The sequence below is a fragment of the Salvelinus alpinus genome, chromosome 7, assembly GCF_045679555.1.
Source record: "Salvelinus alpinus chromosome 7, SLU_Salpinus.1, whole genome shotgun sequence".
Lineage (NCBI taxonomy): Eukaryota > Metazoa > Chordata > Actinopteri > Salmoniformes > Salmonidae > Salvelinus > Salvelinus alpinus.
Window position 1 is genome coordinate 1,292,133 of NC_092092.1, and position 72,089 is coordinate 1,364,221.

Below are 72,089 nucleotides of genomic sequence, written 5' to 3' on the forward strand. Positions count from 1 at the left end.
AATGGGGTCAAAGAGGACCAGCTGTCAACTCAATGGGGTCAAAGAGGACCAGCTGTCAACTCAATGGGGTCAAAGAGGACCAGCTGTCAACTCAATGGGGTCAAAGAGGACCAGCTGTCAACTCAATGGGGTCAAAGAGGACCAGCTGTCAACTCAACGGGGTCAAAGAGGACCAGCTGTCAACTCAACGGGGTCAACGAGGACCAGCTGTCAACTCAACGGGTTCAAAGAGGACCAGCTGTCAACCTAATGGGGTCAAAGAGGACCAGCTGTCAACCTAATGGGGTCAAAGAGGACCAGCTGTCAACTCAACGGGGTCAAAGAGGACCATCTGTCAACTCAATGGGGTCAAAGAAGACCAGCTGTCAACTCAATGGGGTCAAAATAACTAATAGAACAGGACGAGGGCACACGCGCCACAGACACACCCTCACACACGGGCACACACACACACACACACACACACACACACACACACACACACACACACACACACACACACACACACACACACACACACACACACACACACACACACACACACACACACACACACACACACACACACACAGAAAGAGATGAGAAATAGCGCATCAATTAATATCTGGTATTTAAATTAGATTAAATTGTAAATACATATATAATGGATTCAAAAACCAATAGAAAATATGGAAAAGAGGCTTTAAACAGAGACGTTGACGTGGCCTGTGTCCTAAATGGCAGCTGAGTCCCATTATGTGCATTGGAAATATTTGGCACAGTTGGTCAACACATATACGGTAGTCCTATTTATAACTCGGTAGTCCTATTTATAACTCAGTAGTCCTGTTTATAACTCGGTAGTCCTATTTATAACTCAGTAGTTCTATTTGTAACTCAGTAGTCCTGTTTATAACTCAGTAGTTCTATTTATAACTCAGTAGTTCTATTTATAACTCAGTAGTCCTATTTATAACTCAGTAGTCCTATTTATAACTCAGTAGTCCTGTTTATAACTCAGTAGTCCTATTTATAACTCAGTAGTCCTATTTATAACTCAGTAGTCCTATTTATAACTCAGTAGTCCTATTTATAACTCAGTAGTCCTATTTATAACTCGGTAGTCCTATTTATAACTCAGTAGTCCTATTTATAACTCAGTAGTCCTGTTTATAACTCAGTAGTCCTATTTATAACTCAGTAGTCCTATTTATAACTCAGTAGTCCTATTTATAACTCAGTAGTCCTATTTATAACTCAGTAGTCCTATTTATAACTCAGTAGTCCTGTTTATAACTCAGTAGTCCTGTTTATAACTCAGTAGTCCTATTTATAACTCAGTAGTCCTATTTATAACTCAGTAGTCCTATTTATAACTCGGTAGTCCTATTTATAACTCGGTAGTCCTATTTATAACTCAGTAGTCCTGTTTATAACTCGGTAGTCCTATTTATAACTCAGTAGTCCTATTTAGAACTCAGTAGTCCTATTTATAACTCAGTAGTCCTATTTATAACTCAGTAGTCCTATTTATAACTCAGTAGTCCTGTTTATAACTCAGTAGTCCTATTTATAACTCAGTAGTCCTATTTATAACTCGGTAGTCCTATTTATAACTCAGTAGTCCTATTTATAACTCGGTAGTCCTATTTATAACTCAGTAGACCTGTTTATAACTCAGTAGTCCTGTTTATAACTCAGTAGTCCTATTTATAACTCGGTAGTCCTATTTATAACTCGGTAGTCCTATTTATAACTCGGTAGTCCTATTTATAACTCAGTAGTTCTATTTGTAACTCAGTAGTCCTATTTATAACTCGGTAGTCCTATTTATAACTCAGTAGTCCTATTTATAACTCGGTAGTCCTATTTATAACTCAGTAGTCCTATTTATAACTCAGTAGTCCTATGTTTCTCTAGGATGTGTTTAGGATGTGTCTCTAGGATGTGTCTCTAGGATGTGGCTAGGATGTGTTTAGGATGTGTCTCTAGGATGTGTTTAGGATGTGTCTCTAGGATGTGTTTAGGATGTGTCTAGGATGTGTCTCTAGGATGTGTCTCTAGGATGTGTCTCTAGGATGTGTCTAGGATGTGTCTCTAGGATGTGTCTAGGATGTGTCTAGGATGTGTCTCTAGGATGTGTCTCTAGGATGTGTCTCTAGGATGTGTCTCCAGGATGTGTCTCTAGAATGTGTCTAGGATGTGTCTCTAGGATGTGTCTCTAGGATGTGTCTAGGATGTGTCTCTAGGATGTGTCTCTAGGATGTGTCTCTAGGATGTGTCTCTAGGATGTGTTTAGGATGTCTCTAGGATGTTTGTCTAGGATGTGTCTCTAGGATGTTTGTCTAGGATGTGTCTCTAGGATGTTTGTCTAGGATGTGTCTCTAGGATGTTTGTCTAGGATGTGTCTCTAGGATGTGTCTCTAGGATGTGTCTAGGATGTGTCTCTAGGATGTGTCTCTAGGATGTGTTTAGGATGTCTCTAGGATGTTTGTCTAGGATGTGTCTCTAGGATGTTTGTCTAGGATGTGTCTCTAGGATGTTTGTCTAGGATGTGTCTCTAGGATGTTTGTCTAGGATGTGTCTCTAGGATGTGTCTAGGATGTGTCTCTAGGATGTCTATAGGATGTGTCTCTAGGATGTGCCTCTAGGATGTGTTTAGGATGTCTCTAGGATGTTTGTGTCACGAATCCCGTTTCCTGAGTCGGTTTTTTGCCTGTGTTCTGTCCTGGAGTGTTTTTTCCGGCGTCCTGGAACGCACCCTGTCTGGTTGCCGGGCAATGTAGCCAGTTGGGAGTTCTGATTACCCGCACCTGTATCCCATCAGCTATCTGCACACCTGGTCCTGATCATCATCGCTCCTCTTCATAAGCCCGGACCTGACATCCATTCCCTGCCGGATCGTTAGCCATGAACAGTATGTTGTGCCATAGTATCAGCCTCAAGTTGGATAGAATTTGTTTTGTTGTTTTTTACGTATTGCTTGCCTTAAACTTACCTCCGTTTGTTTTGTCTTTAGTTACTCACCCGGATCATTTACCCCATTCCCGCCTGGTCGTCGGAGGATTCCGCTACCCCATTGGATTCACCTATTTACTCCCATCAACTCACCACCGCTGCCCGCTACGCCACCTGGATATATCTACCCATTCACATTCACTTGTAAATAAATACTCACCTTCTTCCTACGCTCCTTGTCCTGGTCTGCTTCTGGGTTCGATTTTGAAAGAACGTGACAGTTTGTCTAGGATGTGTCTCTAGGATGTGTCTCTAGGATGTTTGTCTAGGATGTGTCTCTAGGATGTTTGTCTAGGATGTCTCTCTAGGATATGTGTCTCCCGCAGGACCAACGATGCTGCTTATCATCCGAGGACAAAGATCAACCTTAATCCACCTTTAAACATCCCGGTGCTCAGTTTCAACTGTTTTCACAGTAACAGGAGACGGATTGCTGAAAGACATCCAGTACAGTAGTGTTGTAGTAGGGCTCTGTCCCAAATGGCACCCTAGTGCACTAACTAGTGAATGGTGAGTCAGGAATAGGCCTACAGGAGATGTACCATTTTAATTACGGCCTGATCCACACAGAGAGAACGGCCGTGTCCCGTACTGATGTTCTGAATAGTAAGCATTTTTGGATATGCGAAATAATAAAGCTTTATAGTATGTGAGATTTTGAATGTTTAGTATTCTTTAAAATGCTAGGTAGTCATACACATTTTTGGCTTTAAATCTAGTAGTATTCTCTGCACACTATTGAGAAAGACAATTATATTTGGAGATTCACGTGTATCTGAAAACAGCTGATTTTAATGGTTTGATTGAAGTCCAACCCTGTGGTAGGCTACACTGCATTAACAGAGTATTGTGCATCAGTTTATAATATAACTAACTTTAAACCTCTTAGGGCTAGGGGGCAGTGTTCGGAAGTTCGGATAAATGACGTGCACAAAGTAAACTGCCTGCTACTCAGGCCCAGATGCTAAGATATGCATATACTTGATAGCATTGGATAGAAAACACTCTGAAGTTTCTAAAACTGTTAAAATATTGTCTGTGAGTATAACAGAACTGATATTGCAGGCAAAAAACAGTATTGTACATGAGTTTATATTATAACTAACTTTAACATGGAATCATACAGCAGAATATAAACAAACAAAACCTTTGTTAAAGAAGCAACGACTACTCAATACCTATTTAAGAAATCCATTTGTTTTGCAGATTAAGGATGGAATATAATCTGGATTAGGTCATATTTGCGTCACTAGGATTTTAGAGAGTCTCCTGCTCTAATTCATTAAACCACTCTCTCTCTCTCTCTCTCTCTCTCACTCACACACACACACACACACACACACACACACACACACACACACACACACACACACACACACACACACACACACATAATTCTTTCACTCCCTCTTTTCTTTTCTTCAGATAGAGAGAGAGAAGATGACGGTGGGGTCAAGTACACAAAGATGTTGCGTCAAAGGACAATAGGCCGGATTCCAACCTATGCCAACACAGTCTGCATGTGTGCCAAAGGCTGTGGCATTGCTACGGGGCGGTAGGTAGCCTAGCGGTTAGAGAGAAGAGCCACCAACCTGAATCTGACGGGAGAAATCTGGCAGGAAGTGAGCTGGTAACTGTAGAGTTGCTGGTATCAAATCGTAGATGTCATTGCCTGCCGTTGTTCCCTTGAGCAAGGCACTTAACCCCCCACAACAACTCACCCAGTGTGGCAGTCCCCTCCTCCAACCTCTCCAGCTTTTCCCCCCTCAGGAGACTGAAAAGATTTGGCATGGGTCCCCAGATCCTCAAAAAGTTCTACAGCTGCACCATTGAGAGCATCCTGACCGGTTGCATCACCACCTGGTATGGCAACTGCTCGGCATCTGACCGTAAGGCGCTACAGAGGGTAGTGCGTACAGCCCAGTACATCACTGGGGCCGAGTTTCCTGCCATCCAGGACCTCTATACCAGGCGGTGTCAGAGGAAGGCCCAAAAAATTATCAAAGACTCCAGTCACCCAAGTCATAGACTGTTCTCTCTGCACGGCAAGCGGTACCAGAGCGCCAAGTCTAGGTCCAAAAGGCTAATTAACAGCTTCTACCCCCAAGCCATAAGACTGCTGAACAATTAATCAAATGGCCACCTGGACTATTTGCAATGACACCGCCCCTCTCCTCGCCTTTGTTTTTACACTGCTGCTACTCGCTGTTTATGATCTATGCATAAGGCATAGTCACTTTACCCCTACCTACATGTACAAATGACCTCGACTAACCTGTACCCCCGCACATTGTCTCGGTACCCCCTGTATATAGCCCCGTTGTTGTAATTTTATAAATATTTTATTGTATTTTTTGTTTTATTTTATTTTGTAAATAACTCTATTTTCTTAAAAATGCATTGTTGGTTAAGGGCTTGTAAGTAAGCATTTCACGGTAAATTCTACACCTGTTGTATTCAGCATTTTCCGGTAAGTTCTACACCTGTTGTATTCAGCATTTTCCGGTAAATTCTACACCTGTTGTATTCAGCATTTTCCAGTAAATTCTACACCTGTTGTATTCAGCATTTTCCGGTAAGTTCTACACCTGTTGTATTCAGCATTTCCCGGTAAGTTCTACACCTGTTGTATTCAGCATTTCCCGGTAAGTTCTACACCTGTTGTATTCAGCATTTCCCGGTAAGTTCTACACCTGTTGTATTCAGCATTTCCCGGTAAGTTCTACACCTGTTGTATTCGGCGCATTGTGTGATATGTATGTGTGTCGTTCAGAGGGATTGGGATGAAGCAGAAGTCAAAGTTTAGTGATCCTCATCTTAATCCTACACCAGCCAGGCCACTGTCACTCAGTCACCACATCTCAGCCTTGAGAACACATGTAACACTGGGGATTACCCTGACTGACTCAGTGTGTTCTCACTGGGGATTACCCTGACTGACTCAGTGTGTTCTCACTGTGGATTACCCTGACTGACTCAGTGTGTTCTCACTGGGGATTACCCTGACTGACTCAGTGTGTCCTGTCTAACACTGGGGATTACCCTGACTGACTCAGTGTGTTCTCACTGGGGATTACCCTGACTGACTCAGTGTGTTCTCACTGGGGATTACCCTGACTGACTCAGTGTGTTCTCACTGGGGATTACCCTGACTGACTCAGTGTGTTCTCACTGGGGATTACCCTGACTGACTCAGTGTGTTCTCACTGGGGATTACCCTGACTGACTCAGTGTGTTCTCACTGAGGATTACCCTGACTGACTCAGTGTGTTCTCACTGGGGATTACCCTGACTGACTCAGTGTGTTCTCACTGGGGATTACCCTGACTGACTCAGTGTGTTCTCACTGAGGATTACCCTGACTGACTCAGTGTGTTCTCACTGGGGATTACCCTGACTGACTCAGTGTGTTCTCACTGAGGATTACCCTGACTGACTCAGTGTGTTCTCACTGGGGATTACCCTGACTGACTCAGTGTGTTCTCACTGGGGATTACCCTGACTGACTCAGTGTGTCCTGTCTAACACTGGGGATTACCCTGACTGACTCAGTGTGTTCTCACTGGGGATTACCCTGACTGACTCAGTGTGTTCTCACTGGGGATTACCCTGACTGACTCAGTGTGTTCTCACTGGGGATTACCCTGACTGACTCAGTGTGTTCTCACTGGGGATTACCCTGACTGACTCAGTGTGTTCTCACTGGGGATTACCCTGACTGACTCAGTGTGTTCTCACTGGGGATTACCCTGACTGACTCAGTGTGTTCTCACTGGGGATTACCCTGACTGACTCAGTGTGTTCTCACTGGGGATTACCCTGACTGACTCAGTGTGTTCTCACTGGGGATTACCCTGACTGACTCAGTGTGTTCTCACTGGGGATTACCCTGACTGACTCAGTGTGTTCTCACTGGGGATTACCCTGACTGACTCAGTGTGTTCTCACTGAGGATTACCCTGACTGACTCAATGTGTTCTCACTGGGGATTACCCTGACTGACTCAGTGTGTTCTCACTGGGGATTACCCTGACTGACTCAGTGTGTTCTCACTGGGGATTACCCTGACTGACTCAGTGTGTTCTAACTGGGGATTACCCTGACTGACTCAGTGTGTTCTCACTGGGGATTACCCTGACTGACTCAGTGTGTCCTGTCTAACACTGGGGATTACCCTGACTGACTCAGTGTGTTCTCACTGGGGATTACCCTGACTGACTCAGTGTGTCCTCGTCTAACACTGGGGATTACCCTGACTGACTCAGTGTGTTCTCACTGGGGATTACCCTGACTGACTCAGTGTGTCCTCGTCTAACACTGGGGATTACCCTGACTGACTCAGTGTGTCCTCGTCTATCACCTGGGATTACCCTGACTGACTCAGTGTGTCCTCGTCTAACACTAGGGATTACCCAGACTGACTCAGTGTGTTCTCACTGAGGATTACCCTGACTGACTCAGTGTGTCCTCGTCCAACACTGGGGATTACCCTGACTGACTCAGTGTGTCCTCGTCCAACACTGGCGATTACCCTGACTGACTCAGTGTGTCCTCGTCCAACACTGGGGATTACCCTGACTGACTCAGTGTGTCCTCGTCCAACACTGGGGATTACCCTGACTGACTTAGTGTGTCCTCGTCTAACACTGGGGATTACCCTGACTGACTCAGTGTGTCCTCGTCCAACACTGGGGATTACCCTGACTGACTCAGTGTGTCCTCATGTAACACTGGGGATTACCCTGACTGACTCAGTGTGTCCTCGTCTAACACTGAGGATTACCCTGACTGACTCAGTGTGTCCTCGTGTAACACTGAGGATTACCCTGACTGACTCAGTGTGTCCTCGTGTATCACTGGGGATTACCCTGACTGACTCAGTGTGTTCTCACTGAGGATTACCCTGACTGACTCAGTGTGTTCTCACTGGGGATTACCCTGACTGACTCAGTGTGTTCTCACTGGGGATTACCCTGACTGACTCAGTGTGTTCTCACTGAGGATTACCCTGACTGACTCAGTGTGTTCTCACTGGGGATTACCCTGACTGACTCAGTGTGTTCTCACTGAGGATTACCCTGACTGACTCAGTGTGTTCTCACTGGGGATTACCCTGACTGACTCAGTGTGTTCTCACTGGGGATTACCCTGACTGACTCAGTGTGTCCTGTCTAACACTGGGGATTACCCTGACTGACTCAGTGTGTTCTCACTGGGGATTACCCTGACTGACTCAGTGTGTTCTCACTGGGGATTACCCTGACTGACTCAGTGTGTTCTCACTGGGGATTACCCTGACTGACTCAGTGTGTTCTCACTGGGGATTACCCTGACTGACTCAGTGTGTTCTCACTGGGGATTACCCTGACTGACTCAGTGTGTTCTCACTGGGGATTACCCTGACTGACTCAGTGTGTTCTCACTGGGGATTACCCTGACTGACTCAGTGTGTTCTCACTGAGGATTACCCTGACTGACTCAGTGTGTTCTCACTGGGGATTACCCTGACTGACTCAGTGTGTTCTCACTGGGGATTACCCTGACTGACTCAGTGTGTTCTCACTGGGGATTACCCTGACTGACTCAGTGTGTTCTCACTGAGGATTACCCTGACTGACTCAGTGTGTTCTCACTGGGGATTACCCTGACTGACTCAGTGTGTTCTCACTGGGGATTACCCTGACTGACTCAGTGTGTTCTCACTGGGGATTACCCTGAATGACTCAGTGTGTTCTCACTGGGGATTACCCTGACTGACTCAGTGTGTTCTAACTGGGGATTACCCTGACTGACTCAGTGTGTTCTCACTGGGGATTACCCTGACTGACTCAGTGTGTCCTGTCTAACACTGGGGATTACCCTGACTGACTCAGTGTGTTCTCACTGGGGATTACCCTGACTGACTCAGTGTGTCCTCGTCTAACACTGGGGATTACCCTGACTGACTCAGTGTGTTCTCACTGGGGATTACCCTGACTGACTCAGTATGTCCTCGTCTAACACTGGGGATTACCCTGACTGACTCAGTGTGTCCTCGTCTATCACTGGGGATTACCCTGACTGACTCAGTGTGTCCTCGTCTAACACTAGGGATTACCCTGACTGACTCAGTGTGTTCTCACTGAGGATTACCCTGACTGACTCAGTGTGTCCTCGTCCAACACTGGGGATTACCCTGACTGACTCAGTGTGTCCTCGTCCAACACTGGCGATTACCCTGACTGACTCAGTGTGTCCTCGTCCAACACTGGGGATTACCCTGACTGACTCAGTGTGTCCTCGTCCAACACTGGGGATTACCCTGACTGACTCAGTGTGTCCTCGTCTAACACTGGGGATTACCCTGACTGACTCAGTGTGTCCTCGTCCAACACTGGGGATTACCCTGACTGACTCAGTGTGTCCTCATGTAACACTGGGGATTACCCTGACTGACTCAGTGTGTCCTCGTCTAACACTGAGGATTACCCTGACTGACTCAGTGTGTCCTCGTGTATCACTGGGGATTACCCTGACTGACTCAGTGTGTCCTCGTCTAACACTGGGGATTACCCTGACTGACTCAGTGTCCTCGTGTAACACTGGGGATTACCCTGACTGACTCAGTGTGTCCTCGTCTAACACTGGGGATTACCCTGACTGACTCAGTGTGTCCTCGTCCAACACTGGGGATTACCCTGACTGACTCAGTGTGTCCTCGTCTAACACTGGGGATTACCCTGACTGACTCAGTGTGTCCTCGTCCAACACTGGGGATTACCCTGACTGACTCAGTGTGTCCTCATGTAACACTGGGGATTACCCTGACTGACTCAGTGTGTCCTCGTCTAACACTGAGGATTACCCTGACTGACTCAGTGTGTCCTCGTCTAACACTGAGGATTACCCTGACTGACTCAGTGTGTCCTCGTGTATCACTGGGGATTACCCTGACTGACTCAGTGTGTCCTCGTCTAACACTGGGGATTACCCTGACTGACTCAGTGTCCTCGTGTAACACTGGGGATTACCCTGACTGACTCAGTGTGTCCTCGTCTAACACTGGGGATTACCCTGACTGACTCAGTGTCCTCGTGTAACACTGGGGATTACCCTGACTGACTCAGTGTGTCCTCGTCTAACACTGGGGATTACCCTGACTGACTCAGTGTGTCCTCATCTAACACTGGGGATTACCCTGACTGACTCAGTGTGTCCTCGTCTAACACTGGGGATTACCCTGACTGACTCAGTGTGTCCTCGTCTAACACTGAGGATTACCCTGACTGACTCAGTGTGTCCTCGTGTAACACTGAGGATTACCCTGACTGACTCAGTGTGTCCTCGTGTATCACTGGGGATTACCCTGACTGACTCAGTGTGTCCTCGTCTAACACTGGGGATTACCCTGACTGACTCAGTGTCCTCGTGTAACACTGGGGATTACCCTGACTGACTCAGTGTGTTCTCGTCTAACACTGGGGATTACCCTGACTGACTCAGTGTGTCCTCGTCTAACACTGGGGATTACCCTGACTGACTCAGTGTGTCCTCGTCTAACACTGGGGATTACCCTGACTGACTCAGTGTGTCCTCATCTAACACTGGGGATTACCCTGACTGACTCAGTGTGTCCTCGTGTAACACTGGGGATTACCCTGACTGACTCAGTGTGTCCTCGTGTATCACTGGGGATTACCCTGACTGACTCAGTGTGTCCTCGTGTATCACTGGGGATTACCCTGACTAACTCAGTGTGTCCTCGTCTAACACTGAGGATTACCCTGACTGACTCAGTGTGTCCTCGTCTAACACTGGGGATTACCCTGACTGACTCAGTGTGTCCTCGTGTAACACTGGGGATTACCCTGACTGACTCAGTGTGTCCTCGTGTATCACTGGGGATTACCCTGACTGACTCAGTGTGTCCTCGTCTAACACTGAGGATTACCCTGACTGACTCAGTGTGTCCTCGTCTAACACTGGGGATTACCCTGACTGACTCAGTGTGTCCTCGCAGAATGCTCTCCCTCCAGGAGACGATAGTATAGCCTACAGTAGCACCCTTTTCACAAATAAGGGTATTAGTGGCACCCTAGAAAAACATAATTTTTCATTAACCGGAGTGGCTGGCTCGGGATATTAGCCGTGCACTTGCTAAATGAATAAGGAGGACAGTTTTCACATGTTCACTCTTGGCAACTTAACCCTATGGGTCTGAGTCTCAAATAGCACTCTATCCCTATGTAGTAGACTCCTTTATTCCCTACATAGTGCACTACTTTGATCAGGGTCCATAGGGGTGCCCATAGGGCTCTGGTCAAAAGTAGTGCTTTGTATAGTTGAATAGGGTGCCATTTGGGACTCAACCCTCAGAAAGGTGTGGCATGGTGTCTGTTATCCTGAGCCCTATGGGTCCTGGTCATAAGTAGTGTGCCATTTGGGACGCAGCCCAGATATTTGAGTGCAGTTAAGTTGCCAAGAGTGAACATGTGAAAACAATCCTCTTGATTAATTTAGCAAGTGCACGGCCCCTGTCCCCAAGCCAGCTACTCCCGTTGATGAAAAATTATGTTTTTTCTAGGGTGCCACTAATACCCTTATTTGTTGACAGGTAATTTAGTCACAAGGATTACGCAGAATAAATCATATCTATCTATTCAGTTTTATTTTAGATAAGCCAACTGCGTAATATTTTTTTAAAATGTTTTCTTTACAGTATGTTGGGTTGCAAAACTCTGGAACTTTCACTAAAATTCCCAGGTTTTCTAGAAGTTTTGGTTGAAAGATTCTTGGAATCAGAAGGGAAATCTAGAAACCTCTATCCAGGATTTTTGGAAAACCTGCAAATTTGACGAATTTTTGTTTTTGTTTTAATGATTCATGGCCCAAATATTTATGTTAACAACAGTGAGTGGTTTTGACTGGATTAATAATAGTCATGTTAAAACGAATATTGATAGCATGGTAATATCCTTGATTTTGCATCCTATCAATCAGGCCTGGGTACTATAACCACGTTTGTAGCGCCATCTAGTGTACATAGATGATAGGACTACGCCACATGCAAACTAGGGACAGTTGAGACTGCTTTAATATGGCTGCATGATTCCGTTGATTTTCAACAAAAAAGCATCCCAGGTTTTCCAGATATCCTGGTTGTTCGATTCCTGGAATCAGGATGGAAAAAGCATGAAAATACCGAATTCTCCATCCAGGAATATTCTGGAAAGTTTGGGAAAGTTACTGAAAAAAAGACGACTGTCAATAACAAATGCATTTATAAAGATCTCTAAATCATGTTTGATCAAAGGGGCAAACTGCCGAGCATCTAACCCGCCTGTCTGAAATATGACCGGGAGCTGTCCACTCCGTTCTGGTGCTGAAACCCGAGTCCATTTCCAATGGCTGAATAATGATGACACATCGGGTACGAGTGTCAAAGAGTGTGCTACAATCACATCAAGGCCTACATCCTGTACATTAGACATAATACAACTGCAGTCTTTTTAGTGACCACTAGATTGCACCATTGTCTTGTATATGTGTATAGTAACTAAGCACCTACTCATGAAGCCTGCTCTCTTTAGTTACTATGCAATCTCAACGCTCTATGGCAGAGAAAAATACTCGCTCGCTTTATGTGCACGAATGACGTAACACGCGGGGATTTCCTGACCTGTCGTGGGATCATAAATCGTTTAACCTGAGAATTCAAACACTTGCAGAAATGTTTGAAATAACTGTCTGTTGATGTAGGTTAAGTCATTTCATTCGGGTGCGTTTTAAATTATACTTAATATTAAATCTGTAGAGAATTTGACGCTGTGTAGAGAAATTTGCTACTGATTTGATCATTTTACAGGGCCAAATGCGTAGCCGGTGTGGCTGCTCACTGGAAGGGAGCTGTTCACTCCGCAGTGGTGCTGAAACGTTTGGGACGCCGCTCATCCGGGCGCCACAGCCACTATAATCCCAGAGCAAGCACAAGATAAGTGGCATGGAGGGTAACGATGAGACAGCGCTTCATTTTTATTAAATGACAATATACAAAGCCATTTCTCTGTAACTCAACCTGGTCTCAGAGCATTACATGTTATTATGTATGTAAATCCGTGACACTTCATTTAGTATATGTTATGTTTCTTATGGTATGTATGCGTTTGTGGATGTCCATCACCCATTTCGTATGATATGTTACGAATTACAATTTGTATTATATGTTACGAATTTGGCAAAACATACAATATGTTACGAATTTGCAAAATGTACAATGGCTAGGGGCTTGGGGTTAAGGTTAGGGTTCAATTTAGGAGTTAGGTTAAAGGGTTAAGGTTAGGGTTAGGGTTAAGGTTAGGGTTATGGGAAGGGTTAGCTAACATGCTAAGTAGTTTAGTTGCAAAGTAGCTAAAATGTAGTAAGTAGTTGAAAAGTTGCTAATTAGCTAAAGTTGTCCATGATTAGATTTGAACTCCCAACCTTCGGGTTGCTAGACATTCTTATTCTACGCCTACCCATACACCCCGAACAACCACCCTCCTTTCGTTTTTGCCTTAAGTAACCATCTTGTCTTATGTAACCATACCAAACATAATCATGTTAAATGGAGTGTCTCGGCTTTACATACAGAATAATAGGAAATGCTCTGAGACCAGGTTGTGTAACTAGTAGGCCTACATCTGCAACTACGTAACAAACATTCCAAACACAAGAAAGAACCGGTGAAGCTGTGTGATATTTTCAGTGCATTCGGAAAGTATTCAGACCCCTTTCCCTTTTCCCACATTTTGTTACATTACAGCCTTATTCTAAAAATGGATTACAAATAGATGTTTTTCCTCATCAATCTACACACAATAACCCATAATGACATCACAATAACCCATAATGACATCACAATAACCCATAATGACATCACAATAACCCATAATGACATCACAATAACCCATAATGACAAAGTGAAAACAGTTAAAAAATATATTTTTTCACATTTATAAAAATAAAAAAAACAGAAATACCTTATTTACATAAGTATTCACACTTGTATTTTGGGAGTTTCTTCCATTGTTCTGTGCAGATCATTTCAAGCTCAGGTTGGATGGGGAGCGTCGCTGCACAGCTATTTTCAAGTCCCCCCCCCCCCCCCCCCAGTATTATATTATTACATTCATGTTTAATATATGGCAATATTATATATTATTATATTATGATAATATAAGCAGACAATAGGCTATGATTCCCTGTATGGGACTGGCCGTATATACTCCGTCAGGTAGTAAATATTTTACATTAAAAAAATGTCTGCAGGTATCGATATTTAATTAGGATGTTTTAGGTTATATTGGAAAGATTGCTGAGACTGGATAAATGCGTACTTTTTCAACAAAGCCAAATCCACAAACTAAGGATAGCCTTCTCGATTTGAAAAGAACGACACACATAGACCTAATTATATATATATTATTATTTTCTAGCTACTCTATATTGTCAGTATATTAACCTATGGTGATTAAGGAATTGTAAAGAAACAGTGACACAGTCAATCGTCCATATTAGGCTTTCGATATAGGCCTATACATCTGGAATGTTACAGAATATACGTTGATGCACTTCGGGAAAGTCAAGGGTTTAAGCAGTGTGCACTGCTGGGAGGGTTTTCCTGCGCTCGTGTATGGAGGAGTCGTGATGACGCTCACTAATGCAATTTTCTGAATTAGCATAAAGGACGGCAACTGGCAAAGGATCCACTTCGGGGCAAGTTGCTGATGCGTCATAGCCCTTGGTGAAATTGAGAGAGAGAGAGGAGAGAAAAAAATAAACTAAACAAATATCGACAGACCTGCGTAAGTACCAATGGCAACGAAGCCCTTCGTGATCTCAGAACGGAACCCACACGTGCTACAGGTGATACAGTAGGAGATATGAGCATTGGAATCGGACATGTAGGGTCCCAAGTTCCATAAACAACTTCTAAAAACACGTTTCCATAGAAACTTGACATGGACTATTAGAGGTTGAAGTCTTTACACCGTGTAGAAAAGAGCAGAAATATATTTCACCACTTCACTACTCCGGACCATGAATCAGCGCCTAATGTGAGCGCGAGGGGGGTGAAACAAGACCAACCACGGATGAAGCCCGCAGCATCTCGCGCGCTGTCAGAAAAACACACGGGAGGAAAGTTCCAAGTCTGCTGCCCCTTTGTCTTTCGCACCGCGTAAGTGAACCAAGAAACAGCTACGTAAATATTCAAGGATAGTATTATCTGTGGTGCTGAGATATCTGTATAAGAGAGCAGAGACGAGAGAGGACAAGAAAACAACACTGCCGATTTGTATTGACAACAACAACAACAACAATAGCAGATCATCATGGATACAGGGGGGTCCTCCGGGCTGGCCAAATCAGCCGCTGTAAAACTGTCCGAGATGGGAGAAAAAACCAAACAGTTTGGCAACAAAATGAAAGCCCCCGACCACCAAAGACGAATTATTTTAGTCATTGTCTGCGTGGCTCTCCTTCTAGACAATATGCTCTATATGGTTATAGTCCCGATTATTCCCGATTACCTTGCTGATTTAGAACTTGAGCAAGCAGAGCACGTCCACATAGATATACATCAGAATTATTCAATCAACACCACAATGAGCTCAGCCCAAGCTAAAATCAACAGGGACAATTTAGACGTTCAAATAGGAGTACTTTTTGCATCGAAGGCTATCCTGCAGCTTTTGGTGAACCCGTTGTCGGGAACTTTCATAGATCGTGTTGGATACGACATCCCCCTCCTAATCGGACTAACCGTCATGTTCTTCTCTACGTGTATATTTGCTTTCGCTGAGAACTACGCGACGCTGTTTTTCGCCCGTAGTTTACAAGGTCTGGGCTCAGCTTTCGCCGACACCTCAGGAATTGCCATGATAGCAGATAAATACACCGAAGAATCGGAGAGAAGTAAAGCTCTCGGTATCGCCCTGGCGTTCATCTCTTTCGGGAGCCTGGTAGCGCCACCCTTTGGGGGTATCCTGTATGAGTTTGCAGGTAAAAGAGTACCGTTTATCGTTCTCGCCGTGGTTTGCCTTATAGACGGGATTCTGCTCTTGACAGTGATCAAGCCGTTCTCGAACAGGAATAGAGACAATATGCCGGTGGGCACCCCCATCTACAAACTCATGATTGACCCTTACATAGCTGTTGTGGCAGGTGCCCTGACAGTGTGTAACATCCCCCTGGCCTTTCTGGAGCCCACCATAGCCAACTGGATGGAGAGCACGATGCATTCAACTAAGTGGGAAATGGGATTATGTTGGCTCCCTGCTTTCTTCCCACATGTTCTGGGTGTCTACATGACCGTCAAACTGGCTGCTAAGTACCCCAACCTGCAGTGGTTCTATGGAGCTTTGGGCATGGTCATTATCGGGGCAAGCTCGTGCACCATTCCAGCATGCAAAACATTCGGCCAGTTAATCGCCCCGTTGTGCGGCATATGTTTCGGCATCGCTCTCGTGGACACCGCCCTGTTGCCAACTCTTGCCTTTCTGGTCGACGTGCGTCACGTGTCCGTGTACGGCAGCGTCTACGCTTTAGCTGATATCTCCTATTCTGTCGCGTATGCCATGGGTCCTATCGTGGCGGGAAATATAGTGCACAACTATGGGTTTGTCCAACTCAACCTGGGCATGGGCCTCGTCAATGTCCTGTACGCACCGGCCCTGCTGCTGCTCCGCAACGTGTGCCAAATGAAACCATCCTACTCTGAGAGAGATAACCTGTTGGTGGACGATGATGAACCCGAGGATCTGTATGATACCATGAAAATGGAGGAGCGGAGAGGCAAGAAGAAGGGCTATAGTTCAGCAGGGGACTGCTTGCCTGTGGTGGTGGATGAGAATGGAGGGTTCGACCCGTTTAGAGCACAAACACACGCCTCTGTAGATGAATTCTCTGGTCCAGAGTACAGTTAGAATATTCAGATTACATCTAGAATACTGTAGCAATACTTAGAACGTCCCCGAATCCATTACCGAGAGTTCGAGAATTTGGACACATTCCGTTCGTATTTAAGTACCTGCCAAAAGAGTGGGGTAGACAGTCACTTCACTCTGTAATGTAGGGCTACTGGTGTACAATATACACATACCAAATCACCTAATCATGATGGTGTGACCCGTTTCCAAAGGTGATTTTATTTTGACTGTAATGTCATGGTCTTTGAACACGTCTTCTATGTATGTAATATGTTTCTTCTGGCCGTCTAATTTGAGTACTATTCTGAAAGGTCTAATACAATTCACTGTGTGCGCATAACTACTGCAGAGGATTGTACAAAGGTAAATAGATAAATGTATGTAAAATGTTATATTGATATGATAAATACACGACCAACTATCAACGCATCACAAAAATAACTCGTTTTTAGTTTTGTCAACCTATGATTGCGTTTATCATTTCGTTGACATATTGACAATCATTTTAATTTACATTTTTTGTAATTGGGTTTTTTCTTTTCCATATCTAATTTCGAAACGTAATTGTGACATCTGTATTTTTCATTTAAGTTATGTTTTGTTTTCCTGAAAATGTAGTGTATTATATTGGAATGCGTTTTGTACATATGTGAATATTTACATAGTAAATTATTAAATTGTATGTGTGCCTGTGCATATTTGAGCGTATGCGTGATGTATGCGTGTATTGTCAAAGCATAAGTATCCGTAACAGCTCAATAACAACTTCCTATATCCTGAGTAGATAGACATATATTAATTTATCGACTATAGTTATAATAAATTGTATTTAAATATAACCGTGTTTTGTGTGTGTCATAATTATTTATAGTGAGATGATTAAACTATATTTTAATCAAACGTAGGCCATAATATGACCAAATAAACAAGTTGATATGAATCCTTATGTAAAACTTGTAATCCCCATGTTGAATAGAAGAAACATTACCCACTGGGTACAGACGTCAGTTCAACGTCTAGTTTTGATTTACATTTGGTTGAGTTGTCAACTAACGTGAATTCAACGTGAAATCAAAAGCAACGTTCACCGTGTCGTTGGATTGAAGGTTAAAAGTTGGGTAAAAAAAAAAGAAGACGAAATTCCTTTACATTCAAGAGCTTTTTCAAATCCAGTCAGTTTTCCAAGTTGATTCAACGTCATCACGTTGAATGTTTCTTGTTGAAATGACGTGGATACAACGTTGATTCAACCCGTTTTTGACCCATTTGGGACGTTGAAGATAATACACAATATTTTTTATCCCGACGGATCCCGAAGTAATTTAATTAACAATTTTAGTTACAGACATTAGTTAATAATCTCTGCTACAAACATTATTGGCACAATAAACTGTGAGTAATTTGGACTTTCGAGTAAACGCTTTGTAGTCAGAGATGTGTGAGAAAATTACAGTTACAAGGGTGGATTGTTATTCAACTCATACTGTAAAGATAATCAACGAATAGTTTTGAAGTACGGGTATTGAATATGATACTTCAACCAACTAATCGTTTCACTGTGGATTTTTATTGATTACATAATTTTTTTCAGTGCAATTACGCACGAGAGCCAGAGAGCGAGAGTGCGTGTGTTGTGGGTGTGTGAGTGAGAGGGGAGAAAGAGAGCGAAAGAGAGAGAGAGAGAGAAACAGAGAGAGAGAGAAAGAGCGAGAAAGAGAGAGGGGGGAAAGAGCGAGAAAGAGAGAGGGGAGAAAGAGAGAGGAGAAAGAGAGAGGGGAGAAAGAGAGAGGAGAAAGAGAGAGGGGTGAAAGAGCGAGAAAGAGAGAGGGGAGAACGAGAGAGAGAGAAAGAGAGAGGAGAGAAAGAGAGAGGGGTGAAAGAGAGAGAAAGAGAGAGGGGAGAAAGAGAGAGGGGAGAAAGAGCGAGAAAGAGAGAGGGGTGAAAGAGAGAGGGGAGACAGAGAGAGTATGCGAATCACATTCTTATTATTTAGGAATGATGTAGCTCATATATCGTAATGTAAATGTTTACTTGGTTGTGCGTAAAGACATAGCGCAACAAGCTGGCGCTCAGCACTGTCCATTGTTCTGAAAGTTGACATTGTTGCTCTGTGAAAACTCCTCGCAGCAGACGCCCACATGGAGAACGGTTCTAACAATATTGTTCACTCAACAACCAAGTATAGGTAGTCAAGTTATTCTTTGATTTTCAGCTCTCAAACTCGGAAAGCCACCTTATTTCCTAGATCCGACACACTCGATAAAGTCCTACCGGCTAACCCGGCTAGTAGCAACTACTATTTCAAGATCATTTTCCTACTTTGTCAGAGGTGGTCAGGGGGGGTGCAAGGCAAGCTGTCAAATCATATGTTCCACAAATAGATTTCGATGGGAGGAGTTTGCTGCCTGCGGGCGTAAGTACCCACTGGGCATACACTGGTTGAATAAAACGTTGTTTCCACGTCATTTCAATGAAATCACGTTGAACCAACGTGGAATAGACGTTAAATTGACGTCTGTGCCCAGTGGGTAGAGACAAACCCCACCTAGAGCATCTTTACTAAGCAAGTGCTGTCTAAAAGTCAAAGCCTTGCAATGGATCTGAAGTAGGCGTGGATATCGTGGAGACTGAGACAGAGTGGTGAACGAACATTCCTTCGCGTCAAAGGAGTTCTATAAACACGGACCCGGAACACTGTCATCTCGTTGCAAACATTTTTGACCTCTTGAGGAGAAAAGGGAAAGCATCCATTGCTCAGGTAAGCGGAAATCGTTTTCCTTCTCCTCATTATTCACACATATGGCTAGTTCAGAAAGTTAGCTGATGTATGACGTGCTTTGTTTGAATGACTTGAAAGGAGACAGCTCGTCTATTAATACTTGTGGAAAGATTGTGTTGTTGGTTATGTACCCCTGTGTTTATACAATAATGTATTATGTTTAATAACAGAGATTCATATTGGTACTAAGGGTTTTAGTTTTTTAAATCTCACTGATAATTACAACCTCACAGTTATTGTTATAAAATCCTCCTATAGCCTAATCAAGTTCAGCGTAATCCCCTTTTTTTCTTTCTGATGAATGATTTGGATGTTCTGGCTTCGTGCAAAAGGTTCAACTTCAAACAACTCTTGAGGGTTTTCAAATTACTTTCACCTGACTGATCCAGACTGGACAACAGCATGCCAATCCTGGAGAGAGAGCCGCCGAAAGGCCGCAGGGAAAGCTATGTAAGAAACGCTTTTGTTACATTCGATTTTGTTTCATACTGAGTGTAATGAAGGATTGTCCTTGGTATTTTACCATCAGTTATTTCTTAATATCCTTTATCTCTGCCGGTATATTAAAATGTAGGTATTATCTGCTTATAAGGTCAGAGAAAAATATGCTATTCAGGTAGTTGCAAAAGCAATAGCTTAATCGATATTAATTTATTGATTTAGAATCCAGCATGTAGAATCCAGCATGTAGAATCACGTTGCTTGCTTTACTTCATTATTTTCATACTGTTGCTGTTTTGTAACATTGTTGTGTGTGACTGGCAACATACCATTGCTGAAAGGCTATTTCAGGGAATTCGTTTTGTACAGTAATTGTATAGCCTACAAAAATTATGTATTTATTGTTACAAATTTGGCTTGCTCTTGTTTGTTTTTAAAATACATTTAGTGAGAAGGGATTTTCACAAGTGGATTACAGAACTACTTGTCTAACTAACTGACTTTATCATTGGAAAAAGTATGGAGCAACAACCTTGTAAACCACTGCTAGTGTAACAGATACAGGCGCTATCCGTGGTGCTGAAAAGAGCATGGTTTTGAAACGCGAATATTTCTACTGTGTCCTTGTGCTGACCGCTAGGGGCAAAAAATAGAAAATTGACAGGCTGGAAGTACTACACTTGTATTATCCCAAACGGACACTATCAAAAAAAGTGATGCAGAATAAAATTAGACTATTTCACACTACCTACCAAAAACAAAGAGTTGGAATCAGTGATAGGCCTACAATGCACTCAAATTATTTTTCAAATTCGAAACCTATTACATGTAAAGGCCAATTTATCCAGGCTATTTTGTAGGAAGATACCAACTAAATCACCAAAGAAAATGCAGTCCCCGTGCATAATTGCAGCAACAGAGATACGCATTCTGCGAATGTTGAGAAATACGGGAAGTCAAAAGGTTCTCTTTAACTTTTCCGTTTGCCCGAGCAGTTTAGTCTATGCTACCAGAAAGTACACAGCAACATTGGTTTAGGTTATGATGAATATGAACGAAGCACGTGCCCGTGGAGTGAAACTTCAGTTGCCCACTGGGGATCAATTAATAAGTAAGCCTAAAAATAAATTGAATTCAGAACGATACGATTCTAATGTATCTCCCCGAGAGTGGCCATTTTCTTGGAGCAAATTCCGAGTTATAATATTACCAACGTATGCGTTCAATCATACCTGTTTCACATGTGATGTAGGTAACCCACTCTCACAAGTTACATTGATCACAACGACAGACCGATTCCAACATATCGGACCAAACGAACAAATAATTAGTCAACACACTAATAACTCGGTAAACATTTAATTTGCATTTTATTCAATATAAAATAACCTTAGCCGTTTCGATCAAAGGCGTAATTTTCGTTTCCCACAGGACGCTGTAAAATTAATTCTCGACGTGGCTTCAAGCGGTTTGAATGAATAATTTACTCAGGTTCTAAGAATGCTAAAGATAAACTTCAGGAAGCAAATAAGAGCTGTAATGCTCAGACTGATGAATAAATGCCTACAGACAGGACAACAGCTTCCTCACACTGATGAATAAATGCCTACAGACAGGACAACAGCTTCCTCACACTGATGAATAAATGCCTACAGACAGGACAACAGCTTCCTTACACTGATGAAGACGTTGTCCTTTTCGGTGCAGCCTCAATGAGTCACTGTTTATCCCAACCATTACAATAACTGCCTACCCTTTGAAATATAGGCTTGGTTAATGTACAGTAACAACCATTTTTGACACTTACTGATGTAAAAAGGGCTTTATGAATAAATTGGATAGAATGATTAATTGCTTGACAGATGAGAGGAGAGAGAGAGAGAGAGAGAGAGAGTGTGATTGATTGATCTCCACAACACTAGGTCCTGCCCAAGGTGCCTGTCCCACCCCTGAAGCAAACTCTGGACATGTACCTGACCAGTATTAAACACCTGGTGAAGGAGGAACAGTACCGGAAGACTAAGTCCATTGTGGAGAAGTTCGGAGAACCAGGCGGCACTGGAGAGCTGCTGCAGAAGAAGCTACTAGAGAAGAGCGACAACACACACAACTGGGTAAACTCCCTCCCTCACAACACACACAACTGGGTAAACTCCCTCCCTCACAACACCCACAACTGGGTAAACTCCCTCCCTCACAACACACAACTGGGTAAACTCCCTCCCTCACAACACACAACTGGGTAAACTCCCTCCCTCACAACACACAACTGGGTAAACTCCCTCCCTCACAACACACACAACTGGGTAAACTCCCTCCCTCACAACACACAACTGGGTAAACTCCCTCCCTCACAACACACAACTGGGTAAACTCCCTCCATCACAACACACACAACTGGGTAAACTCCCTCCCTCACAACACACACAACTGGGTAAACTCCCTCCCTCACAACACACACAACTGGGTAAACCCCCTCCCTCACAACACACACAACTGGGTAAACTCCCTCCCTCACAACACACACAACTGGGTAAACTCCCTCCCTCACAACACACACAACTGGGTAAACTCCCTCCATCACAACACACACAACTGGGTAAACCCCCTCCCTCACAACACACACAACTGGGTAAACTCCCTCCCTCACAACACACACAACTGGGTAAACTCCCTCCCCCACAACACACAACTGGGTAAACTCCCTCCCTCACAACACACACAACTGGGTAAACCCCCTCCCTCACAACACACACAACTGAGTAAACTCCCTCCCTCACAACACACACAACTGGGTAAACTCCCTCCCTCCCTCAGACAATGTGCATCCCAAATGGCATCCTATTGCCTAGATAGTGCACTACATTCAACCAGAGTCCATAGGGGTCTGGTCAAAGCTAGTGTGCACTAACGGGAATAGGGTGGTGTTTGGGAGGCAGACAAAACCCTCGAGCATCTCTAAGCATTAAAATCCATGGATATTCTGTTAGCAGTATGGGAGTAATGAGCGATCTATTGTTTCTCCATGCTACGTTTGTACTGTATTGAAAATAGAAGTCAGATCTGGTGTGGAGTGGGAATAGTCAGATCTGGTGTGGGGTGGGAATAGTCAGATCTGGTGTGGGGTGGGAATAGTCAGATCTGGTGTGGGGTGGGAATAGTCAGATCTGGTGTGGGGTGGGAATAGTCAGATCTGGTGTGGAGTGGGAATAGTCAGATCTAGTGTGGGGTGGGAATAGTCAGATCTGGTGTGGGGTGGGAATAGTCAGATCTGGTGTGGAGTGGGAATAGTCAGATCTAGTGTGGGGTGGGAATAGTCAGATCTAGTGTGGGGTGGGAATAGTCAGATCTAGTGTGGGGTGGGAATAGTCAGATCTGGTGTGGGGTGGGAATAGTCAGATCTGGTGTGGAGTGGGAATAGTCAGATCTGGTGTGGAGTGGGAATAGTCAGATCTGGTGTGGGGTGGGAATAGTCAGATCTGGTGTGGAGTGGGAATAGTCAGATCTGGTGTGGGGTGGGAATAGTCAGATCTGGTGTGGGGTGGGAATAGTCAGATCTGGTGTGGAGTGGGAATAGTCAGATCTGGTGTGGGGTGGGAATAGTCAGATCTGGTGTGGAGTGGGAATAGTCAGATCTGGTGTGGAGTGGGAATAGTCAGATCTAGTGTGGGGTGGGAATAGTCAGATCTGGTGTGGGGTGGGAATAGTCAGATCTGGTGTGGAGTGGGAATAGTCAGATCTGGTGTGGAGTGGGAATAGTCAGATCTGGTGTGGGGTGGGAATAGTCAGATCTAGTGTGGGGTGGGAATAGTCAGATCTGGTGTGGAGTGGGAATAGTCAGATCTGGTGTGGGGTGGGAATAGTCAGATCTGGTGTGGAGTGGGAATAGACGGATCTGGTGTGGGGTGGGAATAGTCAGATCTGGTGTGGGGTGTGAATAGTCAGATCTGGTGTGGGGTGGGAATAGTCAGATCTGGTGTGGGGTGGGAATAGTCAGATCTGGTGTGGAGTGGGAATAGTCAGATCTGTTGTGGGGTGGGAATAGTCAGATCTGGTGTGGAGTGGGAATAGTCAGATCTGTTGTGGGGTGGGAATAGTCAGATCTGGTGTGGGGTGGGAATAGTCAGATCTGGTGTGGAGTGGGAATAGTCAGATCTGGTGTGGAGTGGGAATAGTCAGATCTGGTGTGGAGTGGGAATAGTCAGATCTGGTGTGGAGTGGGAATAGTCAGATCTGGTGTGGGGTGGGAATAGTCAGATCTGGTGTGGGGTGGGAATAGTCAGATCTGGTGTGGGGTGGGAATAGTCAGATCTGGTGTGGGTTGGGAATAGTCAGATCTGGTGCGGGGTGGGAATAGTCAGATCTGGTGTGGGGTGGGAATAGTCAGATCTGGTGTGGAGTGGGAATAGTCAGATCTGGTGTGGGGTGGGAATAGTCAGATCTGGTGTGGGGTGGGAATAGTCAGATCTGGTGTGGAGTGGGAATAGTCAGATCTAGTGTGGGGTGGGAATAGTCAGATCTGGTGTGGGGTGGGAATAGTCAGATCTGGTGTGGAGTGGGAATTGTCAGATCTAGTGTGGGGTGGGAATAGTCAGATCTAGTGTGGGGTGGGAATAGTCAGATCTGGTGTGGGGTGGGAATAGTCAGATCTGGTGTGGAGTGGGAATAGTCAGATCTAGTGTGGGGTGGGAATAGTCAGATCTGGTGTGGGGTGGGAATAGTCAGATCTGGTGTGGGGTGGGAATAGTCAGATCTGGTGTGGGGTGGGAATAGTCAGATCTGGTGTGGGGTGGGAATAGTCAGATCTGGTGTGGGGTGGGAATAGTCAGATCTGGTGTGGGGTGGGAATAGTCAGATCTGGTGGGGTGGGAATAGTCAGATCTGGTGTGGGGTGGGAATAGTCAGATCTGGTGTGGGGTGGGAATAGTCAGATCTGGTGTGGAGTGGGAATAGTCAGATCTAGTGTGGAGTGGGAATAGTCAGATCTAGTGTGGGGTGGGAATAGTCAGATCTGGTGTGGGGTGGGAATAGTCAGATCTGGTGTGGAGTGGGAATTGTCAGATCTAGTGTGGGGTGGGAATAGTCAGATCTAGTGTGGGGTGGGAATAGTCAGATCTGGTGTGGAGTGGGAATAGTCAGATCTGGGGTGGAGTGGGAATAGTCAGATCTGGTGTGGAGTGGGAATAGTCAGATCTGGTGTGGGGTGGGAATAGTCAGATCTAGTGTGGGGTGGGAATAGTCAGATCTGGTGTGGGGTGGGAATAGTCAGATCTGGTGTGGAGTGGGAATAGTCAGATCTGGTGTGGGGTGGGAATAGTCAGATCTGGTGTGAGGTGGGAATAGTCAGATCTGGTGTGGAGTGGGAATAGTCAGATCTGGTGTGGAGTGGGAATAGTCAGATCTGGTGTGGGGTGGGAATAGTCAGATCTGGTGTGGGGTGGGAATAGTCAGATCTGGTGTGGGGTGGGAATAGTCAGATCTGGTGTGGGGTGGGAATAGTCAGATCTGGTGTGGGGTGGGAATAGTCAGATCTGGTGTGGAGTGGGAATAGTCAGATCTGGTGTTGAGTAGGGATTAGTCAGATCTGGTGTGGAGTGGGAATAGTCAGATCTGGTGTGGAGTGGGAATAGTCAGATCTGGGGTGGAGTGGGAATAGTCAGATCTGGGGTGGAGTGGGAATAGTCAGATCTGGTGTGGAGTGGGAATAGTCAGATCTGGTGTGGGGTGGGAATAGTCAGATCTGGTGTGGAGTGGGAATAGTCAGATCTGGTGTGGAGTGGGATGCACTTTACCATTTTGCTCCCAGATGCGTAAAGCACGCAAAGGCAGTCTGCCATCCTTCCAGTGTACACTTCAACTGTTACGTGGAGTGGAAAAGGCATTGGAGACCTGTCCATACAGACTGTCCTTTTATAGCCCATAAGAGACCTGTCCATACAGACTGTCCTTTTATAGCCCATTGGAGACCTGTCCATACAGACTGTCCTTTTATAGCCCATTGGAGACCTGTCAATACAGACTGTCCTTTTATAGCCCATTGGAGACCTGTCCATACAGACTGTCCTTTTATAGCCCATTGGAGACCTGTCCATACAGACTGTCCTTTTATAGCCCATAAGAGGCCTGTCCATACAGACTGTCCTTTTAAAACTCATTGGAGACCTGTCAATACAGACTGTCCTTTTATAGCCCATTGGAGACCTGTCCATACAGACTGTCCTTTTATAGCCCATTGGAGACCTGTCAATATAGACTGTCCTTTTATAGCCCATTGGAGACCTGTCCAAACAGACTGTCCTTTTATAGCCCATTGGAGACCTGTCCATACAGACTGTCCTTTTATAGCCCATTGGAGACCTGTCCATACAGACTGTCCTTTTATAGCCCATTGGAGACCTGTCAATTTAGACTGTCCTTTTATAGCCCATTGGAGACCTGTCCATACATACAGACTGTCCTTTATTAGCCCATTGGAGACCTGTCCATACAGACTGTCCTTTTATAGCCCATTAGAGACCTGTCCATACAGACTGTCCTTTTAAAACCCATTGGAGACCTGTCCATACAGACTGTCCTTTTAAAATCCATTGGAGACCTGTCCATACAGACTGTCCTTTTATAGCCCATTAGAGACCTGTCCATACAGACTGTCCTTTTAAAACCCATTGGAGACCTGTCCATACAGACTGTCCTTTTAAAATCCATTGGAGACCTGTCCATACAGACTGTCCTTTAATTACCCATTGGAGACCTGTCCATACAGACTGTCCTTTTATAGCCCATTAGAGACCTGTCCATACAGACTGTCCTTTTAAAACCCATTGGAGACCTGTCCATACAGACTGTCCTTTAAAACCCATTGGAGACCTGTCAATACAGACTGTCCTTTTAAAACTCATTGGAGACCTGTCAATACAGACTGTCCTTTTAAAACTCATTGGAGACCTGTCAATACAGACTGTCCTTTTAAAACTCATTGGAGACCTGTCCATACAGACTGTCCTTTTAAAACTCATTGGAGACCCATCCATACAGACTGTCCTTTTAAAACTCATTGGAGACCTGTCAATACAGACTGTCCTTTTAAAACTCATTGGAGACCTGTCAATACAGACTGTCCTTTTAAAACTCATTGGAGACCTGCCAATACAGACTGTCCTTTTAAAACTCATTGGAGACCTGTCCATACAGACTGTCCTTTTAAAACTCATTGGAGACCTGTCCATACAGACTGTCCTTTTAAAACTCATTGGAGACCTGTCAATACAGACTGTCCTTTTAAAACTCATTGGAGACCTGTCCATACAGACTGTCCTTTTAAAACCCATTAGAGACCCATCCATACAGACTGTAGAGTCTCCACACTGTGATCAAAAACACAATCAACACCATAAATGGCCCAATAGACTTGGACCATCAATAACAGCTGGCACTGGAAGGAGGAAAGAACTGAAGCTAACAAAAAGGTGGGGAAATAACTAAAACTGTGGCCATAGATCAATCAGACATGCCACTTGGTGTCTACGAGACCCATCCATCACCAGCCACTCAGATGATCAGTCAGTCCTGAATTAAAGCAGTGAACTGATATCTATCAATCTCTCGCTCCACATTATGATAATCAGTGTGAACACCGTATACTCTCTCTCTCTCTCTCTCTCTCTCTCTCTCTCTCTCTCTCTCTCTCTCTCTCTCTCTCTCTCTCTCTCTCTCTCTCTCTCTCTCTCTCTCTCTCTCTCTACCTGTGTGTCTCTCTCTCTCTCCCTGTGTCTCTCTCTCTCTCCCTGTGTCTCTCTCTCTCTCCCTGTCTCTCTCTCTCTCTCTCTCTCTCTCTCTCTCTCTCTCTCTCTCTCTCTCTCTCTCTCTCTCTCTCTCTCTCTCTCTCTCTCTCTCTCTCTCTCTCTCTCTCCCTGTGTGTCTCACTCTCTCTCTCCCTGTCTCTCTCTCTCTCTCTCTCTCTCTCTCTCTCTCTTTCAGGTGTATGACTACTGGCTTGACGATATGTATTTGAATCAGAGATTGGCCCTACCAGTCAACTCCAATCCTGCCATGGTCTTCCCAAAACAAGACTTTAGAGATCACAAAGACTCACTCAGGTATGTACAGTACACTTGGTGTCCAAAATACACTTCATAAAATACACTTCATAAAATACATTTCATAAAATCCACAACATAAAATACATTTCATAAAATACACTTCATAAAATGTCATATACTTCAGAAAATAAATTTCACATAATACACTGAATAAAATACACTTCATAAATAAATTTCATAAAATAAATTTCATAAAATAGACTTCATAAAATAAATTTCATAAAAAACACTTCATAAAATACATTTAATAAAAAACACTTCATAAAATACATTTCATAAAATACACTTCATAAAAAACACTTCATAAAATACGTTTCATAAAAAACACTTCATAACATACGTTTCATAAAATACACTTCATAAAAAACACTTCATAAAATACGTTTCATAAAATACACTTCATAAAATACGTTTCATAATCATAACAAAGTACTTCCTGAATGTGAAATGCACAGTAATGAGGGTGCTTCCTTCAATGAGGGGGATGATGCAGTCATTTTCTCAATCAGATTAGTGCTGGTTGAATGACCACGCATTGAATTACACTTGACAAGAGGGAGTAATGTACATAGTAATCTCTGCACCCAAAAAGCAAACAGCTATTCAATGACTAGAGACTATGTACATGAACTAGGTACTCAGAGGAGAAGATGGATGATTTGAACTATGTACTCATGAGAGAAGGTGACTCTGTACCGGTACCCCCTGTATTTAGCCTCCACATTGACTCTGTACCGGTACCCCCTGTATATAGCCTCCACATTGACTCTGTACCGGTACCCCCTGTATATAGCCTCCACATTGACTCTGTACCGTAATACCCTGTATATAGCCTCCACATTGACTCTGTACCGGTACCCCCTGTATATAGCCTCCACATTGACTCTGTACCGGTACCCCCTGTATTTAGCCTCCACATTGACTCTGTACCGGTACCCCCTGTATTTAGCCTCCACATTGACTCTGTACCGGTACCCCCTGTATATAGCCTCCACATTGACTCTGTACCGGTACCCCCTGTATATAGCCTCCACATTGACTCTGTACCGTAATACCCTGTATATAGCCTCCACATTGACTCTGTACCGGTACCCCCCTGTATATAGCCTCCACATTGACTCTGTACCGGTACCCCCTGTATTTAGCCTCCACATTGACTCTGTACCGGTACCCCCTGTATATAGCCTCCACATTGACCCTGTACCGGTACCCCCCTGTATATAGCCTCCACATTGACTCTGTACCGGTACCCCCTGTATTTAGCCTCCACATTGACTCTGTACCGGTACCCCCTGTATATAGCCTCCACATTGACTCTGTACCGGTACCCCCTGTATATAGCCTCCACATTGACTCTGTACCGTAATACCCTGTATATAGCCTCCACATTGACTCTGTACCGGTACCCCCTGTATATAGCCTCCACATTGACTCTGTACCGGTACCCCCTGTATATAGCCTCCACATTGACTCTGTACCGGTACCCCCTGTATATAGCCTCCACATTGACTCTGTACCGTAATACCCTGTATATAGCCTCCACATTGACTCTGTACCGGTACCCCCTGTATATAGCCTCCACATTGACTCTGTACCGGTACCCCCTGTATTTAGCCTCCACATTGACTCTGTACCGGTACCCCCTGTATTTAGCCTCCACATTGACTCTGTACCGGTACCCCCTGTATATAGCCTCCACATTGACTCTGTACCGGTACCCCCTGTATATAGCCTCCACATTGACTCTGTACCGTAATACCCTGTATATAGCCTCCACATTGACTCTGTACCGGTACCCCCTGTATATAGCCTCCACATTGACTCTGTACCGGTACCCCCTGTATTTAGCCTCCACATTGACTCTGTACCGGTACCCCCTGTATATAGCCTCCACATTGACTCTGCACCGGTACCCCCTGTATATAGCCTCCACATTGACTCTGTACCGGTACCCCCTGTATATAGCCTCCACATTGACTCTGTACCGGTACCCCCTGTATATAGCCTCCACATTGACCCTGTACCGGTACCCCCCTGTATATAGCCTCCACATTGACTCTGTACCGGTACCCCCTGTATTTAGCCTCCACATTGACTCTGTACCGGTACCCCCTGTATATAGCCTCCACATTGACTCTGTACCGGTACCCCCTGTATATAGCCTCCACATTGACCCTGTACCGGTACCCCCCTGTATATAGCCTCCACATTGACTCTGTACCGGTACCCCCTGTATTTAGCCTCCACATTGACTCTGTACCGGTACCCCCTGTATATAGCCTCCACATTGACTCTGTACCGGTACCCCCTGTATTTAGCCTCCACATTGACTCTGTACCGGTACCCCCTGTATATAGCCTCCACATTGACTCTGCACCGGTACCCCCTGTATATAGCCTCCACATTGACTCTGTACCGGTACCCCCCTGTATATAGCCTCCACATTGACTCTGTACCGGTACCCCCTGTATATAGCCTCCACATTGACTCTGTACCGGTACCCCCTGTATATAGCCTCCACATTGACCCTGTACCGGTACCCCCCTGTATATAGCCTCCACATTGACTCTGTACCGGTACCCCCTGTATTTAGCCTCCACATTGACTCTGTACCGGTACCCCCTGTATATAGCCTCCACATTGACTCTGTACCGGTACCCCCTGTATATAGCCTCCACATTGACCCTGTACCGGTACCCCCCTGTATATAGCCTCCACATTGACTCTGTACCGGTACCCCCTGTATTTAGCCTCCACATTGACTCTGTACCGGTACCCCCTGTATATAGCCTCCACATTGACTCTGTACCGGTACCCCCTGTATTTAGCCTCCACATTGACTCTGTACCGGTACCCCCTGTATATAGCCTCCACATTGACTCTGCACCGGTACCCCCTGTATATAGCCTCCACATTGACTCTGTACCGGTACCCCCCTGTATATAGCCTCCACATTGACTCTGTACCGGTACCCCCTGTATATAGCCTCCACACTGACTCTGCACCGGTACCCCCTGTATTTAGCCTCCACATTGACTCTGTACCGGTACCCCCTGTATATAGCCTCCACACTGACTCTGCACCGGTACCCCCTGTATATAGTTAAATTATTTGTTACTTTTATTTTCTATTTTCTATTTTTTTACTTATCTATTTTTTTTTTTACTTAACACTTATTTTAATTGTTGGTTAAGGGCTTGTAAGTAAGCATTTCACTGTAAGGTCTACACTTGTTGTATTCGGCGCATGTGACACATACAATTTGATTTGATTGGATCATTAGAGAAGGTTGTAGCCACAGATCAGTCACTTACACTTATTACGTATACAACATACGGTAATACAACATTGTATTATACTGCCACGTACAATGGTTGCTGGTGCAATGCAATACATGGCTGCTATGTTTTCTACCCTGTACTGTAAAAGTCACACTTGGTGAGAGATTTACAACAGTGTTTTCAGCAGGCATAAACCAAACCAGATCTCCCTCAGATTTACAGGCTGCAGGACATGGAGGCGATAGCCATCCTGACTCATCTCTTCTCTGTATCGCTGCCTCTCTTATTAAATGAGCTGTGGTCTGCCAGACAATGCAACACAACACACACAGGCACGCACACACGCACGCATGCGCACTCACACTCACACGCACGCACGCACGCACACTCACACTCACACGCACGCACGCACGCACGCACGCACGCACACACTCACTCACACTCACACGCACGCACGCACGCACGCATGCGCGCTCACGCACGCACGCACGCACACACACACACACACACACACACACACACACACACACACACACACACACACACACACACACACACACACACACACACACACACACACACACACACACAGTCTATCCAGATCCAGACTGTAACTCACCGTCAGGTTTTGTCAGCTCATGGGTGAGGTAAGTGAATTCTTTCAGGACCTTCAGAACAGCCTCCTAATAGACTGACGGATACTCTAATTAGATTGTTAGTGTCAGATCCAAGCAGTCCGCTGAGACTGGTAGACTGCCTAGTTGGCTGCCCTCATCCTCCCCATCCTCAGCCTCCATATACAGGGGTGTGAGTCTGGTAGACTGCCTAGTTGGCTGCCCTCATCCTCCCCATCCTCAGCCTCCATACAGGGGTGTGAGTCTGGTAGACTGCCTAGTTGGCTGCCCTCATCCTCCCCATCCTCAGCCTCCATACAGGGGTGTGAGTCTGGTAGACTGCCTAGTTGGCTGCCCTCCTCCTCCCCCATCCTCAGCCTCCATACAGGGGTGTGAGTCTGGTAGACTGCCTAGTTGGCTGCCCTCCTCCTCCCCATCCTCAGCCTCCATACAGGGGTGTGAGTCTGGTAGACTGCCTAGTTGGCTGCCCTCCTCCTCCCCATCCTCAGCCTCCATACAGGGGTGTGAGTCTGGTAGACTGCCTAGTTGGCTGCCCTCCTCCTCCCCATCCTCAGCCTCCATATAGGGGTGTGAGACTGGTAGACTGTCTAGTTGGCTGCCCTCATCCTCCCCATCCTCAGCCTCCATACAGGGGTGTGAGACTGGTAGACTGCCTAGTTGGCTGCCCTCCTCCTCCTCCTCCTCCTCCTCCTCCTCCTCCTCAGCCTCCATATACAGCGGTGTGGTGGTGTACGTGTGTGTGTGTGTGTGTGTGTGTTTGGGGGGGTATTAGTGTGTGTGTGTGTGTGTGTGTGTGTTTGGGGGGGGTATTAGTGTGTGTGTGTGTGTGTGTTTGGGGTGGGTATTAGTGTGTGTGTGTGTGTGTGTTTGGGGTGGGTATTAGTGTGTGTGTGTGTGTGTGTGTGTGGGGGGGGGGGGGGGGGTATTAATGTGTGTGTGTGTTTGGGGGGGGGTATTAGTGTGTGTGTGTGGGTGGGGGGGGGGGGGGGCGGGGGGGGGGGTATTAGTGTGTGTGTGTGTGTGTGTGTGTGTGTGTGTGTGGGGGGGGGGGTATTAGTGTGTGTGTGTGTGTGTGTGTGTGTGTGTGTGTTGGGGGTGGGTATTAGTGTGTGTGTGTGTGTGTGTTGGGGTGGGTATTAGTGTGTGTGTGTGTGTGTGTGTGTGTGGGGGGGGGGGTTAATGTGTGTGTGTATTGGAGGGGGTGTTAGTGTGTGTGTGTGTTTGGGGTGGGTATTAGTGTGTGTGTGTGTGGGTGTGTGTGGGGGGGGTATTAGTGTGTGTGTGTGTGTGTGGGGGGGGTATTAATGTGTGTGTGTGTTTGGGGGGGGTATTAGTGTGTGTGTGGGGGGGGGGGTATTAGTGTGTGTGTGTGGGGGGGGGGGGGGGGTATTAGTGTGTGTGTGTGGGGGGGGGGTATTAGTGTGTGTGTGGGGGGGGGGGTATTAGTGTGTGTGTTTGGGGGGGTATTAGTGTGTGTGTGTGTGTGTGTGTGTGGGGGGGGGGTATTAGTGTGTGTGTGTGGGGGGGTATTAGTGTGTGTGTTTGGGGGGGTATTAGTGTGTGTGTGTGGGGGGGGGGGGGTATTAGTGTGTGTGTGTGGGGGGGGGGTATTAGTGTGTGTGTGTGTGGGGGGGGGGGTATTAGTGTGTGTGTGGGAAGGGGGGGGGGGGTATTAGTGTGTGTGTATGTGTGTGGGGGGGGTATTAATGTGTGTGTGTGTTTGGGGGGGGTATTAGTGTGTGTGTGTGGGGGGGGGGGGGTATTAGTGTGCGTGTGTGGGGGGGGGGGTATTAGTGTGTGTGTGTGGGGGGGGGTATTAGTGTGTGTGTTTGGGGGGGTATTAGTGTGTGTGTTTGGGGGGGTATTAGTGTGTGTGTGTGTGTGTGTGGGGGGGGGGGTATTAGTGTGTGTGTGTGGGGGGGTATTAGTGTGTGTGTTTGGGGGGGTATTAGTGTGTGTGTGTGGGGGGGGGGTATTAGTGTGTGTGTGTGGGGGGGAGGGGGTATTAGTGTGTGTGTGTGTGTGTGGGGGGGGGGGGTATTAGTGTGTGTGTGGGAAGGGGGGGGGGGGGGGGTTATTAGTGTGTGTGTATGTGTGTGTTTGTGTAGCCCACTCTGTATATTGATCGGGGGTTTGAACACAAAAACACTGAGATAGAAAACACCAGGGCTGATTTACTCCCTTCTGGACACACACACACACACACACACACACACACACACACACACACACACACACACACACACACACACACACACACACACACACACACACACACACACACACACACACACACACACACACACACACACACACACACACACACACACACACACACACACACACACACACACACACACACACACACACACACACACACACACACACACACACACAGCGCTGCTCTGTAATCTATCAGAAATGTGATTATAGCTCTCCATTCAGAGATGGGGGAGGGAGTTGTGGTGTGTTTGGTGAATCATGAGTAGATACAGATGGACCAATATACTTTTTACAGTAACAGCCTGTAACTGCCTGTAACTGCTTGTAACTGCCTGTAACAGCCTGTAACTGCCTGTAACAGCCTGTAACAGCCTGTAACTGCCTGTAACAGCCTGTAACAGCCTGTAACAGCCTGTAACTGCCTGTAACTGCCTGTAACTGCCTGTAACAGCCTGTAACTGCCTGTAGCAGCTTGTAACAGCCTATAACAGCCTGTAAATAAAATATCCATGTACAGAACAATTATATAGTTACAATTCAGTAACACACACGAGGCAAAGTGTCTGAAGAAGACTATCATTGTATAATACTCTCCGTTGAATAATGGATACCAGTAATGAAATGACTGGACTGTTGCATATACAGTGTGTCTAGGTCCCTTCTAAATGATGTTCTCTCTGTGTTGACTCAGTCTCTCTGTTCTCCATCTTCTCAGATTCGCTGCTCACCTCATCACAGGAGTTCTGGAGTATAAGGAACGTATTGACACGTGAGTTCTCTGAGTCCAGCTTATAACGCTCCTCTCCTCTCCTCTCCTCTCCTCTCCTCTCCTCTCCTCTCCTCTCCTCTCCTCTCCTCTCCTCTCTTCTCTTCTCTTCTCTTCTCTTCTCTTCTCTTCTCTTCTCTCCTCTCCTCTCCTCTCCTCTCCTCTCCTCTCCTCTCCTCTCCTCTCCTCTCTTCTCTTCTCTTCTCTTCTCTTCTCTTCTCTTCTCTTCTCTTCTCTTCTCTCCTCTCCTCTCTTCCATCAGAGTATTGTAGAAGAAAAGTATAAAGATTGTAAAATAATAAAGGGAAAATAAACAGAATATATAATATAAGACTGGATAAAGTTCCCCTGTAGAGCAGCTGAGGTTGTCCCAGGTGATCTGAGTCTGTGTCTGTGTGTCTCTGGGGCCCTGCCTCCTGACAGGAGGGCGTTGCCCGTGGACTATTCTCGGGGCCGGCTGGCTGGGACCCCTCTGTGTATGAAGCAGTACTACCGTCTCTTCAACACATACCGTCTGCCCGGCCTCAAGAGGGACACCCTCGTCATCCACGAGGCTGGGTCCACCGAGCAGGAGCACATCATCGTTGCATGCAAGAACCAGGTCAGAGAGAGACTAAGGTTCCGTATCCAGCTGCACCCTATTCCCTATGGGCCCTGGTCAAAAGTAGTGCACCCTATTCCCTATGGGCCCTGGTCAAAAGTAGTGTACCCTATTCCCTATGGGCCCTGGTCAAAAGTAGTGCACCCTATTCCCTATGGGCCCTGGTCAAAAGTAGTGCACCCTATTCCTAGCCCTATGGGCCCTGGTCAAAAGTAGTGCACCCTATTCCCTATGGGCCCTGGTCAAAAGTAGTGCACCCTATTCCCTATGGGCCCTGGTCAAAAGTAGTGCACCCTATTCCCTATGGGCCCTGGTCAAAAGTAGTGCACTATATAGGGAATAGGGTGCCATAGAGCTCTGGTCTAAAGTAGTGCACCCTATTCCCTATGGGCCCTGGTCAAAAGTAGTGCACTATATAGGGAATAGGGTGCCATTTAAAAAATAAATCACAGTAATAAATATAATACATTGTATCTCTATGGACGCAATTACACTTACAGTGATCTCAGTTATCACTACTGTACAGCTAGAAACATTGTCCACATTTACAAGGCATGTGGTCACCTCAAATATAACAGCTAACGACATTCCAAAACATTGTGTGTCCACATTGACAAGACAAGAGATATTAGTGTAGAAGTATAACTTTATTTGTTGGTTGTGTTGAGTCTCTGTTGGAGGTTTAGGATTCCCACGAGTCAGTGTTGTAAATAACCTCCACTTCCTGTCGATCCTCCCCAAGGCCGTGTCGTATACGCTAAAGTTCAAAGGTCATAGGCAGAAAACGGTCGAAAACGTCGACATAAACAACAGACAATGTAAAGGTCACAGACGGAATCGTAAACAAACAACCGGTTGGCGGTTAACACCGTGAGTTATCTTTTACAATGAATCTCACTTCCCCCCAAACAATCGCATCACCAAATATCTCACAAAGGCTAAAAGGGAGGAGGAGGAGGAGGGGAGAGTCCTTCGTACCTGGAGATGGTTCCAGGCACTATCAATCAGGTACACATATTAAGGAGCCATCCATGTGGAGAAACAGACTACTAACTAAATTACCGCTGATTGAATTTGTCTGAGAGCCTCCTTGAGTCACAAGGACAATTGATCGCGGCGTAGGGATTCATGTTTTCAACCTTGTGTGCCAAATGACATCCTATTCCCTATGTAGTGCACTACATTTGACCAGGGCTCTTGTTAAAAGTAGTGCACTACCTAGGGCATAGGGTGGCATTTTGGGACACGGAGGTTCAAGCAGGCGGTGGCGGTACGTCGTTAACCTCTGCCTCTCTTACTTTGCCTTCATTAGTCAGCAGCCTATTGGGGTCTAATGACTGATGTGTTTGCATTGGTAGGTTTTAGTTTTTTAACAGCCTATTGACCCAACGTGTCTGATTGAGTGATACATTGAAATGCTCCTTGGAGAAAAGGCTTTTATAGATTTTGTAATGCCAGTAATCTATTTTGAGGTCTTATGATAAAGCACATACACTGTATCTTATCGTCTTTTTTTTTTGTTGTTGTTGTTGCTTCCTTAGAAATACATTTTTAATCAGATGTATGTTTTAATCTGTGATATTCTACGTGGAAATACCATCACCTTTTTTCAATGTCCACGACAAAATTTCCCTCTGGGAGCAATAACCCCCCCCCCCTCCCAAAAAATCCAATCCTATTTAAAAAAAATAATAATAATAATTCTTATTTTGTCTTCTTCTCAGTTCTTTGTGTTGGACCTAGTGGTAAAGGAGAAAAAACTGAACGAAATGCACATCTTGACCCAGCTGGAGAAGATAGTAAAGATGGCAGAGAACACAGAGGAGAGACAGCCTTCGTTTGGTCTGTTGACGTCTGATGGAAGAACAGAATGGGCCCAGGCTAGAGACGTACTCATCACAGGTTTCACTTCAACCATCTTATTGTCTACATTAAATATCATAACTATAATAATAACACTAATATCAAATAACAATTTAAATCATAGTAATAATTCGAAATAAACCATGGGAAGACTATGAAAACAAATATATTTGCATAAACTGACCTCGTCTGTCTGTACGCCTGCCTGTCTGCATGCCTGTCCGCCTCCCTGCCTCCCTCCCTCCCTCCCCTAGATTCAGTTAACAGAGAGTCGTTGGCTGTGATCGAGAAGTGTCTGTGTGTGGTGTGTCTAGACGACACCAGTGGGGTGGAGGTTGGGGATACCAGCCGAGCCCTGCTGATGCTCCATGGAGGAGGCCATGAGAAGATGGGGGCAAACCGCTGGTATGACAAGCCAATGCAGGTAGGGCGATGCCAAACCTGGACCCTTATTCATAAAGTGTCTCGGTGTAGGAGCGCTGATCTAGGATCAGTTTAGCATTTTAGATAACAAAGAATAAGATGATATGGACAAAGTGTGTGTGTGTGGGGAGGGGCTGATCCTAGATCAGCACAATACAGGTCCTGAGACCATGGAATGGAATATAAATGTTTGTTTCAGTTTGTTGTAGGGGAGGACGGAGTCTGCGGAACGGTGTGCGAGCACTCACCCTTCGAGGGAATAGTTCTGGTGGCGTGTACTGAATACTTGATGAAATTCATGTAAGTGAACTAGCCAAACTAATTTACATGTATGTGTCCATATGGACAGTGTTAAATCTGATTAGGTGGAGTTCTATTATTCTAGGTCCTGGTGTCCCCCAAGGTTCTGTTCCAGGTCCTGGTGTCCCCCAAGGTTCTATTCTAGGTCCTGGTGTCCCCCAAGGTTCTGTTCCAGGTCCTGGTGTCCCCCAAGGTTCTATTCTAGGTCCTGGTGTCCCCCAAGGTTCTGTTCCAGGTCCTGGTGTCCCCCAGGGTTCTATTCTAGATCCTGGTGTCCCCCAAGGTTCTGTTCCAGGTCCTGTGCTTTTACATCTGAGAGTTCATATTTACTCACCAAACACACAAAGTATTTCATTACAATATAGTTAACGGCAAGTTTATTGCATTAAATCTTAAATCAGATATTTTACATTTTACTCATGAGACACATGAGGAGGTTAATGTTTTGCAGTGTAGTTCACATTTACAGGTAATATATTATTAGAGGTCAGTAATGAAACAGGTAATATATTATTAGAGATCAGTAATGAAACAGGTAATATATTATTAGAGGTCAGTAATGAAACAGGTAATATATTATTAGAGGTCCGTGATAAAACAGGTAATATATTATTAGAGGTCCGTGATAAAACAGGTAATATATTATTAGAGGTCCGTGATAAAACAGGTAATATATTATTAGAGGTCAGTAATGAAACAGGTAATATATTATTAGAAGTCAGTGATAAAGCAATATGATGTCAATGAATAATACATTATAATAATAGTAAAACACTAATCTAAGGAAGTCAAGTGATTGTGCTCTCTCCACCGGACAGGAAGTCCCTCCAAGATGGGGAGGCCACCAACGTGTCGGAGCTTCCTACTCCTCGCAGACTGCTCTGGAAGACCACACCCGACATCCAGGACCTCCTGAAGGCCTCTGCTGAGAGACTGCAGAGGCAAGACACACACATGTGCATGCATGATTGCACACATACAAACATGGACACACATATAAGCACTTTTTAAAAAATCGTTTTAATTAAAGACAATCACAGTAAGTTACTTAAATTGTTAACCGGAAATGATTTGACACGGATATAAAAAAACAGAGGCATTAGGAACTTTAACATATATTCATATTTCCTTCTCCTTAGGTTGGTTAGAGAACTTGACATGGATGTACACAAGTTTGAGGTCTATGGAAAAGAATTCATCAAGAAACAGAAGATGAGTCCAGATGCGTACATACAGGTGGCTCTACAACTGGCCTTTTACAGGTGTTGTACACCTTTAAGAACGTTATCTAAAACGACATGTTGTTGGTTGTTTTAGTCCTGTTTCAACACATTTTTCATTTGATTACAATCTTTACTACTTATTGACAGTCATTTTAATTTAACTAAAAACCTAAGAAAGAAACTATTTTCCTTTGTTCACACATTAAGTGAATTCAGCCTCCATTGATATACAGTAGCGATATTTATTTTGCTTTGTGATTTCTCAGATGCAATGGACGGCTGGTGTCCACTTATGAGAGTGCTTCTATCCGTCGTTTCCACGAGGGCCGGGTGGACAACATCCGCTCAGCGACCCCCGAGGCTCTGGCCTTCGTGAAGGCCATGACGGACGAGAAGACATCTCTCTCTGTGAGTCATTTTTCTTACTTAGCTCCCCATTATGGTCTTCTCCCATAATGCTGTTCATCATGTCCTCTTCTCCCATAATGCTGTTCATCGTGTCCTCTTCTCCCATAATGCTGTTCATCATGTCCTCTTCTCCCATAATGCTGTTCATCATGTCCTCTTCTCCCATAATGCTGTTCATCATGTCCTCTTCTCCCATAATGCTGTTCATCGTGTCCTCTTCTCCCATAATGCTGTTCATCGTGTCCTCTTCTCCCATAATGCTGTTCATCATGTCCTCTTCTCCCATAATGCTGTTCATCATGTCCTCTTCTCCCATAATGCTGTTCATCGTGTCCTCTTCTCCCATAATGCTGTTCATCATGTCCTCTTCTCCCATAATGCTGTTCATCGTGTCCTCTTCTCCCATAATGCTGTTCATCGTGTCCTCTTCTCCCATAATGCTGTTCATCGTGTCCTCTTCTCCCATAATGCTGTTCATCATGTCCTCTTCTCCCATAATGCTGTTCATCATGTCCTCTTCTCCCATAATGCTGTTCATCATGTCCTCTTCTCCCATAATGCTGTTCATCGTGTCCTCTTCTCCCATAATGCTGTTCATTGTGTCCTCTTCTCCCAAAATGCTGTTCATCATGTCCTCTTCTCCCATAATGCTGTTCATCATGTCCTCTTCTCCCATAATGCTGTTCATCATGTCCTCTTCTCCCATAATGTGTGTGTGTGTGTGTGATTGATTCATCGATTGATGATCACTTAACCGGTTGGTAAAACCTACAGATGTAACATGTAAAGTGGTTTGTCTACCCCAGATTTTGAGGAATAGATGAAAATGGATGTCTGTAAAGTAGAAACATACAGAGTATGATATACTCAAATGTACTACTATAATGATAACTATTTGGATTTGATTGCACATTAAACATTACAATACTGTAAAATACAATACACGATTACAATACAATACTGTAAAATACAATACACGATTACAATACTATACTGTAAAATACAATACACAATTACAATACAATACTGTAAAATACAATACACGATTACAATACAATACTGTAAAATACAATACACGATTACAATACATTACTGTAAAATACAATACACGATTCCTGACAGGTGTATAAAAATCAATCACACAGCCATGCAATCTCCATAGACAAACACTGACAGTTGAATGGTCCGAACTGAAGAGCTAAGTGACTTTCAACGCAGCACCGTCATAGGATGCCACCTTTCCAACAAGTCAGTTTATCTAGTTTCTGCCCTGTTAGAGCTGCCCCCGGTCAACTGTAAGTGCTGTTATTGTGATGTGAAAAACTTATAGGAGCAATAACGGCTTAGCCACGAAGTGGTAGGCCACACAAGCTCACCAACGCCGAGTGCTGAAGCGAACAGCGCTTAAATCACCTATCCATCGGTTGCAACACTCACTACCGAGTTCCAAACTGCGTCTGGAAGCAACGTCAGCAGAAGAACTGTTCGTCGGGAGCTTCATGAAATGGGTTTCCATGACTGTGCAGCTGCACACAAGCATAAAATCACCATCAGCAAAGCCAAGCCTCGGCTGGGATGGTGTAAAGCTCTCCGTCATTGGACTCTGGAGCAGTGGAAATGCGTTCTCTGGAGTGATGAATTACACTTTACCATCTGGCAGTCCAACTGACAAATCTGGGTTTGGCGGATGACAGGAGTATGATACCTGCCCAAATTCACTGCCAACTGTAAAGTTTGGTAGAGGAGGAATAATGGTCTGAGGCTGATTTTCATGGTCCGGGCAAGGCCCCTTAGTTCCAGTGAAGGCAAATCTTAATGCTACAGCATACAATGACATTCTAGATGATTCTGTGCTGCCAACTGTGTGGCAACAGTTTGGGGAAGGCCCTTTCCTGTTTCAACATGACAATGCCCCCTGCACAAAGCGAGGTCCATACAGAAATGGTTTGTCGAGATCAGTGTGGAAGAACTTGACTGGCCTGCACAAAGCCCCGAACTGAACCTCAACGAACACCTTTGGGATGAATTGGAACGCCGACTGCGAGCCAGGCCTAATCGCCCAAGATCAGTGCCCTGACCTCACTAATGCTCTTGTGGCTGAAAGGAAGCAAGTCCTCTCAGCAATGTTCCAACATCTAGTGGAAAGCCTTCCCAGAAGAGTGGAGGCTGTTATAGCAGCAATGTTCCAACATCTAGTGGAAAGCCTTCCCAGAAGAGTGAAGGCTGTTATAGCAGCAATGTTCCAACATCTAGTGGAAAGCCTTCCCAGAAGAGTGGAGGCTGTTATAGCAGCAATGTTCCAACATCTAGTGGAAAGCCTTCCCAGAAGAGTGGAGGCTGTTATAGCAGCAATGTTCCAACATCTAGTGGAAAGCCTTCCCAGAAGAGTGGAGGCTGTTATAGCAGCAATGTTCCAACATCTAGTGGAAAGCCTTCCCAGAAGAGTGGAGGCTGTTATAGCAGCAATGTTCCAACATCTAGTGGAAAGCCTTCCCAGAAGAGTGGAGGCTGTTTTGGCAGCAATGTTCCAACATCTAGTGGAAAGCCTTCCCAGAAGAGAGGAGGCTGTTATAGCAGCAATGTTCCAACATCTAGTGGAAAGCCTTCCCAGAAGAGAGGAGGCTGTTATAGCAGCAATGTTCCAACATCTAGTGGAAAGCCTTCCCAGAAGAGTGGAGGCTGTTATAGCAGCAATGTTCCAACATCTAGTGGAAAGCCTTCCCAGAAGAGAGGAGGCTGTTATAGCAGCAAATGGGGGACCAACTCCATGTTAATAATGTCCATGATTTTAGATTGAGATGTTTGATTTAGCAGGTGTCCACATACTTTTGGTCATGCGGTGTACTTGTGAAAACAGTACCAAAGCAATAAAATAAAAAACTGTAAGAATTGAGTATCCTTCATTCCAGCCATAAACACACACACACACACACAGTCTTGTACACACACACACACACACACACACACACACACACACACACACACACACACACACACACACACACACACACACACACACACACACACACACACACACACACACACACACACACACACACACACACACAGCACTTGCAATCTATCATATGACTCATAACAGGTAAAATATGTTACTTTGTCTCTCTTTAGACAATGTTCAATGTGGGAGTATTATATTTAGCTTTTTGAGACTAAATGCAATTATTAATTATGCTTTTGTTTTTATTCAATTTTACAGGATTCAGAAAAGATGAAACGATTGTGGGATGCGATTAATGCCCAGACAAATTCCACAATTGCAGTAAGTACGCGTGTTTGACTAAAACTATTCATTGTATTACGTTTATTTGATAAAATGTTCTATTCATGAGGAACCTCTAACTTAAGTAGATTTAATACATTAAGCTCTAAGGGTTCGTGATGGTTTATTTTGCAGGCTATTACAGGGATGGGAATAGACAATCACCTTCTAGGACTCAGAGAAATCTCCCAGGACATCCATATGGAGGTTCCAGAGATCTTCACAGATGAAACCTATGTGGCCAGTAACCAGTTCATTCTCTCCACCAGTCAGGTATACCATCTAGTCGTCTCTTTGCTACGTGTCTATTGCTATTTTTTATTTTTATATTTTTTGAATTTCACCTTTTATTTAACCAGGTAGGCTAGTTGAGAACAAGTTCTCATTTACAACTGCGACCTCTGGTCAAGATAAAGCATAGCAGTGTGAACAGACAACAACACAGAGTTACACATGGAGTAAACAATAAACAAGTCAATAACACAGTCTATTGCTATTACAGCCATGATAATAATAATAATAATAATAATAATTACAAGAACTTAATATTCTACCAATTGTGTTATAACTGTTTATTACATATATACAGTATCTATAAAGTAATCATTAACGGTTTATAAACTACGTATAAATCCCTTGTTAAAGTACACCTGTGTATATCTTAAGTAGATGTTGTATTATAACTGGTATACCTTCCTCAGGTCCCCACCACAGTGGAGATGTTCTGTTGCTATGGCCCGGTGGTTCCTAACGGTTACGGGTGCTGCTACAACCCGCAGGCAGACCACCTTCTCTTCAGCGTGACCAGCTTCAACGGCAGCACCGAGACCAGCTCGGCCGTTTTTATCGAGGCTCTGGACGAGGGCCTCGTAGAGATGAGGGATCTGTGCGAGAAGAGCAATAAGCCTCAGAGCGACACTGCTGCTGCCTCAAAGGCGGTTGAGAAAAGCCAAGGAGCTGGCAGCAAGCCTCTGAGCACACCTCAGAAAACAGGGAAATAAGTCATACTGAGGTATCATTACGGTGTCCATATTAGGACAGCCTCAGTAGTTACGCTCAACTTCCCTCAGATTACGGTGTCCATATTAGGACAGCCTCAGTAGTTACGCTCAACTTCCCTCAGATTACGGTGTCCATATTAGGACAGCCTCAGTAGTTACGCTCAACTTCCCTCAGATTACGGTGTCCATATTAGGACAGCCTCAGTAGTTACGCTCAACTTCCCTCAGATTACGGTGTCCATATTAGGACAGCCTCAGTAGTTACGCTCAACTTCTGACACGCGTCCAGGTATGTCGTGAAAGTAGTGTTAGTGCTAGTTGTCCTGTGTGTATATTTTGGTGTTTGTGCGATGAAGTTGATGTTTTTACGACTTTATCTCTCGAGTCAATTTGAATCCTTAACTATGTAACAATGTACATACAACTAATATGGAAGGAAACATATAGATGTAGAAAATACGACGTAGATGCTCTCATTCACCATTGCTACTCGGGTGGGAGTCTAGACAGAGCATAGCTCACCGGTCTGGTAATAGGGAACTAAAGCCATGCCTGCTATTTCAGCACTGTACTGACGGACAGCTCCGCTGGATCAGTACATAGCCAATGGTAGGTACAGCTCATCCCTTGACTGTAGTACTGTAGATTACTTTATCACTGACCTCAACCCAGAGTCTCTCAGAGCGTTCAGTCAGCCCACTGACACCCCAATCAGACCACAGCGAAATCACAGTCTACCTGAACAGAGCAATACTCAATCATGAGGCAGCAAACTTACACCTAAATGATCTCAGCGTATTGTGTTATATCAATATATTCACATTTATCGTGCAAACATTGATCATATTGTAACTAATGGGATTCAAGTACGGACGGCAACCTAACCCATAGGGAAAGAGCAGACGTAGGAACTAGGTTTAAAGATCATCACTATAATGATGCTGCCAAAGAGGGATATCTATCTAGTAAAGCCTACAGCAGGGCTCTCCAACCCTGTTCCTGGAGAGATACCCTCCTGTAGGTTTTAACTCCAACCCTGTTCCTGGAGAGATACCCTCCTGTAGGTTTTAACTCCAACCCTGTTCCTGGAGAGATACCCTCCTGTAGGTTTTAACTCCAACCCTGTTCCTGGAGAGATACCTTCCTGTAGGTTTTAACTCCAACCCTGTTCCTGGAGAGATACCCTCCTGTAGGTTTTAACTCCAACCCTGTTCCTGGAGAGATACCCTCCTGTAGGTTTTAACTCCAACCCTGTTCCTGGAGAGATACCCTCCTGTAGGTTTTATCTCCAACCCTGTTCCTGGAGAGAGACCGTCCTGTAGGTTTTAACTCCAACCCTGTTCCTAGAGAGATACCCTCCTGTAGGTTTTAACTCCAACCCTGTTCCTGGAGAGATACCCTCCTGTAGGTTTTAACTCCAACCCTGTTCCTGGAGAGAGACCCTCCTGTAGGTTTTAACTCCAACCCTGTTCCTGGAGAGATACCATCCTGTAGGTTTTATCTCCAACCCTGTTCCTGGAGAGATACCGTCCTGTAGGTTTTAACTCCAACCCTGTTCCTAGAGAGATACCCTCCTGTAGGTTTTAACTCCAACCTTGTTCCAACAACCCTGTTGGAGTGTAAATCTGTTCAGAGGTGCTAAGTACTCTCGGCCGGCAAACGCTACCGGTTTGTCCGTGCCTTTAAACTTGAGACGGATATGTTTACCGTACAGTATTTCTAGAGGTATTTCCACAGGTATAGCTAGTATAGATTCTGCGCAATATTCAGTACTGTCTCATACTGTCTCAGACTGTCTCATACTGCTTCATACTGTCTCATACTGTCTCATACTGCTTCATACTGTCTCATACTGTCTCATACTGCTTCATACTGTCTCATACTGCTTTATACTGTCTCATACTGTCTCATACTGCTTCATACTGTCTCATACTGTTTCATACTGTCTCATACTGTGTCATCTCTGAAGGTAAATTATCAATTGGATGTGGTGATTCTGTGGAAGAAGTTGTTCTTAACGGGTTGTGTGAATTATGCAGATGAATAGGAATGTATTATTGGTGTTGATATGCTGCTTGTTGAAGTTCTTATTTTAGGGATTTCCAAATGGCACCCTATTCCCTTTATAGTGCACTTCTTTTGACATGGGTCCATAGAGCTCTGGTCTGAAGTAGTGCACTATATAGGGAATAGGGTGCCATTTGGGATTCAGACTTTCTTTCCTCTCAGCCTAATGTGTGGTTCCACTCATTTCATAGAAACTACAGCAAGTCTGTAGCTATTCATGTTAATAATTTACGAAAAAAGTTAAAAAGCCTATTTATTTTTGTAGCTAAATACATACATTTATTTTCATCAGAAAATCTACATGATGTCTACACTTTAATTGTATTGTATGAGATATATTTGTGAGAATATATTGTAACCTTAAATTGTATGAGATATATTTATGAGAATATATTGTAACCTTGTGCTGTGTAGAGAATACTGCTATAAAGATTATTTATGTCCTGAAATAAAATTGAGTCCAAAATATCACGTGTGGCTATCTTCTCCAAGGGAATAACACACTTAAATTCCTAGGTCTATCCTCAGCTGTGAATGGGGGTGCAAGACAGCATGGGGCCAGTAACCCAAAGGTTGCTGGGTCGAATCCCATAGCCGAGTAGGTCAAAGTGCCACTGAGCAAGGCAGTTAACCCTAATTGCGCCTGTAAGATGTTCTGAATAAGAATTTTCTGCTAAATGACTAAAATGTAAACAATGATATATGAACATAAAAGTACTGCACTATATAGGGTGCTACTTGGAATACAATCAGTTAAATGTACAGTATCTGAAGGTCTGGGTACAGTATACTGTAATAAGTCTCTCTAATGAACGTCTAGGTGTCAAGTACCACACTAATTGGACCTAAAACAACCAGCCTGTTTTGCCTGAGTCAATCTGTGTGTATTAAACAGCCACATATCCAACCCCATAGAAGAAAAAAAAAAAAACTAGAATAGACATCCATTCATGGGTACACTCAAAATGGCCGCCGGTTTCACCCATCACAGAACATTGACATTCCATTCTACTGATTCTAATTCTATGTCTAACTCACTCTATACAGCAGATGGCTTGGTTCCGCTGGCATCTGATTGGGTCTTTAGGGAGACAGCTGAATTGTATTCTCCATTGGTTAAACCACTGAACCAAGACAGCCAAGTCCCCCACATAACCACCCAGTGTTTAGTCAGGCTTCAACGACCTAGCTGGGCCAATTAGGTTTCTCATTATTTTATGTGAGCGAGATACACACACTGTGAAACTTTACTTCACATTAGTAAAACAGACAGGTTGACTAGGACTCATAGTATCTAATCTGGTATGCTCTAGTACTGGAGACTAGGACTCATAGTATCTAATTTGGTATGCTGCAGTACTGGAGACTAGGACTCATAGTATCTAATCTGGTATGCTCTAGTACTGGAGACTAGGACTCATAGTATCTAATTTGGTATGATGCAGTACTGGAGACTAGGACTTATAGTATCTAATCTGGTATGCTCTAGTACTGGAGACTAGGACTCATAGTATCTCATTTGGTATGCTCTGGTACTGGAGACTAGGACTCATAGTATCTCATTTGGTATGCTGCAGTACTGGAGACTAGGACTCATAGTATCTCATTTGGTATGCTCTAGTACTGGAGACTAGGACTCATAGTATCTCATTTGGTATGCTGCAGTACTGGAGACTAGGACTCATAGTATCTCATTTGGTATGCTCTAGTACTGGAGACAAGGACTCATAGTATCTCATTTGGTATGCTGCAGTACTGGAGACTAGGACTCATAGTATCTAATTTGGTATGCTCTAGTACTGGAGACTAGGACTCATAGTATCTAATCTGGTATGCTCTAGTACTGGAGACTAGGACTCATAGTATCTCATTTGGTATGCTCTGGTACTGGAGACTAGGACTCATAGTATCTCATTTGGTATGCTGCAGTACTGGAGACTAGGACTCATAGTATCTGATTTGGTATGCTGCAGTACTGGAGACTAGGACTCATAGTATCTAATTTGGTATGCTCTAGTACTGGAGACTAGGACTCATAGTATCTCATTTGGTATGCTGCAGTACTGGAGACTAGGACTCATAGTATCTCATTTGGTATGCTCTAGTACTGGAGACTAGGACTCATAGTATCTAATCTGGTATGCTCTAGTACTGGAGACTAGGACTCATAGTATCTAATCTGGTATGCTGCAGTACTGGAGACTAGGACTCATAGTATCTAATCTGGTATGCTCTGGCTTTGCAATTGTCATCCTCTACCAAATGATCTGTTGACTAGGCAGCCGTTGACCAGACCAGTCCAGACCAGACTAGTCCAGACCAGTCCAGTCCAGACCCAGTCCAGTCCAGAACAGACCAGTCCAGACCAGACCAGTCCAGTCCAGACCAGTCCAGTCCAGTCCAGACGAACTTGGACAGGTTGGGATCGATGGTTGTAGGAAGTCCACCTGTGTGTGTGTGATGGGAACATCAGTGCTGATCGGTGTCTGACACGTAGCAGACTGAGAGACAGGCTCACCTGCTGACTGCTATTGACTGACTGGAGCCCTATTGGTTATGTGTCCCCCCTGTTAGGAGACAGGGTGCTGTTGTGGTTCAGTTAAGACACCATCCTATAGAGGAGAGGAGAGGAGAAGAGAAGAGAAGAGAAGAGAAGAGAAGAGAAGAGAAGAGAAGAGAAGAGAAGAGAAGAGAAGAGAAGAGAAGAGAAGAGAAGAGAAGAGAAGAGAAGAGAAGAGAAGAGAGGAGAGGAGAGGAGAGGAGAGGAGAGGAGAGGAGAGGAGAGGAGAGGAGAGGAGAGGAGAGGAGAGGAGAGGAGGGGAGAGGAGAGGAGAGGAGAGGAGAGGAGAGGAGAGGAGAGGAGAGGAGAGGAGAAGAGAAGAGAAGAGAAGAGAAGAGAAGAGAAGAGAGGAGAGGAGAGGAGAGGAGAGGAGAGGAGAGGAGAGGAGAGGAGAGGAAAAGAGAGGAGAGGAGAGGAGAGGAGAGGAGAGGGGATAGGAAAAGAGAGGGGATGGGAGAGGAAAGGAGTATTCAGGGATGGAAATTAAGATAGTCCGCTAGCCCTAGGCTTGTAATATTAAATCCGGGCTTGTAGAAAATGTGCCTAACTAGCCCGATGACTGGTAAAATGGTGTCTTTTCAAATATCGCAAGTCACAGAATGTCACCCCGGCGAGTACAAAATCCCCGGTTGGCCAGTGCCCCAAATCCTTTAATTCCATCTCTGAGTAGAGTAGAGTCCCAGAATGTGTATATCTCTGCTACACAGGACTCAGACTATCTTATTTCTCATACCATCTTATTTCTCATGCTATCTTATTTCTCATGCTATCTTATTTCTCATACTATCTTATTTCTCATGCTATCTTATTTCTCATGCTATCTTATTTCTCATGCTATCTTATTTCTCATGCTATCTTATTTCTCATGCTATCTTATTTTTTAAATATATATTTTTTAATTGCATTTAGCAGACACAGTTATCCAAAGAGACGAACACAGAACTACAGGAATAGAACCTATAACCCTGCTGCTCTGACAGCAAACCTGCTAACCCTGCTGCTCTGACCGCACAATTCTATGTCTATCTCTGAGAGACAGACACTGCAAACACAGCACTGTTCTATTCTATTTTATTTTACGGTCTCAGACAGGATAAGAAACTAGACTAGATCAACCGCCAAGCCCCACACACGCTTTGCAAAGTAGGTCCATAATGCCTATTTATTCAGTAGGCTAATAATCCCTGGTCATCCTTAGTACGGTATTCAGAGATGGCATGTTGTAATAGCTAATTCCCTCTATCAGTGTCACCTTCATTTAATTGAGCATTAGCTCACGGATCAAAAAATAATATCCACAAGTAAATCCCATGAATCCATTCAACGGGCAACTATCACGTTTCATACCAACCATAAGTATAACTGTCAATTAAATACGTTGCTCAAGACGTCGCTGAAAAGGAAACTGGGCATTACATTTTTATTTCCTTCCGGAAATGATTCTAGAATTGAATCCCAAATGGCACCCTATTTGTGCACTACTTTTGACCAGAGCGGTATGGGCCCTAGTCAAAAGTAGTGCACTACATAGGGAATAGTGTGCCATTTAGAATGTACCCTAGATAGAAAACAATCTCACACAGAAGCCTTGTGTTTCAGGTATTGAGACAATTGAGTCTGTGACATTTAAAAGTCAATTGAAAGAAAAATAACACCGTCTAGTAACACTACACTGTCATTCTTAAAAATGTTTAAATTAAGCCAGACTATGGCTGTCTGTTTTCCTCACTAAAAGATCTTGATAATAACCTGCCTGGCATTTCTGAAGAGGAAGAGGTTCAAATCGGACTCAGTTTTCACACAACGTCTCAAAGCCTAATTGGGTAAGAAGTGAAGGCCTATTAACTAATAGCTCTCTGTTACAGTTACATGCCAGGAAAGAGCTGAGACAAGGCTTTGCATCCCAAATGCAATCCTATTCCCTATATAGTGCACTACTTTTGACCAGAGCCTTATGGGTAATGTAGTGAACTAAAATAAGGAATAGGATGTTGTTTGGGAAGCAGACGGGTATAGAAATCCTAGTTGGAGCATCTGCAAACCCCTTGTTATGGAAGGAGACATTCACAGTTTGAGATTATACTTCACAATGTTGCATTCTACGGTTATAGAAACACTATAACCGTGTTATACTGTTTCATTATGGTATGACATGGCAAGATGAGGTACAGTATATTCTATTTAATCAGTGGAGGCTCCTCAGAGGAGGACGAGGAGGACCATCATCCCCTCAGTGAATTTCATTAAAAATAAAAATTGTGAAACATTTTTTTAAAAAGTTATAATTTTTTAGATAAAACTCTACTAAATATATTCACGTCACCAAATAATTGATAAAAACTCACTGTTTTGCAATGAAGGTCTACAGTAGCCTCAACAGCCCTCTGTAGGATAGCACCATGGTGTACCCGGAGGACAGCTAGGTTCCGTTTTCCTCTACATTGACATCAATACAAAACCTAGGAGGCTCATAGTTCTCACCCCCTTCCATAGACTTACACAGTAATAATGACAACTTTAGGAGGACGTCCTCCAAACTACCAGAGCTCTTGCAGCATGAACTGACATGTCGTCCACCCAATCAAAGGATCAGAGAATGATTCTCGTACTGAAAGCATAAGCTACAGCTAGCTAGCACCGCAGTGCATAAAATATGGCGAGTAGTTGACTCAAAGCGAGAGAGAAAGACAATAGTTTAACAGGAGAAGCAAGCTAGAGAGGGAGAGCGAGAGAGTGCTAGCTATATTTCGTAGTATTTCTTTCACTTTAACTTACGTAGCTAGCTAGCTAGTTTAGCCTACTCAAACACCCGGCTCAAACAGATATGCTATGGTTATCTAACACTAGAACTCTTCCACGTCAAGCTAAAGTTTTGGTTGTATTCCTTTATTGCCACTGGGGCCTGCCGGTGTAACTGCTAAACTGTATGCTGACTGTACACTGTACTGCGTGATTGTAGTGGGTTTGCTAATGCATTAGTTCTATTAGCTATGTTGACTATGACTTCAGATAATATGATGACAACCATGTAGTGTGTAGCGGTTAGCGGTTATGATATGAAGGTTTGACTTGTAAAAGTTTTTTTTCGCCTTGTCACAGACAGCTGATGTGTTGTGCACTGATGTCCAAAACTGAAAGGAACAGGTGAGAGAGGAGGAGAGCACGTGGATGTGAGAAGGCAGTACAACGAGCAAAGTGATCATGCTGTTTGTATGTGGCTGCGATGAAAGGGAACTGTGTTTGCGTGTGATCAGGGGTGTATTCATTCTGCCGATTCTGTTGAAAAAAATGTTTCTTAAACGGAAGCAAATGTAACGAAACGGGAGATAAACATACCTCAATTTGTCCAATAGAAACTCGGTTACAACTGTTGGACTAATGATTAAACCCTAGATCAGCTAGCTGCAGGCAAGAGTGTGCAAGGAGCTATTAAATTGATTCCAAAAGATCTCTCAACCTGTGCAGCTACGTTGTAATCTTTGATTCATAGGCTAGGTTGTAGCGACCTCGTGATGGGTATAGGGAACATTTTAGTATCATGTAGTAGCCTAAACCTAACAATGCTATGTTGAGCTGGGTTTAATATAAATATGGCCATGCTCCTAAAAAAACATATTGTTCTCCATCATCTTAAACGACACCGACCGCCACTGTATTTCATATTATAATTAATACCAAAAAAAGCAACATGCAACAATTTAAAAGGTTTAATCTTAGAGTTCATAAGGAAATCAGTGAATTGAAATAAATGAATTAGGTCCTAATCTATGGATTTCACATGACTGGGAACGCAGATATGCATTTTCTGTCTCCACTCTAGTGTAAAATGTATCGTTTTCTCTCCACAGATAACTTCCTTGTCACGTTCCTGACCTGTTTTCCCTTGTTTTGTATTTATTTAGTATGGTCAGGGCGTGAGTTGGGTGGGTTGTCTATGTGTTGTTTTCTATGTTGGGGTTTTGTGTGTTCGGCCTGGTATGATTCTCAATCAGAGGCAGATGTCAATCGTTGTCCCTGATTGAGAATCATACTTAGGCAGCCGGGGTTTCACGTGTGTTTTGTGGGTGTTTGTTCCTTGTTAGTGTTTCGCCACACGGGACTGTAACGGTAGTTTCATTTTGTTATTTTGTATCGCATATTGTTTTCGTGTTATTAAATTACCATGGAAACTAACCACTCTGCATATTGGTCCGATCCTTCTCGCCTCTCCTCGTCCGATGAGGAGGACGACATAGACTATCGTTACATTCCTTCCTGTTTTGATCAAATACATGCCCTTACCATCCATCTGGTCCTTTGTACACTGAACAAAAATCTAAAACATAACATGCAACAACTTCAACGATTTTACTGAGTTACAGTTCATATCAGGTTATAAATTCATTAGGTCCTAATCTTTGGATTTCACATGACTGGGAATACAGATATGCATCTGTTGGTCACAGATACCTTTATAAAAAGGTAGGGGCGTGGATCAGAAAACCAGTCAGTCTCTGGTGTGACCCCCATTTGCCTCATGCAGCATGACACATCTCCTTCACATAGAGTTGATCAGGCTGTTGATTGTGGCCTGTAGAACACTGTCCCACTCCTCTTCAATGGCTGTGAAGTTGCTGGATATTGGCGGGAACTGGAACACGCTGTCCTACACGTCGATCCAGAGCATCCCAAACATGCTCAATGGACATTTTCTGCTTCCAATAATTGTGTACAGATTCTTGCGACATGTGGACGTCATGTGGATGAAATATGAGGTGATGGTGGTGGATAAATGGCACAAAAATGGGCCTCAGGATCTCGTCACAGTATCTCTGTGCATTTAAAGTGCAATCAATAAAATGCAATTGTGTTTGTTGTCCGTAGTTTATGCCTGCCCATACCATAATCCCACCGCCACCATCGATCACTCTGTTCACAAAATTGACATCAGCAAACTGCTCGCCCACACGACGCCATACACGTGGTCTGCGGTTGTGAGGCCGGTTGGATGTACTGCCAAATTCTCTAAAACGACTTTGAAGGCAGTTAACGGTAGAGAAATTAACATTAAATTCTCTGGCAATATCTCTGGTAGACATTATTGCATTCAGCATACCAATTGTACGCTACCTCAAAACTTGACAAAACTGCACATTTTAGAGTGGCCTTTTTTTGTCCCCAGCACAAGGTCCACCTTTGTAATGATCATGCTGTTTAATCAGCTTCTTGATATGCCACACCTGTCAGGTGGATGGATTATCTTGGCAAAGGAGAAATGCTCTCTAACGGGGATGTAAACAAATTTGTGAACAAAATTTGAGAGAAAGTATTTCTGGGATCTTTTATTTCAGCTCATGAAACATGAAAAATACAAAAAAAGAAGAACAATTTATAAATATGTACAAACATTCCTAAAGACTTTAACGCAACATGTTGCATTTATATTTCTTGTTCAGTGTAATTATATCATGCTTCCCCCATAAAAAAAAAAAAAAGCCACCTAAGCATCTATTTACTTTCAGCACCAAATATATTCTGCTGCATATCAACTGTAATCCAAACCAAATATTTTCTGCTGCATATCAACTGTAATCCAAACCAAATATCTTCTGCTGCATATCAACTGTAATCCAAACCAAATATTTTCTGCTCTATATCAACTGTAATCCAAACCAAATATCTTCTGCTGCATATCAACTGTAATCCAAACCAAATATTTTCTGCTGCATATCAACTGTAATCCAAACCAAATATCTTCTGCTGCATATCAACTGTAATCCAAACCAAATATCTTCTGCTGCATATCAACTGTAATCCAAACCAAATATCTTCTGCTGCATATCAACTGTAATCCAAACCAAATATTTTCTGCTGCATATCAACTGTAATCCAAACCAAATATCTTCTGCTGCATATCAACTGTAATCCAAACCAAATATTTTCTGCTGCATATCAACTGTAATCCAAACCAAATATCTTCTGCTGCATATCAACTGTAATCCAAACCAAATATCTTCTGCTGCATATCAACTGTAATCCAAACCAAATATCTTCTGCTGCATATCAACTGTAATCCAAACCAAATATATTCTGCTGCATATCAACTGTAATCCAAACCAAATATCTTCTGCTGCATATCAACTGTAATCCAAACCAAATATCTTCTGCTGCATATCAACTGTAATCCAAACCAAATATCTTCTGCTGCATATCAACTGTAATCCAAACCAAATATATTCTGCTGCATATCAACTGTAATCCAAACCAAATATCTTCTGCTGCATATCAACTGTAATCCAAACCAAATATATTCTGCTGCATATCAACTGTAATCCAAACCAAATATCTTCTGCTGCATATCAACTGTAATCCAAACCAAATATCTTCTGCTGCATATCAACTGTAATCCAAACCAAATATATTCTGCTGCATATCAACTGTAATCCAAACCAAATATCTTCTGCTGCATATCAACTGTAATCCAAACCAAATATCTTCTGCTGCATATCAACTGTAATCCAAACCAAATATTTTCTGCTGCATATCAACTGTAATCCAAACCAAATATCTTCTGCTGCATATCAACTGTAATCCAAACCATATATCTTCTGCTGCATATCAACTGTAATCCAAACCAAATATCTTCTGCTGCATATCAACTGTAATCCAAACCAAATATTTTCTGCTGCATATCAACTGTAATCCAAACCAAATATCTTCTGCTGCATATCAACTGTAATCCAAACCAAATATCTTCTGCTGCATATCAACTGTAATCCAAACCAAATATCTTCTGCTGCATATCAACTGTAATCCAAACGGTAATACTGTAAAATGTATCTAAACAGTGCTGGCGACTCGTGATTCATATCCTGATTGTTAGATCAATAACCAATTTGAGGGTTGACATGGTGGACTGGCTCCAGATTGCAGGCCATGCTTAGACATGGGGTGTAAATCTCACCCCGTTGGACGCGATGCAGGACAGGGCTGTCACCGGAGTGATTTATACTTGTGTGTGTGTTTATATACACTACCGTTTTAAAGTTTGGGGTCACTCAGAAATGTCCTTGTTTTGGAAGGAAAAGCACATTTTTTGTCCATTAAAATAACATTAAATTGATCAGAAATACAGTGTAGGCATTGTTCATGACTATTGTAGCTGGAAACGGCAGATTTTTTACGGAATATCTACATAGGCGTACAGAGGCCCATTATCAGCAACCATCACTCCTGTGTTCCAATGGCACGTTGTGTTAGCTAATCCAAGTTTATCATTTGAAAAGGCTAATTGATCATTAGAAAACCCTTTTGCAATTATGTTAGCATAGATGAAAACTGTTGTACTGATTAAAGAGGCAATAAAACTGGCCTTCTTAAGACTAGTTGAGTATCTGGAGAATCAGCATTTGTGGGTTCGATTACAGGCTCAAAATGGCCAGAAACAAATAACTTTCTTCTGAAACTCATCAGTCTATTCTTGTTCTGAGAAATGAAGGCTATTCCATGCGAGAAATTGCCAATAAACTGAAGATCTCGTACAACGCTGTGTACTGCTCCCTTCACAAAACAGAGCAAACTGGCTCTAACCAGAATAGAAAGAGGACCCGGTGCACAACTGAGCAAGAGGACAAGTACATTAGAGTGTCCAGTTTGAGAAACAGACGCCTCACAAGTCCTCATCTGGCAGCTTCATTAAATAGTACCCGCAAAACACCAGTCTCAACGTCAAAAGTGAAGAGGCGACTCCGGGATGCTGACCTTCAGTTTTTTCAGCTCTGTTAACATAATTGCAAAAGGGTTTTCTAATGATCAATTAGCCTTTTAAAATGATAAACTTGGATTAGCTAACACAATGTACCATTCGAACACAGAAGTGATGGTTGCTGATAATGGGCCTCTGTACGCCTACGTAGATATTCCATTAAAAATCAGCCGTTTCCAGCTACAATAGTCATTTACAACATTATCAATGTCTACACTGTATTTCTGATCAATTTGAACATACAAAAAAAAAAAGGTGCTTTTCTTTCAAAAACAAGGACATTTCTATGTGACCCCAACATTTTGAACGGTAGTGTTTAAAAGTTTGGGGTCACTCAGAAATGTCCTTGTTTTGGAAGGAAAAGCACATTTTTTGTCCATTAAAATAACATTAAATTGATCAGAAATACAGTGTAGACATTGTTAATGACAACATTGTACGTGGTGTGAGGCAGAGTTCTGTGTCATCAGCAGGAAGGGCCCCAGCAGAGCTCTGATTAGGAAGGGGATAAGAACCCCTAATGAGGGACACACTAGCATCTTCATCCTCATCTTCATCGTCATAATTATCATCATCATATCATTTCAACGTTTAACAGTTGTGTTCACAGATATGCTTATGTTTCAGCCCAGTACTAATATCTACAAAACAATACATACATCATCCAAAAAGTTAAATTAAATTAAGAAATATCAGAAAGAGCAATGAAAAGGTGTGTACAGCGAATACAGTATGTACATATGAAGTGGACAGCAGTAGTTATATAGGATGAACCAGGACTAGAATACAGTATGAAGTGGACAGCAGTAGTTATATAGGATGAACCAGGACTAGAATACAGTATTATACATATGAAGTGGACAGCAGTAGTTATATAGGATGAACCAGGACTAGAATACAGTATTATACATATGAAGTGTACAGCAGTAGTTATATAGGATGAACCAGGACTAGAATACAGTATGAAGTGGACAGCAGTAGTTATATAGGATGAACCGTGACTAGAATACAGTATATACATATGAAGTGGACAGCAGTAGTTATATAGGATGAACCAGGACTAGAATACAGTATTATACATATGAAGTGGACAGCAGTAGTTATATAGGATGAACCAGGACTAGAATACAGTATGAAGTGGACAGCAGTAGTTATATAGGATGAACCGTGACTAGAATACAGTATATACATATGAAGTGGACAGCAGTAGTTATATAGGATGAACCAGGACTAGAATACAGTATTATACATATGAAGTGGACAGCAGTAGTTATATAGGATGAACCAGGACTAGAATACAGTATGAAGTGGACAGCAGTAGTTATATAGGATGAACCAGGACTAGAATACAGTATGAAGTCTACAGCAGTAGTTATATAGGATGAACCAGGACTAGATTACAGTATTATACATATGAAGTGGACAGCAGTAGTTATATAGGATGAACCAGGACTAGATTACAGTATTATACATATGAAGTGGACAGCAGTAGTTATATAGGATGAACCAGGACTAGAATACAGTATTATACATATGAAGTGGACAGCAGTAGTTATATAGGATGAACCAGGACTAGATTACAGTATTATACATATGAAGTGGACAGCAGTAGTTATATAGGATGAACCAGGACTAGATTACAGTATTATACATATGAAGTGGACAGCAGTAGTTATATAGGATGAACCAGGACTAGAATACAGTATTATACATATGAAGTGGACAGCAGTAGTTATATAGGATGAACCAGGACTAGAATACAGTATTATACATATGAAGTGGACAGTAGTAGTTATATAGGATGAACCAGGACTAGAATACAGTATTATACATATGAAGTGGACAGTAATAGTTATATAGGATGAACCAGGACTAGAATACAGTATGAAGTGGACAGCAGTAGTTATATAGGATGAACCAGGACTAGAATACAGTATTATACATATGAAGTGGACAGCAGTAGTTATACAGCATGAACCAGGACTAGAATACAGTATGAAGTGGACAGCAGTAGTTATATAGGATGAACCAGGACTAGAATACAGTATGAAGTGGACAGCAGTAGTTATATAGGATGAACCAGGACTAGAATACAGTATTATACATATGAAGTGGACAGCAGTAGTTATACAGCATGAACCAGGACTAGAATACAGTATGAAGTGGACAGCAGTAGTTATATAGGATGAACCATGACTAGAATACAGTATGAAGTGGACAGCAGTAGTTATATAGGATGAACCATGACTAGAATACAGTATATACATATGAAGTGGACAGCAGTAGTTATATAGGATGAACCAGGACTAGAATACAGTATTATACATATGAAGTGGACAGCAGTAGTTATATAGGATGAACCAGGACTAGAATACAGTATTATACATATGAAGTGGACAGTAGTAGTTATATAGGATGAACCAGGACTAGAATACAGTATTATACATATGAAGTGGACAGCAGTAGTTATATAGGATGAACCAGGACTAGAATACAGTAGTATACATATGAAGTGGACAGCAGTAGTTATATAGGATGAACCAGGACTAGAATACAGTATTATACATATGAAGTGGACAGTAGTAGTTATATAGGATGAACCAGGACTAGAATACAGTATTATACATATGAAGTGGACAGTAATAGTTATATAGGATGAACCAGGACTAGAATACAGTATGAAGTGGACAGCAGTAGTTATATAGGATGAACCAGGACTAGAATACAGTATTATACATATGAAGTGGACAGCAGTAGTTATACAGCATGAACCAGGACTAGAATACAGTATGAAGTGGACAGCAGTAGTTATATAGGATGAACCAGGACTAGAATACAGTATGAAGTGGACAGCAGTAGTTATATAGGATGAACCAGGACTAGAATACAGTATTATACATATGAAGTGGACAGCAGTAGTTATACAGCATGAACCAGGACTAGAATACAGTATGAAGTGGACAGCAGTAGTTATATAGGATGAACCAGGACTAGAATACAGTATGAAGTGGACAGCAGTAGTTATATAGGATGAACCAGGACTAGAATACAGTATTATACATATGAAGTGGACAGCAGTAGTTATACAGCATGAACCAGGACTAGAATACAGTATGAAGTGGACAGCAGTAGTTATATAGGATGAACCATGACTAGAATACAGTATGAAGTGGACAGCAGTAGTTATATAGGATGAACCATGACTAGAATACAGTATATACATATGAAGTGGACAGCAGTAGTTATATAGGATGAACCAGGACTAGAATACAGTATTATACATATGAAGTGGACAGCAGTAGTTATATAGGATGAACCAGGACTAGAATACAGTATTATACATATGAAGTGGACAGTAGTAGTTATATAGGATGAACCAGGACTAGAATACAGTATTATACATATGAAGTGGACAGCAGTAGTTATATAGGATGAACCAGGACTAGATTACAGTATTATACATATGAAGTGGACAGCAGTAGTTATATAGGATGAACCAGGACTAGATTACAGTATTATACATATGAAGTGGACAGCAGTAGTTATATAGGATGAACCAGGACTAGAATACAGTATTATACATATGAAGTGGACAGCAGTAGTTATATAGGATGAACCAGGACTAGAATACAGTATTATACATATGAAGTGGACAGTAGTAGTTATATAGGATGAACCAGGACTAGAATACAGTATTATACATATGAAGTGGACAGTAATAGTTATATAGGATGAACCAGGACTAGAATACAGTATGAAGTGGACAGCAGTAGTTATATAGGATGAACCAGGACTAGAATACAGTATTATACATATGAAGTGGACAGCAGTAGTTATACAGCATGAACCAGGACTAGAATACAGTATGAAGTGGACAGCAGTAGTTATATAGGATGAACCAGGACTAGAATACAGTATGAAGTGGACAGCAGTAGTTATATAGGATGAACCAGGACTAGAATACAGTATTATACATATGAAGTGGACAGCAGTAGTTATACAGCATGAACCAGGACTAGAATACAGTATGAAGTGGACAGCAGTAGTTATATAGGATGAACCATGACTAGAATACAGTATGAAGTGGACAGCAGTAGTTATATAGGATGAACCATGACTAGAATACAGTATATACATATGAAGTGGACAGCAGTAGTTATATAGGATGAACCAGGACTAGAATACAGTATTATACATATGAAGTGGACAGCAGTAGTTATATAGGATGAACCAGGACTAGAATACAGTATTATACATATGAAGTGGACAGTAGTAGTTATATAGGATGAACCAGGACTAGAATACAGTATTATACATATGAAGTGGACAGCAGTAGTTATATAGGATGAACCAGGACTAGAATACAGTAGTATACATATGAAGTGGACAGCAGTAGTTATATAGGATGAACCAGGACTAGAATACAGTATTATACATATGAAGTGGACAGTAGTAGTTATATAGGATGAACCAGGACTAGAATACAGTATTATACATATGAAGTGGACAGTAATAGTTATATAGGATGAACCAGGACTAGAATACAGTATGAAGTGGACAGCAGTAGTTATATAGGATGAACCAGGACTAGAATACAGTATTATACATATGAAGTGGACAGCAGTAGTTATACAGCATGAACCAGGACTAGAATACAGTATGAAGTGGACAGCAGTAGTTATATAGGATGAACCAGGACTAGAATACAGTATGAAGTGGACAGCAGTAGTTATATAGGATGAACCAGGACTAGAATACAGTATTATACATATGAAGTGGACAGCAGTAGTTATACAGCATGAACCAGGACTAGAATACAGTATGAAGTGGACAGCAGTAGTTATATAGGATGAACCAGGACTAGAATACAGTATGAAGTGGACAGCAGTAGTTATATAGGATGAACCAGGACTAGAATACAGTATTATACATATGAAGTGGACAGCAGTAGTTATACAGCATGAACCAGGACTAGAATACAGTATGAAGTGGACAGCAGTAGTTATATAGGATGAACCATGACTAGAATACAGTATGAAGTGGACAGCAGTAGTTATATAGGATGAACCATGACTAGAATACAGTATATACATATGAAGTGGACAGCAGTAGTTATATAGGATGAACCAGGACTAGAATACAGTATTATACATATGAAGTGGACAGCAGTAGTTATATAGGATGAACCAGGACTAGAATACAGTATTATACATATGAAGTGGACAGTAGTAGTTATATAGGATGAACCAGGACTAGAATACAGTATTATACATATGAAGTGGACAGCAGTAGTTATATAGGATGAACCAGGACTAGAATACAGTATTATACATATGAAGTGGACAGTAGTAGTTATATAGGATGAACCAGGACTAGAATACAGTATTATACATATGAAGTGGACAGTAATAGTTATATAGGATGAACCAGGACTAGAATACAGTATGAAGTGGACAGCAGTAGTTATATAGGATGAACCAGGACTAGAATACAGTATGAAGTGGACAGCAGTAGTTATATAGGATGAACCAGGACTAGAATACAGTATTATACATATGAAGTGGACAGCAGTAGTTATATAGGATGATCCAGGAGTAGAATACAGTATTATACATATGAAGTGGACAGCAGTAGTTATACAGCATGAACCAGGACTAGAATACAGTATGAAGTGGACAGCAGTAGTTATATAGGATGAACCATGACTAGAATACAGTATGAAGTGGACAGCAGTAGTTATATAGGATGAACCATGACTAGAATACAGTATATACATATGAAGTGGACAGCAGTAGTTATATAGGATGAACCAGGACTAGAATACAGTATAAACATAAGAAGTGGACAGCAGTAGTTATATAGGATGAACCATGACTAGAATACAGTATTATACATATGAAGTGGACAGCAGTAGTTATATAGGATGAACCAGGACTAGAATACAGTATTATACATATGAAGTGGACAGCAGTAGTTATATAGGATGAACCAGGACTAGAATACAGTATATACTGAAGTGGACAGCAGTAGTTATATAGGATGATCCAGGACTAGAATACAGTATATACATATGAAGTGGACAGCAGTAGTTATATAGGATGATCCAGGACTAGAATACAGTATATACATATGAAGTGGACAGCAGTAGTTATATAGGATGAACCATGATTAGAATACAGTATGAAGTGGACAGCAGTAGTTATATAGGATAAACCATGATTAGAATACAGTATATACATATGAAGTGGACAGCAGTAGTTATATAGGATGAACCATGATTAGAATACAGTATATACATATGAAGTGGACAGCAGTAGTTATATAGGATGAACCATGACTAGAATACAGTATATACATATGAAGTGGACAGCAGTAGTTATATAGGATGAACCATGATTAGAATACAGTATGAAGTGGACAGCAGTAGTTATATAGGATAAACCAGGACTAGAATACAGTATTATACATATGAAGTGGACAGCAGTAGTTATATAGGATGAACCATGACTAGAATACAGTATTATACATATGAAGTGGACAGCAGTAGTTATATAGGATGATCCAGGACTAGATTACAGTATTATACATATGAAGTGGACAGCAGTAGTTATATAGGACGAACCAGGACTAGAATACAGTATTATACATATGAAGTGGACAGCAGTAGTTATATAGGATGAGCCAGGACTAGAATACAGTATATACATATGAAGTAGGTAAAACAGTATGTAAACATTATTAAAGTGACCAGTGATTCCATGACTATGTACACAGGGCAGCAGTCTCTAAGGTGCAGGGTAGAGTACTTGGTGGTAGCCGGCTAGTAACAGTCACTAAGGTTCAGGGCAGGGTACTGGGGCGGAGGCTAGTAACAGTCACTAAGGTTCAGGGCAGGGTACCGGGGCGGAGGCTAGTAACAGTCACTAAGGTTCAGGGCAGGGTACTGGGGCGGAGGCTAGTAACAGTCACTAAGGTTCAGGGCAGGGTACTGGGGCAGAGGCTAGTAACAGTCACTAAGGTTCAGGGTAGGGTACTGGGCGGAGGCTAGTAACAGTCACTAAGGTTCAGGGCAAGGTACTGGGCGGAGGCTAGTAACAGTCACTAAGGTTCAGGGCAGGGTACTGGGGCGGAGGCTAGTAACAGTCACTAAGGTTCAGGGCAAGGTACTGGGCGGAGGCTAGTAACAGTCACTAAGGTTCAGGGCAAGGTACTGGGCGGAGGCTAGTAACAGTCACTAAGGTTCAGGGCAGGGTACTGGGACGGAGGCTAGTAACAGTCACTAAGGTTCAGGGCTGGGTACTGGGACGGAGGCTAGTAACAGTCACTAAGGTTCAGGGTAGGGTACTGGGGTGGAGGCTAGTAACAGTCACTAAGGTTCAGGGTAGGGTACTGGGCGGAGGCTAGTAACAGTCACTAAGGTTCAGGGCAAGGTACTGGGCGGAGGCTAGTAACAGTCACTAAGGTTCAGGGCAAGGTACTGGGACGGAGGCTGGTAACAGTCACAAAGGTTCAGGGTAGGGTACTGGGACGGAGGCTAGTAACAGTCACTAAGGTTCAGGGTAGGGTACTGGGCGGAGGCTAGTAACAGTCACTAAGGTTCAGAGCAAGGTACTGGGCGGAGGCTAGTAACAGTCACTAAGGTTCAGGGCAGGGTACTGGGGCGGAGGCTAGTAACAGTCACTAAGGTTCAGGGCAAGGTACTGGGCGGAGGCTAGTAACAGTCACTAAGGTTCAGGGCAAGGTACTGGGCAGAGGCTAGTAACAGTCACTAAGGTTCAGGGCAAGGTACTGGGCGGAGGCTAGTAACAGTCACTAAGGTTCAGGGCAGGGTACTGGGGCGGAGGCTAGTAACAGTCACTAAGGTTCAGGGCAAGGTACTGTGCGGAGGCTAGTAACAGTCACTAAGGTTCAGGGTAGGGTACTGGGGTGGAGGCTAGTAACAGTCACTAAGGTTCAGGGCAAGGTACTGGGCGGAGGCTAGTAACAGTCACTAAGGTTCAGGGCAGGGTACTGGGCGGAGGCCGGCTGGTAGTGACTATTTAACACTCTGATGACCTTGAAATAGAAGCTGTTTTTTAGTCTCTCGGTTCCAGCTTTGATGCATCTGTACTGTCTCTGCCTTCTGGATGGTAGCGTGGTGAACAGGCAGTGGCTCGGGTGGCTGAGGTCCTTCATGATCTTCTAGATGGTAGCAGGGTGAACAGGCCGTGGCTCGGGTGGCTGAGGTCCTTGATGATCTTCTGGATGGTAGCTGGGTGAACAGGCTGTGGCTCGGGTGGCTGAGGTCCTTGATGATCTTCTAGATGGTAGCGGGGTGAACAGGCCGTGGCTCGGGTGGCTGAGGTCCTTGATGATCTTCTAGATGATATCAGGGTGAACAGGCTGTGGCTCGGGTGGCTGAGGTCCTTGATGATCTTCTGGCTGGTAGCGGGGTGAACAGGCCGTGGCTCGGGTGGCTGATGTCCTTGATGATCTTCTGTATGGTAGCAGGGGGAACAGGCTGTGGCTCGGGTGGCTGAGGTCCTTGATGATCTTCTGGATGGTAGCGGGGTGAACAGGCCGTGGCTCGGGTGGCTGTTGTCCTTGACAATCTTCTTGTCCTTGCTGTGACACCGGGTGCTGAAGATGTTCTGGAGGGAAGGCAGTTTGTCCCTGATGATGCGTTGGGCTGACCGTACCACCCTCTGGAGAGCCCTGTGGTTGCGAAGGGTGCAGTTGCCGTTCCAGGCGGTGATACAGCCCGACAGGATGCTCTCAATGGTGCGTCTGTAGAAGTTTGTGAGTGTCTTAGGGGCCAAGCCGAATTTCTTCAGCATCCTGAGGTTGAAGAGGCGCTGTTACACCTTCTTCACCACACTGTCCGTCTGAAGGGGCTGTTTCAGGTTGTCAGTGATGTGCAGCCGAGGAACTTGAAGTTTTTAACCCTCTCCACTGCGGTCCCGTCGATGTGGATGAGGGTGTGCTCTCTCCTGAAGTTCACGATCAGCTCCTTCGTTTTGTTGACGTTGAGGGAGAGGTTATTTTCCTGGCACCAGTCTGCCAGGGCTCTCACATCCTCCCTGTAGTCTCATCGTTGTTAGTAATCAGACCTACCAATGTTGTGTCGTCTGAAAACGTGATATAATTGAGTTTGAGACATTGTCATCAGCTCTGATTCCCATTTTCCAGTGCATGCTAATTCCCCATCCTCTAAATAATAAATAGTACTGTAGCCAGAGATACCCAGTTGGAAGTGAAGAGAGCAGACTGTCATTTTACTGTACACTCTTAGAAAAACGTGTTATCTAGAACATAAAAGACGTTCTTGGCTGAGAACCCTTAAAAAAAACATTGTTGGTTCCAGGTAAGACCCTTTTGGTTCAAAGTAGAACCGTTTTGGCTTCCATGTAGAACCATTTCTACAGCGTTCTACATGGAACCCAAAATAGTTCTACCTGGAACCTAAAAGGGTTCTTCTATGGGGGACAGTCGAAGAACCCTTTTTTCTAAGATTGCATGCCAAACCAACTCAGCTAGCACACTCTGCATCTCTCTCTCTCTCTCCAGAGAAAGCTCGAGAGAGAGAGAGATTGAGAGAGACAGAAGGATGGAAATGGTGAGAGAGATGGGGAGATATGGAGAGAAAGAGATGAAGAAAGGGGGAGAGATATGGAGAGCAGTGGAGGCTGCTGAGGGGAGGACGGATCATAATAATGGCTGTAACGGAGTGAATTAAATGGCATTCCACTTATTCCGCTCAGGGCATTGCCACGAGCCTGTCCTCCACAATTAAGTTGCCACCAACCTCCTGTGATCGAGAGAGAGATAGAGAGAGATGCAGAAAGGGAGAGAGATATGGAGAGATGGAGAGAGAGAAAGAGAGAGAGATGCAGAAATGGAGAGAGATATGGAAAGAAAGATGAAGAAAGGGAGAGAGATGGAGAGAGAGAGAAGAACAAAGGGAGAGAGATGGAGAGAGAGATGCAGAAAGGGAGAGAGATATGGAGAGAGAGAGAAAGATACAGAAAGGGAGATAGTTATGGAGAGAGAGAGATGCAGAAATGGAGAGAGATATGGAGAGAGAGAGAGAGAGAGAGAGAGAGATGCAGAAAGGGAGAGATACAGAAAGGGAAAGAGATATGGAGAGAGAGAGATGCGGAAAGGGAGAGAGAGATGGAGAGAGATACAGAAAGGGAGAGAGATATGGAGAGAGAGAGAGAGATGCAGAAAGGGAGAGAGATATGGAGAGAGTGAGAGATGCAGAAAGGGAAAGAGATATGGAGAGAGAGAAAGAGAGATGCAGAAAGGGAGAGAGATATGGAGAGAGAGAGATGCAGAAAGGGAGAGAGCGATGGAGAGATACAGAATGGGAGAGAGATATGGAGAGAGAGAGATGCAGAAAGGGAGAGAGATATGCAGAAAGGGAGAGAGATATGGAGAGAGAGAGAGATGCAGAAAGGGAGAGAGATATACAAAAAGGGAGAGAGATATGAAGAGAGAGAGAGAGATGCAGAAAGGGAGAGACATATGGAGAGAGAGATGCAGAAAGGGAGAGAGATATGGAGGGAGAGATGCAGAAAGGGAGAGAGATATGGAGAGAGAGAGAGATGCAGAAAGGGAAAGAGATATGCAGAGAGAGAGAGATGCAGAAAGGGAGAGAGATATGGAGAGAGAGAGAGATGCAGAAAGGGAGAGAGATATGGAGAGAGAAAGAGATGCAGAAAGGGAGAGAGATATGGAGAGAGAGAGAGATGCAGAAAGGGAGAGAGATATGGAGAGAGAGAGAGATGCAGAAAGGGAAAGAGATATGCAGAGAGAGAGAGATGCAGAAAGGGAGAGAGATATGGAGAGAGAGAGAGATGCAGAAAGGGAAAGAGATATGCAGAGAGAGAGAGATGCAGAAAGGGAGAGAGATATGGAGAGAGAGAGAGATGCAGAAAAGGAGAGAGAAGACTATGGTGTTACACCACATGACTAGATGAGAGTTGAGGATGGTTGTACCACATGACTAGATGAGAGTTGAGGATGGTTGTACCACATGACTAGATGAGAGTTGAGGATGGTTGTACCACATGACTAGATGAGAGTTGAGGATGGTTGTACCACATGACTAGATGAGAGTTGAGGCTGGTTGTACCACATGACTAGATGAGAGTTGAGGCTGGTTGTACCACATGACTAGATGAGAGTTGAGGATGGTTGTACCACATGACTAGATGAGAGTTGAGGCTGGTTGTACCACATGACTAGATGAGGGTTGAGGATGGTTGTACCACATGACTAGATGAGAGTTGAGGATGGTTGTACCACATGACTAGATGAGAGTTGAGGATGGTTGTACCACATGACTAGATGAGAGTTGAGGATGGTTGTACCACATGACTAGATGAGAGTTGAGGATGGTTGTACCACATGACTAGATGAGAGTTGAGGCTGGTTGTACCACATGACTAGATGAGAGTCGAGGATGGTTGTACCACATGACTAGATGAGGGTCGAGGATGGTTGTACCACATGACTAGATGAGAGTCGAGGATGGTTGTACCACATGACTAGATGAGAGTTGAGGATGGTTGTACCACATGACTAGATGAGAGTTGAGGATGGTTGTACCACATGACTAGATGAGAGTTGAGGATGGTTGTACCACATGACTAGATGAGAGTTGAGGATGGTTGTACCACATGACTAGATGAGAGTTGAGGATGGTTGTACCACATGACTAGATGAGAGTCGAGGATGGTTGTACCACATGACTAGATGAGAGTTGAGGATGGTTGTACCACATGACTAGATGAGAGTTGTGGCTGGTTGTACCACATGACTAGATGAGAGTTGAGGATGGTTGTACCACATGACTAGATGAGAGTTGAGGATGGTTGTACCACATGACTAGATGAGAGTTGAGGATGGTTGTACCACATGACTAGATGAGAGTTGAGGATGGTTGTACCACATGACTAGATGAGAGTTGAGGATGGTTGTACCACATGACTAGATGAGAGTTGAGGATGGTTGTACCACATGACTAGATGAGAGTTGAGGATGGTTGTACCACATGACTAGATGAGAGTCGAGGATGGTTGTACCACATGACTAGATGAGAGTTGAGGATGGTTGTACCACATGACTAGATGAGAGTTGAGGATGGTTGTACCATGCTGGCATCTTAAGAGGAGTCTCAGCCATCCATAAAAACACTGCAAAGAGAAAATCATGTAATTCTCATCTTTTTCCATCAGAGTAATGATGTCTGGGCTCACTGCCCTGGTCTCCTCTCCTCTCCTCTCCTCTCCTCTCCTCTCCTCTCCTCTCCTCTCCTCTCCTCTCCTCTCCTCTCCTCTCCTCTCCTCTCCTCTCCTCTCCTCTCCCCCTCAACTCACAACGCAGCACAAGAGAAAATAATCTCCGAGAGGAGAAGAGAGGAGAGACAGTTACATAAGTATCAACTATATAGATCAATCCAAGTCGACAGGAGAGAGAGAGACGTTAAGATTTAAGGTTCCTCATTAGGAACAATGCATAGTGACTTCTCTACTGTTTTCCTCACAAACCCCGTCTCTGATGCATATTCGTGGACTGGCTGAGTGCTCTGAAGGACATCCCAGCCTAGTCGTCACGGCTGGCAAGTGAACAGAGACTGTATAAACACACCTAATAGCCCACTGTCAAGGGAGGGGAAACCAGAATGCATGAGTTTGCAGTTTGTATACAGTTTGTATAGCCTTTGTCACTCAGGTCACGTGGAAACTATACTGCTACTAGGGCGAGATTCCATTCACCTTTCACACAAAACTGCTTCTGTGTACAGATGAACTGTGATGGATGGAGAGGGATGCAGGGCAAGGGATGGATGATTGGAGGTAGGAAGTGGCAGAAGCAGGGCGAGAGAGGCTGACTAAGGAGAGAAGAGAGAGTGTAGTGTGCTTTATTGCATGCTGACCAGGGATGGGATCCCAGGAGGCCATTTGTCCCAGCCAGCAGTCTGTGTCCCTGGGGAGAGAGGCCAACAGAGACCCCAGCCAGCAGTCTGTGTCCCTGGGGAGAGAGGCCAACAGAGACCCCAGCCAGCAGTCTGTGTCCCTGGGGAGAGAGGCCAACAGAGACCCCAGCCAGCAGTCTGTGTCCCTGGGGAGAGAGGCCAACAGAGACCTCAGCCAGCAGTCTGTGTCCCCGGGGAGAGAGGCCAACAGAGACCTCAGCCAGCAGTCTGTGTCCCTGGGGAGAGAGGCCAACAGAGACCCCAGCCAGCAGTCTGTGTCCCTGGGGAGAGAGGCCAACAGAGACTCTATCACAAACAGCCAGACGCAACACAGCCCCTCCCCACAGCCCAACAAACACAGTCCCCCAGCTGTCCTCAGCCAACACCCACCCGTAGCCCCTTCCCACAGCCCAACGAGTACAGTCCCCCAGCCTCTTCTCAGCCAACCCCAACCCCCAGCTAATCTCCACGTCCTCCCCCCATCCCCAGCTAACCTCCACATCCTCCCCCCATCCCCAGCTAACCTCCACGTCCTCCCCCCATCCCCAGCTAACCTCCACATCCTCCCCCCATCCCCAGCTAACCTCCACATCCTCCCCCCATCCCCAGCTAACCTCCACATCCTCCCCCCATCCCCAGCTAACCTCCACATCCTCCCCCCATCCCCAGCTAACCTCCACATCCTCCCCCCATCCCCACCTAATCTCCACATCCTCCCCCCATCCCCAGCTAACCTCCACATCCTCCCCCCATCCCCAGCTAAGCTCCACGTCCTCCCCCCATCCCCAGCTAACCTCCACGTCCTCCCCCATCCCCAGCCAGCCTCCACATTCTCCCCCCAATTACAAAAATGACTCAAGTAAAATTGAAAGTCACCCAGTAAAATACTACTTCAGTAAAAGTCTTAAAGTATTTGGTTTTAAATATACTTAAGTATCAAAAGTAAATGTATAATTTCATATTCTTTATATTAAACAAACCAGACGGCACCATTTTTGGATTTATTTTTATTGATGGATAGCCAGGGGCACTCTAACACTCAGACATAATTTACACATGAAACATTTGTGTTTAATGAGTCTGCTAGATCAGAGGCAGTAGGGATGACCAGGGATGTTCTCTGTTTTGTGAGTCCTCCAGATCAGAGGCAGTAGGGATGACCAGGGATGTTCTCTGTTTAGTGAGTCCTCCAGATCAGAGGCAGTAGGGATGACCAGGGATGTTCTCTGTTTAGTGAGTCCTCCAGATCAATGTTCTCTGTTTAGTGAGTCCACCAGATCAGAGGCAGTAGGGATGACCAGGGATGTTCTCTGTTTTGTGAGTCCTCCAGATCAGAGGCAGTAGGGATGACCAGGGATGTTCTCTGTTTAGTGAGTCCTCCAGATCAAAGGCAGTAGGGATGACCAGGGATGTTCTCTGTTTAGTGAGTCCTCCAGATCAAAGGCAGTAGGGATGACCAGGGATGTTCTCTGTTTAGTGAGTCCTCCAGATCAGAGGCAGTAGGGATGACCAGGGATGTTCTCTGTTTAGTGAGTCCTCCAGATCAAAGGCAGTAGGGATGACCAGGGATGTTCTCTGTTTAGTGAGTCCTCCAGATCAGAGGCAGTAGGGATGACCAGGGATGTTCTCTGTTTAGTGAGTCCTCCAGATCAAAGGCAGTAGGGATGACCAGGGATGTTCTCTGTTTAGTGAGTCCTCCAGATCAGAAGCAGTAGGGATGACCAGGGATGTTCTCTGTTTTGTGAGTCCTCCAGATCAGAGGCAGTAGGGATGACCAGGGATGTTCTCTGTTTAGTGAGTCCTCCAGATCAGAGGCAGTAAGGATGACCAGGGATGTTCTCTGTTTAGTGAGTCCTTCAGATCAGAGGCAGTAGGGATGACCAGGGATGTTCTCTGTTTAGTGAGTCCTCCAGATCAGAGGCAGTAGGGATGACCAGGGATGTTCTCTGTTTAGTGAGTCCTCCAGATCAGAGGCAGTAGGGATGACCAGGGATGTTCTCTGTTTAGTGAGTCCTCCAGATCAGAGGCAGTAGGGATGACCAGGGATGTTCTCTGTTTAGTGAGTCCTCCAGATCAGAGGCAATAGGGATGACCAGGGATGTTATGTTGATAAGTGAGTGAATTAGACCATTGTCCTGTCCTGTTAAGCATTCAAAATGTATAAAGTAAAAAGTACATTATTTTCTTTAGTAATGTAGTGAAGTAAAAGTAAAAGTTGTCAAAAATCTAAACAGTAAAGTACAGATACCCCCCAAAACTACTTAAAGTAGTACTTTAAAGTATTTTTACTTAAGTACTTTACTCCACTGGAGAGAAGAGACAAAAGCTATTTTGCTGTTGACACACTTCCTGTCCTCTGACCAGGAGAATAACATTATAGATGTACATTTGAGTCATATAGCAGACGGACCATGATAGTTTGTTGGTGATGTGGACACCAAGGAGCTTGAAGCGCTCAACCTGCTCCACTACAGCCCTGTCGATGTGAATA

At 43.9% G+C, this 72,089-nt stretch overlaps 2 protein-coding genes and 1 long non-coding RNA gene across 3 annotated transcripts; all 3 read left to right on the forward strand.

The window, feature by feature from the left end:
* Positions 1–2,837: 2,837 nt before the first annotated feature.
* Positions 2,838–3,167, forward strand: LOC139580196 (uncharacterized). Its single transcript, XR_011675988.1, has 2 exons — positions 2,838–2,896; positions 2,999–3,167. It is a non-coding gene; the product is annotated as an uncharacterized lncRNA (long non-coding RNA).
* An 11,547-nt stretch (positions 3,168–14,714) lies between these two features.
* On the forward strand, positions 14,715–17,776 carry LOC139580320 (probable vesicular acetylcholine transporter-B). Its single transcript, XM_071408866.1, has one exon. The coding sequence runs from the start codon at positions 15,348–15,350 to the stop codon at positions 16,938–16,940; it is 1,593 nt and encodes a 530-aa protein (XP_071264967.1). The 5' UTR covers positions 14,715–15,347; the 3' UTR covers positions 16,941–17,776.
* A 1,617-nt stretch (positions 17,777–19,393) lies between these two features.
* LOC139580321 (choline O-acetyltransferase-like) lies at positions 19,394–46,801 on the forward strand. Its single transcript, XM_071408867.1, has 15 exons — positions 19,394–19,701; positions 20,055–20,172; positions 22,086–22,277; positions 28,141–28,259; positions 35,117–35,170; positions 35,591–35,768; positions 37,493–37,670; positions 37,886–38,055; positions 38,254–38,354; positions 39,173–39,295; positions 39,494–39,616; positions 39,844–39,985; positions 43,203–43,265; positions 43,401–43,538; positions 43,967–46,801. The coding sequence occupies exons 2-15, from the start codon at positions 20,125–20,127 to the stop codon at positions 44,264–44,266; spliced, it is 1,929 nt and encodes a 642-aa protein (XP_071264968.1). The 5' UTR covers positions 19,394–19,701; positions 20,055–20,124; the 3' UTR covers positions 44,267–46,801.
* The last annotated feature ends 25,288 nt before the right edge of the window (positions 46,802–72,089 follow it).

Excerpts from the sequence above, each read along its gene's own strand:
- LOC139580320 (XM_071408866.1), top strand. The coding sequence starts at position 15,348 with ATGGATACAGGGGGGTCCTCCGGGCTGGCCAAATCAGCCGCTGTAAAA.
- LOC139580321 (XM_071408867.1), top strand. The coding sequence starts at position 20,125 with ATGCCAATCCTGGAGAGAGAGCCGCCGAAAGGCCGCAGGGAAAGCTAT. Across the intron at positions 28,260-35,116 it reads GATCACAAAGACTCACTCAG|ATTCGCTGCTCACCTCATCA; the intron begins GTATGTACAGTA and ends CCATCTTCTCAG. Across the intron at positions 37,671-37,885 it reads TAGAGACGTACTCATCACAG|ATTCAGTTAACAGAGAGTCG; the intron begins GTTTCACTTCAA and ends TCCCTCCCCTAG.